The sequence below is a fragment of the Sciurus carolinensis genome, chromosome 9 (assembly GCF_902686445.1).
Source record: "Sciurus carolinensis chromosome 9, mSciCar1.2, whole genome shotgun sequence".
NCBI lineage: Eukaryota > Metazoa > Chordata > Mammalia > Rodentia > Sciuridae > Sciurus > Sciurus carolinensis.
Genome location: NC_062221.1, coordinates 64,259,582 through 64,331,670, shown reverse-complemented (window position 1 = coordinate 64,331,670; position 72,089 = coordinate 64,259,582). Strand labels below are relative to the sequence as shown.

General features: G+C 44.9%; 2 pseudogenes; one reads left to right on the top strand and one right to left on the bottom strand.

Annotated features, from left to right (window-relative positions):
* The first annotated feature begins 1,282 nt into the window (after positions 1 to 1,282).
* LOC124993636 (high mobility group protein B1-like) lies at positions 1,283 to 19,145 on the top strand (annotated as a pseudogene).
* Positions 19,146 to 47,985: 28,840 nt separating this feature from the next.
* Positions 47,986 to 48,818, bottom strand: LOC124993635 (spermine synthase-like; annotated as a pseudogene).
* Between the last annotated feature and the right edge of the window lie 23,271 nt (positions 48,819 to 72,089).

Genomic DNA, 72,089 nt, shown 5'->3' with positions numbered 1-72,089 from the left:
TGACTCTCACACCAGTCAGATCTGAGGAAGAAAAAGGACACAAGTCATAGGGAAGAAAAGTGAAGAGGAGAAAAGAGAGGAAGGAAGAGAGGAAAGACAGGGTCATCAAAAATTAAATATTTCTTCTTTAATCATAAAGCTTTTTATAAAAGCATATTTAGTGTAACCAACTGAGATGTTTGATTGTATTTTTTCTTATTTATCTGCTGATATTTTCCTAGCATAATTTTTAAATATATATACGTATTTTTTAGTTGTAGATGAACACAATACCTTTATTTTGTTTATTTATTTTTATGTGGTGCTAAGCAAGTGCTGTACCACTGAGCTGCAATCGCAGCCCCTTTCTTAGCAAAATTTAACAGTGCAACTTGGAATTTTACCCAAGTTGCCTCATAATCCTGTTCTAGGTATCGTTTCTGTTATGTCAAATCCTAAAGGAACAACCATGTCTTCTTGACTCTATTTACTGGTATGTGAATGAAGAACGAGGCAAACAAGAGTCCTTCTGTCTCTGGAAAGAACTAGAGAAACTCTACTCACAGTCCCCTGGGGACAGCCAAGAGACCAACCATCCGCCCTAGGACATAGTGGGAGAAGAATCACTGAATGAAACCAGAAAACCACCACGCATCCATGCTGTGCAGACACTAAAGACCAACAGAGAAACATCAATTCCTGTTCTGAACCAGTGATCCCAGAGGATGCAGCAGAGGAGAGCAGAAGCATCCTGCAGGGAGATAGTAACCCCAGGCACACAGAGCCCCGCCCCCCAACAACCCCAGCTGAACTTGAACTTGAGTTTACCACCCAGAAGCAAACACCTCCATCAGTGAACCAGTCTCAGCCACAGCAAATGAGATAATAACCCTCAGGAGACTTTAATAAGTTCAGAAGAGAGAATGAGAGAAGAGGGCGTGGTGAGTGTGGCCAAGGTGTTGGGTAAGTTTGGCTGTGAAGAGGAACAAAACCCCGCAGGAGTTGGTAACAGCTGGAAGAGGAAAGGAACAGCACTCAGAATGGATGACTGTGTGCCCATAGAAATGACCCAGGAGACAAGGGGAGGGACAGTCTGTAGGAGCCAAGTCCTAGAGAAATGAGAAAAGGGGAGGGGCAAGAGGGAAGGGCCACAGGGTGGGCAAGAGTTTGCCATCCCAGGGGGATGGACTCTGCCTGGCTCGTCAGAGTCACAGGAAACCAGCGGGTGCAGGTCGGGGTATGGCTGTAGTTTTAAGGCAGGGATGATGACAGTATTCTCTCTGATGGCTTCTATTAAGGACATATGAGACGAGGTCACTGGGTGAAAGTGATAGAGTTTGAGGAGAAAGGACAAAGTAAGCGACTGTCCCCTTGCAGAGAGGGAAAACAAGCTTTCCAAAACTTCATCGGACTGCCAGACAAAACGGAGGTGCGTGACTGCGGGCAGCAGGGGGAGTGGCATTTTCAGGTGAGCCATCAAAATGCCAACTGCTGCCTGGCAAATGTCACTGCAACAAGGGTGATGAGAGGACAGTCGGCCACTTCACTGATGGACCTCCAGACATTGGCTCTCAAGATCTGTGCTTTGATTTTTTAGAAAGTATTATTAATGCATATTAAATGTACAAATTAATGGGGTTCACTGTTGCCATACATGCATACGCTGTGCATTGGTCACATCCATCCACCCTTCTTCTGTTCTCACCCCCTCCAAGCCTCCCTTCTGTACCCTTCCTAGTCCCTAGTAATCCTCAAGATCTATTCTTGGGCCTGGGGTTGTGGCTCAGTGGTAGAGCGCTTGCCTAGTACCTGTGAGGTGCTGGGTTTGATCCTCAGCACCGCATAAATAAAATAAAGGTATTTTGTCCATCAACAACTAAAAATTTTTAAAAAGAAATAGTTCCAAAAAAAAAAAAAAAAAAAAATCTGGGGCTGGGGAGATAGCTCAGTCAGTAGAGTGCTTGCCTTACAAGCACAAAGCCCTGGGTTCGATCCCCAGCACCCAAAAAAAAAAAAAAAAAAAAAAAAAAAAAAATCTGTTCTTGTCATTTGTTCAGTTTCTCCAGAGAGGAAGATCACAGTCTCTTCTTTTGAGGGCCCGTGCCGGCTGTCGGTAGGTCTTCTGCAGCAGGGTGCAGAACAGTAGGTGGTTTTCACTGAATCGTCCCGTATGCACCCCCAGGTGGCACACCACTACTCTCCATTGTGCCCAGTGACCCGAAGGTCAATGTCCCCCCTGTTAAATTTATTAGAGAATTAATTTCCATTTTCTTGCAGGTGCTGGTGAGGAAAGGCTGAGGGCAGGAGGAGCATAAGCCCCTGATCATGAGAGGAGGGACAAGGAGCAGGGATCTCGTCAACCCGCTGACTTTAAAACGGTGCCCCTCTTCTCATGCCTGCACTACACCCTGACCCTGCAGCTTGATCAGAAGGTCAGTCAGGCCTTGGAGGTGGCTCCTGCTGTTTGAGCCAGGAAGTCCGTAATCCCTTGCACCTGCAGTGTGAGAAGGGGACTGTATGGGCTCCTGCTAGGCTTGGTTCCTTGATCCCATGACCTTCTGACCCTGTGGCTATAGGAGACCTCCACTGGGACTATGTAAAGTGGGGGGTTATGGAGACTGGACCACCCTGCCATAGTATCTCCATACTACACTTAACATCCAGTTAATGGGAAGATTATAAACAGCTCACTTTCCCTACCTCATTCTTTATTGCCAAGGGGCAGGGGAGGAAACTGCTCATCCAGACAGGAAACAAGGATGTATCAATACCTCATAATCCGGATCACGAACATGAAAATAGTGTTAAAAATTCCACCTCCCCCAACATCTGCAAGAGTCTTAATCCACGAAGTGTAGTTTGCTAAGAGCTTCTTTTTCTGGCCTGGCTGGAAGTTCCATGTCCCCGTAGGCAGAAGCTGGACCCCTCAGTTCACCTGGTTATAAAAATAGGCAGGCAATGCAAAGGGCTGCTAGCCTGGATTCTTCTCTCAGCTTCTACCATCAAAAGGGACGGATCCAAGTGATGGTGTGTTCTGAAAGACGGAGCCACGGGGAGAGGTAGAGACCCTGCGTTCTGCAGGGGGTCTTTGAACTTCTATCTGGGGCTCCTCAGAACTTTCACGTTAGGGGAAAGCAGGGGGCCAGGGGTCACGGGGCTGAGGACTGGTATGAACGTTCCTTGCCAGCTGGTGACTGCGAGCAAGTCAGAATCTGTAAAGTGCAGCAGCTTTGGAATGATCTAAACTTGGGTTGAATCCTGACTCTGCCACTTCCTAGGTGTGTGACCTTGGACAAGCTACTTAACCTTTCTAACCCTCATATGACCTGTTGTGAAGATGGGAAGTGATAGCTCCTCAGTCATAGAATTGCTATGAGGACCGGGCACGGGAGCTGTTCACCTCACTGATGCTTGTGAGGTGTTCAGCCCCGCAACTGTCACTTAGGAGATATTCCACTGAGGGCTCTCATGATGACGAAAAGGATAATAACAATAAAACAGGTACTTAGAGCGCCAAGGAACGTCTGAAGTTAGCTCGCCCCTCCTTGCTTCAGTTCACTAACCTGTAAAATGGGAATATTGCTGTAACCCCTACCTAGTCTTCCTCAAATTATCATTTGAGGATTACAATGGTTCCGAAGTGTGGATCTTGGGAGAGATGTCTGCATATGACAAAGTTTTCCACCATCTGTGGAGAAACACTTTTATAAAAGTATGCTGCCAATGGATGGTAATTTGTTTTAATGGCCTCAGTTACCAACTCTATATTGGTCCCAATATGATTGAAATCATACTGGTCTGTGAAATCACAAAGTCTATAAAGAAACTTTCCACATAAGGAATTTCAAAGACTTTGCCAACTTTAAGTTGTGTTTAAGAGACAACAACAATAACACCACCACGTATCAAGTCCCTGTGATATGCAAGGTATAGTGGAGAGTAGAAACACAGTCTCTGTGCTCCTCACAACAGTTGGCAGACTGGTGCTTGGTCCATTTGGCAGGCGAAGAAACAGACTCAGAGAGGGCGCACAGCTGGGCTCGTCTGTCATTCAGGGAGATTTCAAAGCTAAGCCTGCCTGTCTCAAACCTCAGTTTTCCATGGGCCACCCTAAAGGATTACTATGGACAAGGCCCTAATTTTACCACTGAGATGTCACCCCTATATTGGTCCCAATATGATTGAAATCATACTGGTCTGTGAAATCACTTACTCTCTCTCTCTGCTTCTAGCATCCAGCTGGGAAATTGGGTAGAAATTGGGGTAAGGCTGAAAACAGATGGAGAATAAAACAGGGTTGTCCTGAGAAATAAAATTAGTGCAAAGAAGCCATTCTGTAGGATTCTATATAATTCAGTGCCCTTTGACTTTTTCATTTGTTTGTTTGGTTGGGTTTGTGTGTGTGTGGTGTGTGTGTGTGTGTGTGTGTGTGTGCCAGGGTTTGAACTCAGGGGCAATGGACCACTGAGCCACATCCCCAGAACTATTTTGTATTTTTTTTAGAGACAGGGTCTCAATGAGTTGCTTGGCGCCTTGCTTTTGCTGAGACTGGCTTTGAACTCGCCATCCTACTGTCTCAGCCTCCCAAGCTGCTGGGATTACAGACATGCACTATCTTGCCTGGCACCCTTTGACTATTTAGGAAACCATGAGCATACCTATCAGGAAATCAACTGAATACTGCCTGAATACAGAGATGCCATTGCATGGCCTCTTTCTCTCTTTAACCAAACAGATTCTGCTCCTTAGCAACCAGGTCCTCTCTTCCTGCTACTCTTGGTGCATTGTGGGTCCCAGAGGCCTTTCTGAGGCTAGGTGCAGGGAGGCCGCCCTTTCTCCCGCCCCTCACGTGGTGGCCGGCATGGTTCTGTGCATTGCTCTTTTGTTCACAGCACTTCTGGAAGGAGGTTTTATTAACCTTACTTTACAGATGGGATTCTGAGGCTCACTGAAGCTAAGGAACATAATCTGCAAAGGGCAGAAGAATCCTCACCCATCAGGGGTGCCTGACTGGGGTCTGTGTCTCGTTTCATCCCTAACACACCCCTACAGACCGAGGGAAGAAGACTCTCCACTTTAACAGCTCCTCCTTTCACATAACACGTGCCTTCTCTGGACGCCACAGCGGTCACTGTGAGCTCGCCGTGTGCTTGACCACTTGCTGAGGACCAGTTCCAGCCCAACAGCCTTCCTCAACTTTGCATCGAGTGGACTTGCAGCAGGGTATCCCAGATGTGCTAATTCTGGTGCAACTAGGCTTCAATTCCAAATTTAGCCTTTCTTTCTTAGTTGGAAGTCAAGTGCATCTTTATTCTCTCTTGGCCCCCTTTTCATTAATTTGTTCTTGTGGAAGACAATTTAGCAAACAACAAATTCCATGGTCTTTCAATTTTTGTTTCAGGACTTAACATTTATGGCTTGACATTTTGAGAGTTTCCATTGTTTTCCTCTTTTTTACTGTTATTTTTAAATGTCTCCAAATGATGCATGCACTTAATTTAAAAATTAGAACATATCAGAGTCTATCAGAGAAAACGTCACCCCTCCAGCCCAGTTCCCTTCCCCCAAAACAAGCATTTATGCTCACTTGCATGGCAACGAGGGGAAGGCAGTTGGTTTCCTATTAGCTACCCCTCCATGTCTCTATCTAAATGGCTTATATTATTAGTTCTTAAACCACTACCTTTAGACATTGTCCATCACCATGACAGATGGAGATTTAACTCCCTTACTCCTCCCACCATCCATCACTGTTCCCAATATATCTATAACTCTAGACTTATCCCTCTACTGGAAATTTTAACTAACAAAGTCACATGTTGCATAATGTTTCAATGATGGACTGCATATATGTCTGTGATCCCATAAGATTATAATGGAACTGAGAAATCTCTCTCTCCCAGTGATGTCACCACTGTCCTGACATAACAGTGCAGGACATCACTTATGTGTCTTTGGTGTTGCTGGTGTAAACACACCTCTGGGCAGCCCATTTATAAAGTATAGCACACACAATGATGGATAGTGCTTAATACTTGATAATGATAATAAGTGACTATGTCACCAGTAGAGTATACACTATAATATACATTTTTGTTATTTTAAAGTGCATTTCTATCATATGAGAAAAATTTACTGTAAAACAGAATGCCATGGACTGCTGTGGCAGCTTTGTACAGCTTATGCTTACCAAGTTCTTGCATTTACCAAGTTCTTAAGTCTCTTGTGCTTGATTTAAGCCCATGTAATTTTTTTCGCCATGGCTCTGGTAACAATGGGCTATAATATCCATACACCATCTAGCCTGGGTGTGTGGTGGCAATACCATTTGGTTTGCATGAGTTTATGATGTCAGCACAATGACCAAACCCCTAAGGACCCATTTCTCAGAACGTATCCCAGCAGTTAGTGACACATGACTGTATCAGAACCCTGACTTCTTGCTCTACCAACTGTGGGTGCTATCTTCTCTCTTCTTACAGCGGTGGATTAGGATATTCGAACCTCCCTTCTGTTATGGTTTGGCTCATGTGTTGATGTTTGTCCCCAGAGCAGCAAGGTTGAGAAGTGGGGCTTTGGGGAAGTGATTGGATCATGTAGGCTCTGACTTCATCAGCGGATGAATCCGCTGAGAGCTGAATGGACTGTTGGGAGGTGGTGGGGGCTGCCGAGGATGGGACCTGCTTGAAGCAGGTGGGTCTTGGGGGTGTGGCCTTGGAAGCTAGATCTTGTTCCTCTGTCTCTGCTTTCTGCCAGCCTTGAGGTGAGCAGCATTCCCCTGCCACACCCTCTGTCATGATGCTCTGCCTCCTCAGGCCTCAGGCAATGGAGCAGGCTGGCCGTGGTCTGAAACATTTGAAACTAGGAGCCAAGAGAAATCTCTCCTCCTTTTAAGTTGTCCATATCAGGATTTGGTCACAGCAATGAAAAGCTGACTATTGTGTTCTCTTTCTACTCATTCCATTTGTTGTCACATGACACCTGCCTCTTTATTATTTTTTTATTTTTTATTTTTTTTGAGTTTGTCAAAATGGATCACATTGGCATTTTGGTTCACACTTTTTCTACATTTTGCCTAATATGGCTCCAGGCTAGTAGCTTCCCTTGGCCCCATGATCATTTGTCTTTGATTCCTTTTCCTTGTATAGAAGTGTCAATGCCCTGGTTTGCCACCTACCTCCTACCCTTAAGCAGCCATGATCTGTCAACTCTTTATCTCCTTTGCCTGGGCTGCCACTCCATCCCTATTGCTCAGTAATATAATGCACTTACCTTGCTGCCAATGGCTTTAAGTGCCATTATCTGAACTAAAAGGTCCCTAACATCTAACATCAGCTCATCATGTCCTCAGAGGACCACCAAGCTTCTCAGTGATGCTGGTTACTATTCTTTATCACCTGGAAAATGGAGTATCTGCCAGATCCTCTCATGGAACTGAGTCAGCTGGTGGATTTTCTGCCCAGGCAGCTTGTACCCCAGGATTCACCATCACCTTGGGAGTTGAAGAATTTTGGAAAGAAAAGACACAAGGTCTGAACCATTGCTCCCATGACCCTGATGTATGCCAAGTAGTGGTTCAGAGCTGTCCAGGGGCCCTGCCTTAGTTAACTCCTGGCCATTTTCTAAGTTATCAACAACCCATTGCCCACAGTTCCTACCCCTTGCTGGTTATTCATTGGCCTCCAGAGCTCTGTGAAGCTGAAGAGGCAGCAGTTGTCAGATATCAGCAAACACAACCTCCTTCTCCTGGCTGCTTACAGCACTACACATACCTCCCACCTGGGTTGTCCATCCTTTGAGGACAGATTACTTTCCTCCCAATGCCTGTGTATTGGGGACCCTTGGACTCCTTCTGAACTGACCTGTGATGGTTACCAGGTAGAATTGCCCAGGATAGTTATGAAAGACCCAGCATATGAGGGGAATGCTATAGTGTGGACATTGGCTGTACCCCAAAATTACATGTGTTAAAGAGGTCCCTGGAGTGGGCACTACAAGTAGTCAGTGAAACCTTTAGGAGGCAGGGTTTAGTGGGAAGACCTTTGGTCATCAGATTGTGCCCTCAAAGAGGAATGTGGGATAGTGACCGCTTCCTTTTCCTCCTTTGATTGCTGGCCAGAGGTGAGCAGTTTGCTGTACTGCATTCTTACTACCATTGCCAACATCACCCCCTCCAGAGACTCAAAGCAATGGGTTCACCCAATCATAGACTAGAATTTCTAAAGCTATGAACCAAATAAACCTTTTTTCTTTATAAGTTAATTATCTCAGGTATTTGTCATAGGAGGGAAAGCTGACTAACACAGGGTGTAACAGGAGTATGAGGGGAGCAGTCATTCCTTGGGTTTTACCCTTTCCTCTGATGCCAACAAAGCCAAAGTTCTGAATCCAGGGAGTAGATCTTCACCTGTATGGATCCTACTGTAATTTTCTCTCATACCCCATAGGCAATGGATACTGGAAAAACTGTTTTTCTAAGTCACATTGACCCTTATTCCAAAATGGGGGTCCTGCTCTTTGACTACGCCTCAGAGCCCAATGTGCCTTGATCCTGGACTCTGAAGAGTCAACATCTGTTCTTCCACACTGAGAAATCACAAAGGAAAATAAGAGAGTCCACAGCCCTCCACTGCACTCGGCAAGCTGCCTCTGTGGACCCTTCCCTTCCCTTCCAGTGGATGAAGAGACTGACAGTCTACTGATGTTCTCAGGGCTCTTTCTGTGACCTACATTTTTTCCTATAGGACAAGCTAAGACTGTATTTCGTCTTCATTTCTTTGGCACTATATATTTTAATGGCCCATCAGGAAAACAGTAACACTGGCAGGCAGCTCTCTGCACCTGCAGAACCAGGGAGCACCAGCCCCTTTCTGCTCTAGTTGCCAATTTCCTCAGACTTACTTAAAGGTTGAGTTTATCTACTTGGTTCTTAAATTCCACATCCTTGGATAAGCAAAAAGGGTTACCATTAGTGTCTTGTTTTCAAATAAAAAATGGAAAGTTACCAATCGCATCTTGATGATGCTTTTGTTCATGAGAATTGAACACGAGAGCACAGAAGAAAGGCCACGTCACCTTCCATGGCATGGCCAGATGTGCTGAGGGCCTCTGTGTGCCAAGCACTGTGCTGAGAGCTCTCTTGGTTGAATGTCACTTCCGCCTGATGGGGCAAGTTGGGCACGTCCCATGATTCTCACCTTTCAGATAGAGTGAGACACAGGAAGGGCTTGTGGCACCCGGGGGGCAGAGGCTATTTTGGTCACCTCAGCATCTTCCCTGGCATCAACTCAGATCCCCTATATGTAATGAGGGCACTAAATTTTTGTTGAAGAGTAAACTGACTAAGATCACAGCGTTAGTTAGATTTCTGGGTTCCTAATCAAATGTTCTTTCACTAATCCAAGCTCCCTTGTTTGACTGAGCCAAAGGCTCTGAAAACAATAAATAAACAGATCTTAGTAACTGCAAAACTACAAAGAAAAGCAAACCAGGAGCATAAAGGAAAATTTTAGGCAAAATGAGCAGATCTCAGAAATCTACAAGCTACTTATTCCGTGACTGCATTACCCATTGCGAATTAAATGGAACAAATGGGCCATGACAGATCCAACCACATGAAGGAGTGGCCCATTTTCTCTGTGGTCCTCCAGCCCAGGTGAACTGTGTCATCATGGGTGCAGCAGTACAACCTGTGTCCCCTGCCCTCCCCACCACTGTCTGTCCTTGTGATCGTCTCCTCCAATGTGACTGGGCAGAGGTGTACTCATGTCCGAGCAGGTCCAGGGTAGGGTGAAGCTAACTGAATCAATGCACAGTGCCTTAGGGCATGGGAGGAAGGCACTGAAGGCCCGGCCCAGAGCCCGCACCACACTACGTCCATCAATCACCCACTCCTGCTGAGCAGCCTGCTTCCACCACCCAGTGAACACTGCAGGGGCTTCTGAGACTGACAAATGTTAGCTGAGTTTTAACTACTCTTTGGTCTCCTCTGAGATGCTTAAAAGGGCTAAAACTCGAGGCTGGGGTTGGAACTCAGTGGTGGAGTGCTTGCCTAGCGCTTGTGACGCATTGGGTTCAATCCTCAGAACCACAGATAAACAAATAAATAAAGGTATTGTGTTTATCTACAACTAAAAAGAACACTTAAAAAAAAAAAAAAAAAAAAGGCTAGAACCCCTTGCCTTTCCAGCCCTTCCAAGTCATGAAACTGCTGAGTCTACCAAAGCGCTGGGCCCTCGCACCCTGAGGGCAGGCCTTCCTCTTCTCACCTCTATCCTCTTGCAAGTGCTGCACTCAGGCCACTCTCCCCCACACTCTAACCAGCTATCCTGCACTTCCTGCCTGTGCAGGATGCTGAAGAGTGGGCTACAGGGCATGTGGAAGGGAACACACCACTCTCACACTGAGCCTATCACAAGAGTGCTTGCCCTAGGCTTGGGTACCTATCAGGAAATTCACCTGTAATAAACTACAGATGCACCCAGGAAATTACATTAGCAAGGTCTTTTGACCTTCATCTTATCACTAGATATTTATACCAACCCTTTGAGGGGTAATTTTAATGCTCATTTACTCAATTAATATTCTTATTTATGGAGTGCTTAGCATATTCTATGTATTATTCAAGGCATTGCCTTTCAACAAATCATGTCATCATTACATCACCCCCCAAAAGGGAGTTCTATTAGCTTCATTTTTCAAATAAGGAAACCAAAGACTCAGAGACACTAAGTAACTTGTCCAAGGTATACAGCAGTACTTCCCACTCTATCTCAGAGCAAGTGCATAGGCCCGGAAAGAAACCAGAGCTCAAACTAGGGAGATTATCAACTCTGTCTTGATTTGCCTTTCAATAATGCAAATTTGGAAGGTGGGGCGGGAAGAGGGAAATCTTTTCATGACCTCAAAAGATCAGCAGGGCCTTCAGATAGAGTTCTAGCTCTCCAGGAACCACACAGCAGGCTCTGGATGCATTTAATACAGTTGGCACTCATCTTGGGCTTAGTGACACTTGGTAGTGACACCTGCCCCACACAGAAGTCAGTCTGGCTTCCTGGAAGAAGGTCCGGGTGGAAGAGACAAGCTGTAAAGGCCAGTGGGCCAGATTTTGAATCCTAGCTTCACATTTGAGATGAAGTCACTTATCTTTGGAGCCTCAGTTTTCTCATCTTAAAACAGAGGAAATAATACTTATTTTGTAGAATTCTTGTTTTGCTTAGAGATAATGGCAAAGAATAGGTGCTGATGAGGGTGGTGATGGTGGCAGCAGCAACTATTATTAGTCCTCCCCTAGACAGTCCAAGTTAATTTCCCTGTACCTAAAGATGAAGGCGATATGAAGAACTAAACAATAATTGTAGCAAATTACCCCTTGGCAGTCTAATATTAGAATTGCTCAGTCAGGTTTGAAAGCCAGGTTCTATTATTCAAAATATCTTGATTATTAAATTCTGAATAAAAAACTATTTCAAATCAAATGATGACCCCTCACTTTAAGCTCAACAGGAAACCCACATATGTGGGGTACACTTTGTCCTAGTGATAGTACATGTGGTTTCAATTACCTAAAGGCCGGATGGGGCAACAGGTGGAATCCACCTCAAGTTTTCAGAACCAAGAAACTCATCACAAATCTAATTCATCTCCTGTGCTCAGTACACCCAAATCTGGAACACACCAACCCTCCTGCCTAGTTGTATTTTAAAAGAGTTGTAATCCCCCCATCTTTCCCGAAACTAAGCAAGTAATTTCGAAGTCTCACAAATTTTGATCTTATCTTATTGCTTTGACTTGTCATTGTGTCCTTCTCTCAGTTCATGAGCATTAAGCTAAGTCTGCCTTTCCTGCTTTGAACTGAGGCATCCTGCAGAGCAGAGCAGCAGCTACCATTCCTGTAGCACTGCCAAGCTCATCCTCTGCTTAACACTTCACTCATCTCACCGTCCTCAATCCTGCCCAGCCACACGCAATGAGGAAAGGCAGAACCATGTACATGCCAACACATGGAGAGTTTAGCTGCCCCATAAAGGGAAGTACAGGAGAAGTGTTCGAGCCTGATTAGGAGAAACAAGGACATCTCGAAGGAAAGGCAGCATTTGCTTTGGCACTTGAAGAAGGACCAGAATTCCAAGATGGGAAGTTGAAAAGGGGAATCTGGTCATTGTGTACAGAGTATCCTGCAAAATTGCAAGGCCTCTTTAGAGACCCAGTAAGCTCACAAATCTGGGTTGTAGTTATTGAGTGGGAGAAGAGAGAATGGGGAGAATAAGTCTCTATCTGTAGTCCCTGCAGTGACCACAGGCTGGTAAATGAATAGCAGTATAGTTCTGGCTTCTTGAACAGATAATCTTCTTCCTATTGTTAACTAATTCAGATTTGCTGGAAACACAGGCCAGGAACCACAGGCCTGCAGGTAGAAACCTGGCACAAACATCCTGGACTATTTGGAACAGTCCCAGTTGTGCTGGTTTTGGCCCCAGCTTTTCAGCCAGACCAAGGCTTGGAGAGGAGTATCGAGCTGACTCTAAAGCCCATAGCATGATGCATTAGAGAGCACCTGATAAATTATGTGTCCATTAGCTAAGTGGCCCTGGGGCTTTATGACTTGCTCTTTTTCTAAATCAAAAATAATAACAATAACAGCTCACCATCTTTTCCTGCTGCTGGAGAGAGTGAGTATTTCATCTGTCATTAAACAATTACAGCTGCTCCCCAGATAACTTCATGCTAAGCCGCAGGATATAGAAGCGAATGAAAAATCCATGCTCTCATCCTGACCTTCCCAATCAGGACCCGGTACAAGGAGCAGCTTCCTATCACAGAAGGCTGGCGACACAGCCAATTCAGGAGAGAAGTTGGTTGTTTCAGTGCAGGAACCCTTCAGGGAAGGACCAGATGTCCCTGTACTAATGCCAAGAGGGCCCCAGTTGGAAGAGGTCCCTAATTATTCCTCCTGATGACAGTCTTCCCCATTCCATTCTGCTACACCCTTTCAGCCATGCCCTTTCTGGGCCTGAGGGTGTTGCCAGCTGGCTGGCAGAGCAGAGAAGTGATGTGGAGGTGAGTGTCTTTCTCAGGGCAAAAACAGGGCTTCGCTCTAGGTAAATTACCCAGCCTTGGGCAGCCTTATAGTGAACCCCAAGCAACAGTATATGGCTGCTTGGTGCTGATTCACCCAACCAATGGTGCATCACTCCAAGGCAAGATTAAAAATTCCAAAGAACGTTTTTCCCCAAAGGGTGAAACACATGAAATAGGAAGAAAGCAATCATTCCCAGACCTTCAGGATGACAGAGCCTGACGTCATGGATACACAGAGAATAGCCATGACCGAGAACCCGTGTCATTTGTTATGACAAAGCACCCAGTGTTTCTTGCAGGGATTCTGTACTGAATATGTCAACATCTCTCATAAAGTGCCCTGATCTAAACCCGAGAGGCTGGGAATCCTGAGTTGCCATTGGACAGAAACCTGGCCCCCCGGGGGTGGAAGTATCAGCTATTCCCTGGCATTTGTTTCATTATTCTGTTTCTTTTTTCTTACATAGGTTGTGGTTCCTGATACACTCTCATGTTTGGTCCTTTTTTAATTAATTAATTAACTGACTAATTAGTTAATTAATTATCATATATTTATGATATAATTAACACCAAGGAACTACTCCAAAGAACGTTGACAATAACATATATCTGACTCTGTTTTTCCACTGTTAGAACTCTCTTCCTCCCCAAGCTAAAGCAACCATTTTTCTATTATCACCTTGGTATTTTTTAGAAAAGTTTTATTTTATGTACATTTTTGTTTATGCTTCTTTGTTTCTCATGATAGTTGAAATTATGCTTCTGAGTCTTAATTTTTCATTGATATTTTATTCATGTACGTAGGGTATATGTTATATAGGCCACATGCATATGTATGTACTATATTAAGTAGCATGTAGTTATAATTCATTTATTTTTACTTCATTATGTAGTGATGCTACAATTTATATATACAATATCCTATCAAAGGGCATTGTTGTCTCCAAATCTTTGCTGATATGAACAATACTGCAGGAGCATTATTGTATCTTTTTTCTGGTATGAACATGGAAGCATTTTTCTTATGTATACACCTGGGGGTGAAATTGTTAGGTAACGGGATATAAAAATGTGCAACTATTTAAGATAATACTAAAGTACCTGCCAAAAGGGTCACACCAATTTGTACTTTCACAAGCTTGAAGGGAGAAGAGATTCAGTTAATGCACATATTCTGTTACATTAGATCTCATTAAACTTTTCAATTTCTGCTATGAAATGAGTGCACATCGCAGTGGGAATTAATTGCTACCACAGTTTTTAAAAGTAATCTGGAAATATCTATTAAAATTTTGAATGGACTTGCTTTTAAATCCATGAGTGTTACTTTTAAGTTCCTATTCTAAAAAAAAAAAAGTTAAAGCAAGTACAGAAGAGTACATTTTAAGGACATTTATTATATTACCTTTTGTATTAGCAAAATTTGAAACAATCTGAATGTCCACAACTAGACAATTAATTGATTAAATTAAAAGACATCCATACGTAGGTTAAAATGCAACCATGAAAACCAAAACTGAGTTAGGTATGTTTGCAATGACTTGGTAAATGCTTAATTATGAAGTAAAAAAAGGCAGATCATAGAGTAATGTGTGTTAGTTTGTCTACAAAAGGAGAATGAGTGCTACAATTGCTTATATTTGTATGCACAAAAGGAACGGTGTGGAAAATACCCCTGGCTATTAATATTGATTACCTCAGTGGGAACAGAGGCAAGGAAGGGAGAGATTGCTGAAAGGTGGCAGGACTGGGACCATGACTCAGGTCCCCGTGGCAGTCTCCTGTTGGCCTTCAATCTACTTTTCTGCATGTCACCGCTCTGTTTCTTCACATTCCCACATGACATTCAATACCTGTCAAGAGCTGGCCCCTGCCTACCAGGTCTCCTGTTCGCCTCTATGTGTGAGATGTTGTAGCCAAGTATTCTTGAGTCTTCTCTAACACTCCTTGGCTTTTTTATCTCTCCACCTTTGCTCATACTCTTTACTTGGAAACTCCACCTCACCTCCACTTTCCCTCCATTGTTGCCTGCAAATCTCGTGTAGTCTTCAAGATCTCACCAAAAGGCTTAAGCTGCCATAGAATCTTCCGGAAACAAGAGCTAAGTACCAGGCCTTGCAAGGATGGGACCAAGGAAGGTGTGAGAACCTCTGCAGGTAGGTTCACCAACTTTCTTTCTAGGGCACCACTTCCAGACAACCATGATCTGACCAGAGTTGGCCCCTATCTATGTCAAGACTTGAAATCCCAGGAGAGAGAATCCTAGTGACCCAGCTCTAATCAAGCATCGTCACCATTTTAAAAACAGTACTCATTTTTTCCCACTCCAGTTCTGAATCAGTTAAGAATAAGACATAGGGATCAGGCAAATGGGGATAAAGATGCCATCTGAATCATGGATAATTCTTTTCCTGGAGAATTTGCTTTCAAATACAGAACCTGAGAAGTAGAAGTGCCTGCCAGCCAGTAGGCTGTACTGGGGAGATTCCAACCCTCCTGTGAAACAGACCGCGGGCTTCCAGTTGATCTAATAGGAAGTGAAAAGAACCGGGCAATGCCTGACCAGGAGAAAAAGCCAGAGATTTCACCCTTCTCCACATGGAAGCACATATCATGTCCCCTTGAAGGCCTTGGTCAAAAGGCAGGGTCCTGTCAGCAGAGCCACACAGAGTGCACAGGACAGGTCCCTAAAGGAAGAGGGAAAAGACACTAGGCAGAAAAAACAACAGACTCCCACAGCATTAGCCTTGGTCCCACACTTGCCCCACTGTGCAAGGTGGCCTTCATTTCTCCTCTCAATCCTCCTTTTGAAGTGCAGATGCCCATGGCAGGGGCCACCCGGCCAGCCCTCACCCTTCATACAGGCCTCTGCCAAGCACATTCACATCAATGTCTCACCTTCTCCTCAGGGCATAGCAGGGCTAATAAGACAAGGATGCAAAAACAAAGGGCTGGTGAGTGGCCTAAGCTGACAAAAACCCCAGAAGCACAGTTCCCAGGAGCTGTGTCCATGCTCCTCCCTCCAGCTCCTCCTTCCCTGTCAACACCTAGCAAGGTGCTCAAGGTGCTGGCAAGAATGAGAACAGGTAGCTGACTGCAGGTGGGAGACTCCCTGTTCAGTCCCCTCCCCTGAGGTTCGAGGCGGGGCCTTGGCCCTCCAACCCTGACTCTGCATCCTCCTAGCCACTGCCTGTGTCCCCAGGAGGTGTCCCAGCTTTGTGGATTTCTTACCCAGCCCACACCTACTGACCCAGCCCTCCTCAGCTCGGCACCTCGGTGAGAACACGGTAACATGGTGAAAGAGGCAGCTGGACCCACTTTATGGGGACCTATGTTAGGGGAAAGTCCTAGATGGAATCTTACCACAGGGGCTCTCAAAACACCCTGATAGGCCTGTGAGCCCAGTCGATGAGCCGGAGTCTTAAAATAGTCAGAAAGCAGCTGGCCTAGGGCGGTGACTTTGTAGCCTGAAAGGTTTGAGCAGTAATTACTGCTGATCTGAGAAAAACAATTCCAAGTTGAGACAGAATCCCTTAGGGAATGCTGTGAGGGTGAGGAAGACCTGGGTCAGAAGAACTTCAAGGGCAGTTGCCATCGGGGGCTCTAGGTTGGCATGAGGCCTAGCTTGGTGGATGGTGAACATGGACGATTTGTTAAACCTGAGTCTGTTTCCTCATCTGTGAGTCTTTGTAATATCCATCTCCTAGGGGCACTGTAAGCCAATCGCTGTCCTACTATAACTTACACACACCTCTAACATGAGGCACCCTGACCTAAGGGTCCCATGCAGCACTGGGCACACACCTGTCACTTTTCCAAGGCCTATATGTTCCTGGCTTTCTTTCCAAATTCTCTTTCGGATAGGATGGAAAGTTCTGAGTCTTTTCAACAAAAGTTGAACTCTCTATTGCCCAGAAATAAGCGGAGCAGGCTTGCTTTACCCATGAGGGGACTGGGAGGGCTCCAGGTGCCCTGCCTGGGCCTGTGAACACAAGGAGAGCATTTCCAAAGACAAGTGACGGGGGGCCCAATCACAAACCCAGTAACCTCCTAGCAGGACACTCCCAGAAGTCTGAGAGGTCAGCAAAGGGCAGGGGACCTTTTGCTCAGGCCCTACCCCTGAATGACTCTAGGAGTCCCCTCCCTCTTCTGGGCTCAGCTTCCCGATGTTGGGAATGGCCAGTGAGAAAATACAGTATTTGATTAGCACAAACCTTGCCAGGTCAAGAGGTACCACCTCTAAGCCTCTTGAGAACTAGCTGGCTGTGGCATCATAGTGCTGCCCTGGTCACGATTTGAGCAGCCCTGATAAAATAATTCTCTTCAGAAATGTTCTTGCGATAAGTAATTCCCATGCTTGTGTGAAGCGCTTTTGTGCTTCTGCTACAGGAGGGACCATTTAGTGAATTACTTCTTTTTCTAACCACTCGGTGCCCTGGGAGAGCTCATTCATTTCACAGAGGCGAGCAATTCACTCCTATAAGTTAACCATGAGCCTCCCCAAGTCTCCAAAGCTTTGGAAAATTACCCAAACCCCTTCCCCACCTCCTAGCACACTGAGCAGAATCCTTGGAGGTTGTTTGACTGATGGCCAGTCCCCTACTGAACATTTATAACCTTCTGGTACAGAACCCTGCACAAGGCACCTGGCAGATGTTGAAGACAGATGTGCCAATCCTCCAGTGACTCATAAATAAGCCCAGGAGACAAGACAAGCCCAGATAGAACTCGGCAGACCTTCCCTGAGGCCCTGGGCCAGCCCTGTAATTCTCCATTGCTCTAGCTGAAAGATGAGGCCCCTTGATTATTTGTCTCTGAAGATTTTTTTCTTCAGCTTTGTAAAAGGCTACACAAAATGCAATAAGCAATTCCAGCGCATGAGGGAAATGGCTTGCTGGGCTCCTCAAAGTCAGTTCCTTGTTGCACCTCAACACCTGCCATGAGCACCTGCCCTCCTGCCCCTCTGCTCCCCCCACGGCCAGCACTTCCCCTCCCCACACGGCCATCACCTCTTCCTGAAGCTTTCCTCATTTCTGAGGTTATTTAGTTGGCAAGATCTTCAAACCTTTGAGTTCTAGTTAGAGCTGTGTCTTGGGGGTTCTTTATTTGCAGACTGCAAAAAGTAGAGTGAGATCAGGTCATAGATTTCAGAATATCAGAGTAGGACAATGCTAAGGTTTTTTTTCCTACCTTCTTCATCTCACAGATGAGGATCGTGAAGAGAAGAGAAGCCGCCTACCCAGGCAATTCAGGGAACAAGAAGCAGGAGATGAGGACTGGACTTGGGTCTCCTGACCTGACAGCCAGCACTGTGCTTCCTGTGGACCCTGAAGGCTGTCAGGTCAGAAGAGTCATGACCATTGCAGTACATTGAGCTCCACAGAGACAGCGCCGGAGCAAGTGAGAGCAGACGGGCACTGGCGACTGTGCCTCCCTGAGAAAAAACAACTAAACATGGCAAAGGAGATCCTAAGAAGCCAAGAGGTACAATGTCATCATATGCATTCTTTGTGCAAACTTGCCGGGAGGAGCACAAAAGAAGCACCCGGATGCTGCAGTCACCTTCTCAGAGTTTTCTAAGACATGCTCAGAGAGGTGGAAGACACGTCGGCTAAAGAGAAAGGAAATCTGAAGACATGGCAAAGGCGGACAAGGCCCGTTATGAAAGAGAAATGAAAACCTATATGCCTCCTAAAGGGGAAATAAAAAAGAAGTTCAAGGATCCCAGTGCACCCAAGAGGTCTCTGTCGGCCTTCTTCTTGTTCTGTTCTGAGTATTGCCCAAAAATCAAAGGAGAACATCCTGTCCTATCCATTGGTGATGTTGCAAAGAGACTGGGAGAGATGTGGAATACCACTGCTGCAGATGACAAGCAGCCTTAGGAAAAGAAAGCTGCTAAGCCGAAGGAAAAATAGGAAAAGGATATTGCTGCCTACCAGGCTAACGGAAAACCTGATGCAGCAAAAAAGGGAGTTGTCAAGGCTGAAAAAAGCAAGAAAAAGAAGGAAGACGAGGAAGAGGAAGAGGATGAGGAGGAAGAGGAAGATGAAGAACATGAAGATGAAGAAGAAGATGATGATGAATAAGTCGGTTCTAGTGCAGTTTTTTTTTTTCTTGTCTATAAAGCATTTAACCCCCTGTACACAACTCACTCCTTTTAAAGAAAAAAGTTGAAATGTAAGGCTGTGTAAGATTTGTTTTTAAACTATACAGTGGTTTTTTGTTTTGTTTTGTTTTGTTTTGTATAGTTAACACACTACGGAATGTGTCTTTAGATAGCCCTGTCCTGGTGGTATTTTGAATAACCATTAACCTTGCCTGGTACAGTATGGGGGTTGTAAATTGGCATGGAAATTTAAAGCAGGTTCTTGTTGGTGCACAGCACAAATTAGTTATATATGGGTACAGTAGTTTTTCATCTTCAGTTGTCTCCAATGCAGCTTATACAAAATAATTGTTGTTCTGTTAACTGAATACCACTCTAATTGCAAAAAAAAAAAAAAAAATTGCAATTGTTTTGTTGGCATTCTGAATGCTTCTAAGTAAATACAATTTTTTTTTATTAAAAAAAAAAAAAAAGAAGAAGAGTCATGACCAGGATAGAAAAGGTTCAGTCAGGCCTGGCAGAGACCCTGCTGCTCCCCAGATGAAAGGTGAATGCTGGGCTGGCCTCTGCAGCATGCTAGGAGGAAGTCACCACTGGAGTCTCTGGAATTGGCTCAGCTTTCTAGAAGGGAACGTCTCTAATTCTCTAAGTCACAGGTCATGGCTAAGAAAAAAGTGAAAAAAGAAAAGAAAAGAAAAGAACATCTCACCTCAATTGGGGAGAGGGATGGAATCAATTAAAACCCATAAACTTTCTTTCTCAGGCTACACGAGGTCTGAGAAATACCAGCCATTCTCATGACTTTGACTAAGTCATAGATATTTACTCTACTACTGCTGCTGAAGTAGTCATTCTGTTCCACTCTCCATCTCTACCTTCTGGTATTTTCCCATCACTTTTGAGAAATAGGACAGGCAAGCTTCCTGGGTTTATGTTAAGAAACTTAATTCACGGGGAGCATTCTCTCTAATGTATGCATGGGAAGTTATTGTTGTTTACTTCATTACTCATCAGAGTTCTGAGTTGCAAACAATAAAGATGGACTGTGGAAATAGAAAAGGAAAAGAGAAGGAGGAGGAGAAGGAGCAGGGTGGGGAGGATGCATCCTCTGAAGTAGATAGGCAGCAGTCAGAACCACACTAAAGCCAAACCACAGAACTACCCTGGAGAGGGTGCTGCTGCACAGCCACTAAATGCCAGGCATAACAACTGACATCACCAATGTCACTGGAACAGACGTTATCCATAGTATACTGGATGCAACTACCTCCAGAAAGAATTCTTCCCAGGCCTCATTCCTTTAGATCATTACATGGGTGCATCCACCCTATTGATCAATACCTCTGAGGGCCTTGACCTGAAGGTCAGTCTCTAATGCTTCCTCTCCCAATCCCTCTCTTTCATACATCCAATACAATCAGTGCAATCCAAGACTGACCCAGCTAACTCCACTTTCCTTAAATCTGCAACCCTCACTGGCCTTTGGTTCAAGTTCTCATTGCCTCTCACTTAGACTCTCCTATGAGACTTCCTCTGCACTGTCCCCAGAGTCATATATCTAAGGCAGAGGTGGGACTTCAGTTTCCAGCAGATTAGCTAGTATCAGACCCTGGGGTTTGGCAGACCCTCCTGCCAACAATAACTTAAAAATTGAATAAAACATAATATATTTCAAAAATTCCATGTGAAGTCATTGGAGAGCTACCAAAACCAAAGATGGGAAGGGCCAAGATCCTGGAAAGAAGGGAAACACAGAGGCCACTCTGACATTGAGTCATTCTTGAGGCATTTGACTTTTTTTAAGCGGTGGTCTAGAATTTGAGAAACGGAGTGCAGCATTTGACAGTCTTGTGGGGTCAAATGGATAAAGGTGGGATGCAGGATTTCAATCCCAAAATGTCCCTGGCCTAATAACTGGTTAGAAATGAATTTCTTCTCCAGAGGAAGATGACATCCTCCAGAGCCCCCATAATCTCTATCCCAGCAATGTCAATTTTCTGCAATGATGAGAATGCTCTAGAATCAGCACTGAGTGATATAGTAGGCATTAGATATATGTACTTATTGAGTGCCTAGAGTGTGGCTAGTGGAATTAAGGAACTGCATTTGAATTTTGTGTCATTTTAAATTCACAAAGCTTCCTGAGGCTAACTGTATTGAACAATGAGGTTTTATACAATGTCTAGTTTCAATTAAAAATTACCAGGGAAATCAGGAGGCAAGATCAATTGACTAAAAATCAAGAAAGGAAAAAAATAGACATAAATAGATACAAAAGAGATCCAGATGTTGGAGTTATCAGACATGGTCTTTAAATCAGAGAGGCCTTGACTTTCTGTACACATTACAATTAGTTTTTGGCTAAGCATTATAAACAGTCAATATAACAATAATTTAAACAACATAAGGGCTTGCTTATTTATCACAGGAAAGAAAAGATGACACACAGAGTTGGTGGCTTCTCTTTCTACTCTGTCATTTTCAGTTCTGACTTTCATCTACAAAGACCTCAAGGTGTCTTTGTAGTCCAAAAATCTTCTGGAACTCTAGCCACCACGGCAAAGGAGGCCCCTCCTTGACAACTCATCTCCCTTTACGCAGCATTCCTAGAAATAAGTTCTACACAGCACTCTGCTTACTCACACGCTACCTCTTCCCTCCATGGGAAGCTGAAGAAAGCAGTCTTTTGTTCCAGAAATTAATAGGCCCAACAGAGTTCTGTAAGTAAGAAGGAAAGGGAAAATAAATAACAACTAGTCAGCTTTTCAACATCTCTCCATTACTGGGCACATAAGGCCTTTTCTACTCTGGCACCTACTCTCATTTCAACACTATCTTCTGCCCATCCCCATGGTTAGCCACACCATAGCCACCCTGTTGTCTGATCACTTCTAAAATATCCAGACACAAGCCTTTAGGCCCTTGCTCCTGCTTGTTTGTTAGCCTGGGATGCCCTTTCTGTGACAAGTCTGGCTCATTTTCAAAGCTTAATTCAAAGGTCATCTTTTTTGTGTTACCTTTCCTAGCTCTTAGTCAGAATCAAAGCCTCTGCTTCTCATAGCACCTGGTGCATACCTGCATTGCATTTGCATGGAATTATAATGACTGGTTTGGTCTTCATACTATCTCCCTTTCAAATTATGAGCCTCTCCAAATCAGAAACACAACTAAGGTCTGGCACATGTTAGATGCTGTTAAGGTATATAGAATAGATAGTGAAAGAGTAAAGGATAAATTTAGTGAGCTAATAAATCTCAATGCATTCCCTCTCTAGCTTATATAATTCTAACTCTAGACAATGTATTTGATTTTGCAAATTCTTTTTGTATAAAATAAGTATGCTGAGCAGAGAAGTTACTTGTACACCTATTATTTGAAATGATAACATGAAATCAACCTCAGAGCAACACAATTACAGTTCACAGTCACAGGGATTTAAATTTCATTCAGCAATGTAAACCAAGCATCATCTTTATGTTCAACAGCATGAAAGATGCCATGTGAAATCCCACACATGCCAATAAAAAAATTTACAGTCACTGCCTTTTGGAAGTGTAAGACCCCTGGCAAGACAGAACATGGAGCTCCAGAACAATTAGATGGCAATTAGGTTACAGCAAATGTCATAATAAGTGCTTCCTAATTGCTATAAAATGCTACCTGTTACTATAAATATTTAGAGAAAGATGTAAATGATACCAGCAAGAGCAGTAGGAAAAGACTTTAGGAGGCAATGAGACCTTTGGCCTGCTCTTCAGACATGCCCAAATTGGGCAGGACCCTGGTTATCGAAGCATGAAACACAGAGCAGGGCTGGGAGGAGATGTGATTTTAGGCATAACGTTGAATAGCACTAAATGGCATAGCAAGGTTTTTCCCCTTGGTTCTCAATGACTTCTGTGGTTTACATGAAGGAGAGAGTGTCATTGGCGCATCTTTCACAGATGGCAATATTCCTATCAGTACAACAGGACGAGTCTCCAGCCCAGATCCTTGGCAGCCAACAATACGGAACTAAAGTGATGGTATTCTGGTTTTTATTGCAATCATTTGCACAGGTAGCTCCTATTTATAGCATGTGATTCTGATTCCCACCGTTCACCTTAAAATCAGTCAATTCAAGGATAAAGAGTCAATTTAAAGAACACTAGTAAGTAAAAAATAGTATACATGGTATGTGGCTGTGGAAAAACGCTAAATGGCACTTAAAGGACTGAGGTTTGGGCAACATGATGACAGAGAGTTGTAGAGAAGAGACTTTCCTGACCAGTGTGAAGGTTATTCTGGCAGAGGGCTCCCAGGGAGCCTAGCGGGAGCCAGATGAGGCTGGAGTCAGGGCAGAGGCTGAAGGCTCCCAGAGGCTGCAGCATGGGGGACATCGCCCGCCAGGTTGGCCTTTCCTCCTGTGGCAGAGGGAATCTTGTGCCTTTCAATGTGCCCTCAGGCCACTTCCTGAGCTGCCTTCCTCTCACCCTCTTGCCTGCACAAACTCTGAGAACAGGGCTGTGGATGTGTAGGGCAGACACCAAGGACAGTTCAAGTTGGAGGAGAGAGAAAGGAGAAGCAGACAGGAGACTGGAGAAGAGCGTCCTTCAGTACTGACATTCAGAACGAGAGCTGCCACAGCAAGTCAGCGCCACAGCCCCTCCACGCCAGCTTCCTGTCCCCACACAGACCAGAAAGGGGCATGTTATAGATGGGTATGGGGCCTGTGGCACTGCCCCAGGGCCCCTGCAGAGCCTGCCTGGATGGAGAGGATCTGTCTAGTACATGTCGGCTCAGAGACATGGCCTCCACCCTGCCCTCAACCAACCTACTAATTTCACATGATCAACACCCCTGTCCTGGTTCTTCTGCTGTGGAGAACAAGAAATACAAAGCAGCCCCCATGTCCCACCAACTAGAAAAGCAATAAAGGTGGAGAGAAAAGTCAGGGAGAGTGTGTTCTGAATAAGCAATCAGCATGACATTTCAGGCCCCACTGTGTCTCTGACGGACCTGACCCAAGGTACCAAGTGAAGTGACACTAGTGGAGGTTCCACGCCTCAGCATCCGACACCATCAATCTAGACCCTGCTGCCGCACTAGCTTCCCTTGAAAAACATTTCAAAAAGAAAAGGTCACAACCATTTGTTTCTCCACGTGAATGAATTCACAAAGTCCTGGCTGCAGGTCCCTGAAAGATGGGCGGGCTGGCTGCTGCAAGCCTCCCAGAACAAGCCTCCAGGCTGAGCAAGACTTTCCAAGGCGAACTCCCCAGAAATGAGTCCATCCATCAGCAGTTCAGTCTCCTGAGTCCCCTGCATCCAGATGTGCAGCAGTGACTCACGATAGTGTGAGGGCTGGAGCATTGGGATCTATATCCTGGCCTTTCCACTAACTAGCTATGTGACTGTGGCTTATTAAGTAACATCTCTGACCCTTTCTCCTATGTAAAGTAGGCTTAATGGATCATAATAAACAATGAAATAACCATAACGAAATGAAATCCTGTAATTTGTGGCAATGTGCATGAAAGTGAAATAAGCCAGGGACAGAAAGACAAATATCACATGTTCTCACTCATGTAAGGAAGTCAAAGAAACTGACCTCATGGAAGGAGAGTAGAAGAGAGACTGAGAAGGGGTGAGGGTGCTTAATGAGTATATAAATACAGTTAGCTAAGAGCAATACGTTCTAGAGTTCCATAGCATAGTGGGGTGACTATAGTTGACAATAACTTATGGATGCATTTCCAAATAGCTAAAAGAGATGATTTGAATATTCCTAGCACAAAAAAATGATAAATGTTTGAGGTGATGGATATGCTAATTATCCTGATTTGATCGTTATACAATGAATATGTACCTCATAAATTTATGTGTCAATTAAAAGAAAAAATAATAGGCATTATCTCATATGGTTCTTATGCAAAATCAGATGGAATTATAAATTAGAATGTTTACTTTGGTACCTGATACATAAGCAGTCAGTAAAAATTGGTCACAATTTTTATATTTTATATAAAATTTTTGTGTTATACATAAAATGATCCTGAACCTCATTGTTGTAGTTGGGTTTCACTGTGAAACGAATCACTCCACAACCTGGTTGTTTAAAACTCAAACTCATTCTTACTTTCCCAGATCTGGAGGACTACCTGGGCTCAACTGGGTGGTTGAGAAGAGAATTCTCTGGACACCTCCGGTCAGATGAAACCTGAGACTGGGGTCCACAGAAGACCACACACGGTGGGAACATCCAAAATGGCTTTTTCACTCCTTGTGTTACACTTCAGCTGGGATAACTTGAACTGCCAGGGAATCTCCCTCTACATAGTCTCTTCACCTGACCATCTTGGGCATCCTCACAGCATGGTGACCTTAGAGAAGTCAGACTTCTTAGAAATCTGGACAAGATCAAGAAGGACAAGATCAAGATCAAGAAGCTAAGAGGCATCTTATGACCTAGCTTCAGAAGTCACACAGTGTCACCTCACCACATTCACTTTAGTGACACAGGGCCAGCCCAGATTACATGTATAAGGCAGCTGTGCAGGGTGTGAATACAGAAATGAGCTAACTGTGGGGCCATCTTGGAGACGAGCCACCGCACCAGCCATCAACCTGCAATAAGGAGAAGAACTCTGGATTCAGAATTGGATACCTGGTTCAAGACTTAGGCAAGTCATGACCACCCCTAAAGTCCCCATTGTCCATCCATAAAATGGAGACAAAGACATGTGCTCCACAGGGTGGCAAATATCAAGCAAGGAAAGCTCTAGCACAGTGCTTGGCACAGAGAGGTACATATACATCCCCTGACTCCAAGCAAGGAGAGACCTTCAACCACATTCTTAGTCCTTGACGGGGCCTCTGAGCCTGGGCTGCCATCACTCTCCATTCCTGAGCTCTGCATGTGCGCCAGCAAGTTTAGTTTACCTCAATACCTGCCAGGCTCATCGCTAGCACTGAATAAATAATGTATTAGTCAGAAGCAGAGTTGTCAACTCATGCTGTTTCATCAGAGTTCTTCTGAATGGAGTCTTTGCTAAATCTGGAGTGAGTTATTAAAATATTTTTTAATGAAGGTTAAGCTATCTGAACTGGGAAATTTCAGAAATGCTTTTGTTTTCTCTTGCCCTCTATCCCGGGAACCACGTACATGCTCATTTGGGATTTAACATGAATTACCAAACAGCTGGAGAGAAATCAAGGTGACAAATTAATGACAACGGTTCTTAATGCTGCACTCAGGGGACCACAGCAAACCACTTAGCCTCTCAGTGGCTCTCTGTGTCATTTCTGTGTGTCTCTGGACCCGCCTCGGTGTGAAGTATCAGTAGATACTCTGCCCTGCTCAGAGTTCCTGGGATTGAAGGGAGACCAAGGTGCCAGTCATGTCTGTACCCAGCTCTCTCATCATCTCTAAGGAAATGCTTTACCATGGCCAGAGAACATGGCTCCTGAAGACCCCTGGACATTAGCTTCTTTAAGCAGGGAGGGATATGTTTATCGATATATGCAGTGCAGGTCTAAGGAGATGACTGTGAGAACTTGGGACAGATCCCTCTTTGGGAAGGTGTCTGTGACCCCCATCATCCTCCCTTGCTGGGGGATGTTAGTGTGGTTTAGCGGAAAGAGTATGACACAGAGCAGCAACTCTGGCTCTGCTTCCACTGGTTATGAACTCTCCTCTGCAAATCCTTCTATCCATGAGTCCAGCTTCCAGAATGTGCAGGTGGGATGCCATACCTGGTGCTCAGTCCTGTGCTCTGAGCTTTAGGAGCACACTCTCACTGGGTACTCAGTGACTCCCTCTGAATATCCCACAATCACCTTCCCAAAAGTATCCAGAGCTCATTGCCCACCCTGAAAAACTCCAATCTCCTACACATTCCTGCTGCTCTCGGTAATGTCCACATATCCAGGACAGGCACCCTGATCCCCATCCTTCCCCCAACTCACACACCCATTAGTCACCACCACCACCAGTTCTTTCTCACAGTTATCTTTGGATACACAGTCTGGCGCCTTTCCCACACACCCTGCAACTTCCAGGTCTATCACATCTCACCTGGACCATGAGCGGCTCCTAGGGAGCCCTCCTCTCATCCCCTGTACCAGCCATACCAGGCTCCCCCTCCCCAGGGCCAGACCCAGATAAAGGAGAGAAACCATTCGCTGCATTTCCTGAGGCCTATCCTTTCCCTGCTTGGGTCCTTTGTACCTTCATCTGTAAAGGGAAGGAACTGACTGGGATAACTGCTTCCTGAAGCTTCTTTGTGCTCTTAGAATCTGTGATGTGTCTGAGGAAACTTCTTTAGGGGAGACAGAAGAAGGAGAGGATAAGGAGAAGCAGAGGAGGAGGAAGCTGAGCTCCTTATCTGACTACAGGCCTCCAACAGTCTCCTCATATCTGAAGGGGAAAATCACTAACTTTTAACTTCTCTCAGTACAAACTGCTGTCATTGATCTCTGCAATCCAGTTGGCTCAGCGAAGGCAACCAGTGTGGAGGAGAGAGTGTTCTGGAAATAAAAGCCTGGAAGGATTCCCATTGGGAACAGTTGACCTTTCAGAGACAGGGACATTGAGCAGCCAAAGGCCTCTGTGTTTATCAGATTTGTCTCCTCATCATTTGGCTGATGGGAGGTCAAGTCAACACCGCTTGAGATGCTAGAGCTTCGGCCACATCAACAGCCCTAGGTTGAAGGGTTGGCTCTGCTGTGTGACTTGGGGTAAGAGACTCCCCTTCTCTGGGCCTGCTTCCCAACCTATAGTGTAGACACTGAGTTGTCTAAAGGGCAGAAGAGGAGGGAGACTTTCACAGTCCTGGGGTCTTTCTGGGTCCATAAGCAGCTGAAGATGCTTCTGGTTCTCACAAAGTCTCAGTTTGAATCCACAAGACTTAACAAAGGAGAAAAAATGAAAGAAATGCGCTGAGGTGGTTAATTTTATGTATCTCCTTGTCTGGGTCATAGTGTCTAGATATTTGCTCAAATATCATTCTGAATGTCTCTGTGAATGTGTGGAGGTTTTTTGGTTTTTGTTTTTGTTTTGGATGAGATTAACCTCTAAACCAGTGAATTTTAAATGTGTTAGTCAACTTTCCATCACTGTGACCAAAACACCTGACAAAAACGAGTTAAAGGAGGAAAAGTTTATTGACTCTTGATTTCAGAGTTGTCCATGATTGGTTGACTCTGTCACTCTGGACCCAAAGTGAGACAGAACATCATGGTGGAAGACCATGGTGGAGGAAAGCTGCTCAGTTCATGACAGCCAAGAGGTGGGAGAGAGAGAGGAGAGAGACAGACAGACAGACAACAGGAACAAAATATTAACCCTAAAGGCACAACTCCAGTGACCTACTTCCTCCAGCCACAGCCTCCCTGCCTACAGTTAGCACCTAGTATGGTAATGTTTTCAAATGATTAACCCATCAAGTGGATTAATTTGCTGATCAGGTTACAGCTCTCATAATCTGAGTATTTCACCTCTGAACATTTCTGCATTTTGTCACATGAGCTTTTGGGGACATCTCATATCCAACCATAACATTGAGTAAAGCAGATTACTTTCCATATTATGCATGGGTCTCACCCAATAAGCTAAAGATATGAAAGAACCAAAACTGACCTCTCCTGAGCCAGAAGGGATTCTGCCAGCAGACGGACTTGGGGCTCCATCCTGCCAGCCTCCCCCATCAGGCCTGAACTCACCAAGCCTCCACCGTCACTTGGGCCTGTTCCTTAGACTGACTTTCTGTTTCTCTCTCTCTCTCTCTCTCTCTCTCTCTCTCTCTCTCTCTCTCTCTCACTCTCTCCCTCCCTCCCTCCCCATCCATCCTGTTAGTTCTGTTTCTCCGGAGACCCCTGGCTAACAGGAGGGGACAGGCCAAGCCCCTTGAACTCTGCCAAGGTTCCCAGAAGATTCAAGTCCAGCCTCACCTCCTCTAGCCTGCTCCAAACAGGCACCATGATTTGGCACAAAGCCTCCTTCTGGAATCCAGGAGCCTCCTTCCCACAGGAAGTGCCACAAGAGGGGTCAGAGAGGCTGCCAGGGAGGGCAGAGCTGGCACTGCAGAGCCCCTGCTTTGATAATAATGAACACCGACTACATCCGGCACCGTTCAGTGTGCTTTCCTTCATGTCTCTCACTGTGCTGTTTAACCATCAACCCCAGAAGCCGACACTGTTAATATCCACATTTCACCAACGAAGAAATCGAGGTCTTGTGACATTAATTCTTCAACTGGAAGCTCAAATTATGTATTCTGCTTGTTGTGTTTGGGAGTTCCACATGATAGCTCATCTGCTGAGGACAATCCTGTGAGCCAGATGGCATTATCTATGGCATTCAGGTGAGGAAGTAAGACCCAGAGAGGCTAGGTAGCTTCATAAGGTCACACAGTTAATAGAAGAGTCAAGATTACCTTCCAAGTCCTATGACCACATCCCCACTCTTTTGAGCCAGACATGTTTCTTGTACAGGGGAGACAGTTGCTATGGGGACTCAGCTCTCCTTGCTCTTTGTAAGCCTACTGCCCCCTCAGGCCACATTTCAGGATAATTGTTATCATTATTCATCATCATCTCGATGATGATTATACCTATGTGTGCAGGTCACCAAGGACTTTCTTGTACTGAATCCCCAGGGGAAACCAGGGCAGAGCATAACACCTTCCACTCTGCAGGGGCCTCTTGAGGCTGAGGATGAAGGCAGAAGCTAATATTTTGTAGTACCTGCCATACTTTATGGTGGTGTTTGATGTTACAATTTAATTCTAATTATAATTACACTCTAATTCTTACCACAATCCTAAGAGACATTACTGCCTCCATTTAACAGACGAGGATTCTGAACACGTAGAACACCCAGTTCCAGGTAAGATCACAGAAAGGATGGATTCTCCCAGAGAATTGTTAAAATCTTTACACTGCCCCACTCTCTGTCATTCCTGGCCCCCTCACCTCCAATAGCCTTCACCCTAACATCCCTTTAAAGAATGCCCCTAGGTCTCTCCTTCCAAATTCTAATTCCTAATCTTGGTTATCTCAACTCGTCATTGAAAATAAATTCATCCTCCAGATAGCAGAAAGATGGCCAGCTCCCTCTGGCAGTTGGCAGAGAGGATGCGCTTTCATGCCCACGGTCCCTGATCTTCAGAATCAGACCATGGGACTGTGTGCCCCGGAGTTGAGTGACACAGGAGCATCTCTCCTGCCTCTGTTGCCCACTCCAAACTAGCCTCCAGCTCCAGCATCCTCTTGGGTCCCCTCACCTCTTGGTCAGCCCTCACCTCTTCTCCATGCCCCATGATCTAAATCAGCACCACCTCTGTCTGGGTGTACCTGCCAAACTCCTAGAAGGTATAGTCCCCACCCCAGGATGATTGTCCCTCCCCAGAACTATACCTGCAACCCTCCAACCATCCCACACTGTCTACTTCCTTGCAAACATCGCCTGCTCCACCCTCTTGCTTAACCCCAGGCCCCATTCCCACCCCACCTGGCTGTTTACCTTGAAATTGATTCACTCTTTGTGTCCCCAGCTAAACTAAAGCTTTCACAGGAACAGGAACCACATCTCCTTTATTTATTTATTTTTTTCACCATTATATCCTTAGGACCCAGCACAGTGCCTGGTACATGAAGAGGGCTCAATAACCATTTTTTGATCACATGGGTGGGTGGATGGATGGGTGGGTGGGTGGATGGATGGATGGTGAATGAATGAATGAATTAACAGTATCATGACAGAGCATCTTAATGATGTGCCCCAGCTTCTTTAACCCCTAATGAACTTCTCCAGGCCCCTTGTAGACTGAGGCACTGAACTGGCTGAGACTTGGCTTATTCTCTACCATGGGCCAAGTCTAGCCAACTGTCCCTCAATCAGATCCCTTATTTAACCTCCCAGAATACCCAAAGTTCCAGCCTTCTCTCCTCTTCCTTTCCCCTTCTTCTTTTAGGGGGAAAGAGCCTAATATGTGTCTCCCCCATGCATACCCCTCCCAGAACCACCCCTCCTCAGCACTGAGCCAAACTTCACCCTCACATCTGCATAACCTTGTCCAGCTTTCTCCTTCCTGAGGCACACTGACTTCTATTTACTCCCCCCTTGGCTCTGACCCTCCCTGAGGCAGGTGTGGGCTGTAATCTAAGGAATGAAGCATGTGCTGACAACTTTAATGGTCAGTGCTTTTGACCCATCTCTCCCTAATGGGCTGCTTCCCCAGAATGGCAGGTAATAAAAATGCAACTCATTATCTTCCAATGATTTGTATAATCTTTGTTCTCTGCTACAGGGTTCATTTTCAACTGATGAAAACTTTAGGCACACATGAGAAGGAAATATTCATGTTGGTGGGAAGATGAGATTGCTGAGATGGATACTGTTGTCCCAGGGCTTAATCTCTGAACTTGTATGTCCTGCTTCTGGCTACTTTGGGACAGTTGGCTCCCTGGTCATGGCTCTCCTGGAGACAGGACTCCTGCAAACCTAAGTCTTGGGCTAAGACCAAGATTTCTGACAAAGACATATATGAGGTCACTGGCAACAGAACTCTGCAATTCTTAAATAACATTAACAAATTTTGCAATTTTCCTCCAACAAAGAGAAACCATAAGAATACACGTAGCTGCTTCTCAGAACAGCCCTTAGTTATCTTAGCAAATCAGGAGTCACCAAGGCCAACACCACCAAAAGCAGGCACAAAGTTCTCTTGATAAATATGGCCTCCGACAGACAATCTTCAGGAAACTGCTGGAAGAAGACACAGCAACAATTTAGGCTGCAACAATTTAGGTATGTAAATACTTTTGAATTGTTCTAATTTTTACAACTTTTTTTTGCAATTAAAATACATAATTATAATTTATAACTAACAACAAAATAAAAAATTCTACCAGTGCCTTCTCTTTTAGACATAGATTCAAAGAACTGTAGGATCTCAAGGAACTATGGGGCCCTTAAAACTCATCTAGCTCAGCCTACTCCTTGACAGAGGAGGAAACTGGGCTCACAAAGGTGATGGGTGTACCCAAGGTCACAGAGCTCAGGGTCACACAGCAGAAGCCTTGGAATTCACTTCCAAGACATATTTATTTATAAAATGAATTGTGCAATATCTAATCCAATTGGAACATAGGCTGCTACAGAAAGTGTGACTTAAAATTTCCTCAAGAAAAAATGAAAGGTCACTGGGATTGTGCTAAAATACTGAGTTTGACTATTCTGGAGGTGGGCCTGTCAAAACTCTAGGGGTAAGAAAATGGTAAGAGAACTCAACAGGGTCAAGGAGACCCCTAAGACCAAAGAGCAATATTCACCTGTCTATATGTCTACCCATGGATCTATCATCTTTTCCCTGTATGTCAGGAGGGAGAGAGAAAGAAAGCAGGTAAAAGAAAAAGGATCACATAAAAGGAGGGTGACTGGTGGGGTGGGGTGGGCAAATCTATGGCTTCTCCTTTGTCAAGCTCCAGGAAGAAACACCTAAGTGGAGAGAAGATGGAAGAGCAAAGAAAGAGAGGAAGTCCCTGGAGACCCCGTGGGAACCACGAAAGGAGGACTTTTGGCAGGTCAGAAGTTTGGAAGGTAGGCCTCCCCTATAAGCTGGATGCTATGGTTTGAAGGGCCCATGTGCTGGAGGCTTGGTTCCCAGTGTGAAGTGTAGGAGCTGATGAAAACTTTAAGAGGTGGGGCCAAGTGGGAGGCCCATGGTCATTGACGACACTGCCGTCAATCAGAAGGGATTAAGGTAGCTCTATGAGAACAAGGTGTTATAAGAACAAGTCTCACCCTTTGATCTCTCCCTTGATTCTCGTATCAAGATGTCATCACTTGTTCCCACAAGTGCCCCTACCATTTCTGTTCACCATAATGTGACACAGATGAGAGGGCCCTCACCAGAACTGAGTCAGAGCAGGCGTCATGCCCTTGAATCTCTAAAACTGTAAGCTAAATAAACGTCTTTTCTCCATAATTGGTTTGCCTCAGGTGTTTCATTATAGTGGTGACAAGTTGACTAATACACTGGAGTAAATGAGGTAGGCAGGGGTCTTTTTGTTGTTTACTGGTTTCAAATACTGTTTCCCTAAAATATCTCCAAAGCAGCAGACTGATAAGAAAAAGATGAATTTAATTGACTTAAACTAATCACCATACATGGGTAGTATTCATAACACAAATGGGCCCTGAGCACCTGGACAAATTGGGATATCATTAGCAAAAAGACAAGTTTTTTGGTAGGTAAGGTTCATGGTCTGCCTTAGTGGGAATTTTGACTAGACAACTTCCAAGCATGATCACAACTCTTGGATCCTATTTCTAATTCCCTTCTAGTTTGAGAATCCTAATTTCTCTAAGTAGCTATTTCTTTCCTAAAAAAAAAAAAAAAAAAAAAAAAAAAAAAAAAAAAAAAAAAAAACAACAAAAAAAAACACCCACTTCTTTTTACTTACTTATAGCCCAGTTTTCCTCTTTTCTCCCTGCCTTTGCAACTTCAATTAACCCCTGTGACACATTAAGCAGGTGAACACAGAACACAGTCCTGATGAGCTGTAGGCCCAGACCATAAGGCAGGAGGCTAATTGCAGTTTCACTTTCTCCCTCAACGTTCCTGAAAAAAAGAAAGAAAAAAAAAGAAAGAAAGAAAAGGAGGTTCAGGATCAAAGTATGAGCTGAGGAAATGGGAATTGCAGAGAACATGCTGTCCTGGATTCTGCTGTGAACCAGGTGTTTCATGACTTCAAGGGACATCTCAGGGGCTCAAATGGGGTGGAAAGACACTTGATGGGCTGGTCTCTCCAATTTCCCCAGGACCCCTGAGATAACCCGGGTTAGCCCAAACTAACCCAAGGGCATCCCAAAACCAAGCCTGCCTTTGTGTCCAGGCCCTGAAGGCTGAGACACAGAAGAAGAAACGCACGCCTGCCTCCCAGTGAGATCCAAACAGTGAGAAATCCCACAAAATAGGAAGGAGCAGGTTAGAATCCAGGTAAATAAAAAGCTCCCCAAAACCAAAAACCAAAAAGCAAATATCCACCGTGCAATCCAGAGGCACCAGCTCTCCCCATTCAGCCACCACCCTTCACTGGCCGCTCACCTCCCAGCTCCACTCCCGAGTTCTCCTGCTGGCAGTTCATCCATATTCCACACGCTGCCTGAGTAAGTAGAGTTTGCCGAGCAGCAAGCAGGGGAAGAGGGAGGCAGGAAGTCTGCTGTGATTTCTCATCAGTGGAACGAAGAGGCATCGTGGGCATCGGAGCACACGGAACACAACAGAGGTGGAAAGCAGAAGGCTAGAGTTTCAGGCTGCACCGAGGGTCAGAGGCCTGCTATCAGAATCCCTGGTCACACTGGAGAAGGCATGCTTTATGGACATCCCTCCCAGCCCAGTCACAGAAGCCTTGAGTATTGCAGACCCTGCAAAGTGCAGTGTAGGTGATGGGAAGGACTAAGATGGGGATCTGCACTCAGAGAAAAGATGCTCTGCTAGGAAGGAAGGCACACAATGACCTGTGAAAAATGGGTCACAGGGAGTCCCAACAAGACTTCACTGAGTTGCTACTGGTTCCCAGCACCTAAAATAAGATTTAGTCCCTACTGATCTTTTACTGTGAACCCAGTTCCATGCTGTGTTATATGTGTGTGATTTCATTTAACCGTACTGTGTGAGTCATGTTACCCAGAAAAACAGAATCAAGAGATATAGATACAGATACAGATATAGGCATAGGTACAGGTATAAATGTAAAAATATTGTTACATGGAATTGGATCATGCAATCTGGGAGGATGGCAAGCCCAAAGTCTGCAGAGCTGATATCCCAGCTTGAGTCTGAAGACCGGCAGCTTTCATAGAACCAGGAAAGGCTGACGTCTCACTTTGAAGGCCATCAGGCAGGAAGACTTCTCCTCCCTGGGGGAAAGTCGACCTTTTACTCCACACAGGCCTTCAACTGATTAGGTGACCCCCCTACACACACACACACACACACACACACACACACACACACACACATGCATGCACATTATAGAAGGTAATTTAGAGATTTCAATTGTGGCCCAAAGCATGTGTTGGAAACTCAACACCAGTACAACAGTGCTGGGAAGTGGGGCTTAATGACAGGTGATTAGGCCAGCAGGGCTCTATCCTCATGATTATTGCTGTTTTTGTGAGGGTGGGTTCCCTATGAAAGGACTAGTTCAGGTCCCTCCTGTGTTCTCCCACTCATTCCTCTTTCTCTTCCTTTCCTTCTCCCTCTCTGTTCTTGCCCTGCCACTGTGGGATGATGCACCAAGAAGATCCTCACAGATGCAACCTCTTGATCTTGGACTTCCCAGGCCACAGAACCATGAACCTATAAATTCTGTTCATTATAAATTACCCACTCTGTGTATTCTGTTATTGTAGCACAAAATGGACTACAACAGTCTACTGAAATTAAGTATTAAAAACACCCTCACAGAAATACTCAGAATAATGGTTGACCCAATATTTGGACATCCCATGGCCCAGTCAAGGTGATACAAAAATTAACCTTTGCATTTACTCACAGCTCTTACTGAATTATTTAGAGGTGATCTCAGTGGACCCACCATAAAGAAGCAGACCCAAGACTTGAACCAAGGAAACATGCAATCTTAGCCAACATGCTATGCTACTTCTAGAAATAGGCATGCAGTGGACACTCAGTATGTATTTATTGAATGGGTGAATGAATGAAGCACCAGAAAACAACTTAAAAAACCTTGTGAGAACAGAAAAGACAAAGACTTCTGACTGCAGTGATTAAGGAAAATTTTCATGAAAGGTCATTTAGTTTGCAATTTATGAGCCAATGAGGAGGATGGGCAAGGGTATGTGTGGCAGACTGAGGTTACAATGACCCCATGATCCCCATCTCTTGGTGTTCATGCCTTTGTGTAATTCACATCTGGTGAGTGTCATAGGAATTGTGACTTGATGCTGTGCAATAAAATTCAGCAAAGGTGACAGGTATGCTTTGTTTTGTTTTGTTTTTGTGCTGGGATTGAACTCAGCACTTCACATATACTAAGAATGCACTCATCCCTAAGCTACATCCCAGCCCCTGGGTGTCACCTCTGTGATTGCAAGACACAAATTTAATGTCTATCTTATTACGTGACCCTTTGCCTTGCTGTCCTTGAAGAAGCAAGCACTTATGTTAAGGAGGTCCCTTCCATGTGGCAAGGAACATAGGGCAGGCTCCACCAACAACCAGCTAGGAACCGAGGGCACTCTTTGACCAACTGCTGACAAGATGCTGGAACCCTTGGTCTGACATCTTTGAGGGCCTGAATCCTACCAATCACCACACAAGCCGGAAGTGCATCCTTCCCCAATCAGCCTGGAGTGAGTCCACAGTCCTGACCAACTTCTTAATTGCAAGCCTTTCAAAGGACCAGATAAGCAAAGCCTGAATTTCTGAGCCACAGTAATTATGAGACAATAAATGTGCATTATTTCAAGCTGCTAAGTTTGTGATGATATTGCTGCACAATAATAACAAGGATAGCATTGTTGGCAGAGAAAGGAGCAGGAGCAAGGGCATGGAGTTGGGAAGGCCAGGGGAGTATCAGGAGATGCTTGCTCTATGAGACTGGAGCCAAGCTGCTGACTGAGTCACAGGAGGTGGGGGTTGGAAAGGCAGGCTGAGAGCAGGCCATAGTGGCTTTCAAAGACTAAATGAGTTGTCCAGACTCTGTTCTATAGGAAATGAACTTTAATGATGGTAGATTCTAGGAGTCATCATGTGGGAAGTGAGAAGTTCCCTTTGAACCACCCTCAAATCATAGTACGTGGGTGGATGTCTACAGAGGAGTCTGTTCCAAATCTCCACAGCTTCCAAATGAGGCTCAGCCAAGATCCTGGGATAAGTAACCCCAAGTTACTCCATTCAACTTGTGACAGGGTGAAGATCAGGAGCTCGGGGGAACAAGGACACCTCTGAGTTGTGGTCAGTTCCCTCAGTCTCCCCTGTCCTTTTAGCCCTTAGCCCAGGAACAAATCCATACTTGGTGCTCTAAGGGACTCCTGAAACCATCAGGGCAACCACCAGAGCAGCTCAGCCTCTATCTGCAGACTCAGTTCACGCCAGAGCCAATGGAGAAACGGTTGTGGCATTTTGAAAATGATGCTGGAGGATGTGAGAACATGGTAAATAGTTAACAGGGTCTTAAACACTAGGGTTTGTGGATGGATTACAACAGCAGCAAAAAATAGTCTCGTCATTTGAAAAGGGTATTTATTGACAATCCCCCAGTGTTGTCTCTTTCTCCTTGTTTCAAATCAGTTGAGTGATTTGAAAGTCCTCATCTTAGCAAGTGGCCTAAGAGGCAAAAGGTCAAGCAAACCTGCCTGGCAGTGCAACATTGTGCGAGAACGTAAGACTGTGAACTGAGAATCTGGGGGAAGATTCTGTGAGGAAGGGAGATCAACCCAGGATGAAGAGAAAAGCTATGGGAGCAGCTCTGGAACCACGACCCCAGAGGGGATTTAACATGTGCAGCCCCCCAAGACCAGAAATCACAAGGGAGTCTGGCCAATGCAAAGAGGAATAAAAACACAAAGACAAACCAAGCCACATTCCAACCATTCCAACCACTGCTCCTGGATGCATAAAGAAAAGCAATTGTAAAGGGCACCCCAAAAAGAAGAATTTCGTTCATTCTACTGACACCTCCAGACCACTTTGTCTTTTTTTTTTTATTTTAAATAGACACAATATCTTTATTTTATTTATTTATTTTTATGTGATGCTGAGGATCAAACCTGGTGCCTCACACATACGAGATGAGTGCTCTACCACTGAGCCACAATCCCAGCCACCTCCAGACCCCTTTGGCACCAAGCTGGGCACCAGCCATGTTGTAGGGTTAAGAAATGACTTTAATCTTCTAGGAACTCCACAGCCAGTGGGGCAACATCATGGAAACAGGATCTATCCAGTGGGCTCAGGAACCAGAGAAGAGGGCCAACAGGAACTCTTACAGCTGGGCCAGGTGATCACCAACTGGATGAGGGTGAGGAGATCAACTCAGGCCAAGTAACCACATGAGCCAAGAGGACCAAGATGGCACACCACAGAAAATGCACAGCAGTGGTGATATGGAAGTGAGTTTGGGGACCTGACTGAATCCCAAATCATGTTTTTTCATCAGAACCCAAAAAGGTCTCCAGTTCCTGCCTGAAGCTGCTGTCTACTGTGAGGGAAGAAGCTAGAAGTAGAGGCAAAGATGTGCAAAAAGTAGCGACTGAGTTCCCCAGAAACATGTTCCTTTCCAGGGCTCCATCCAGCAAGCTCTGGCAGTGCTTTTTCTATTCAGCTCTCACTTTGGAATATTGATTTCCTGCCAAAAGCAAAGCATTGGTGAGCTTTCGTAGGGAGCAGACCCTGTTGTCTTACTGCTGTCACTCAAGGACCTCCCATTTCCTAAGACAAAGTGCAAAACCCTCATTCTGATGATTAACACCCTTCACACACTGGCCCCAAGCTCTCTGTCTGGTGTGTTCTCTACTCCCTATATGGACCCTCTACTCCAGAGCCACCATGTCACCCCAGCGCAAACTACACCTCTCCAGGTCCTTCTCACATTCTCTCCCAGCCCCAATTCCATACACTTAAATGCTACCCATCCACATTAGTTGGAGTCCTTCAGAGAAACAGAACCAGAAACAGAACCAATACAATATGTCTACGTGTATATACAGAAAGTGATTTGATTCGAAGATTTGACTCATGCTATTATGGAGACTGGCAAGTCTGAAACCTTGAGGAGGTTGGAGACCCAGGAGAGAGCCGCTACTGGTGCTAAAGCAGGATTCCTTCTTGGAGGACCTCAGTGTTTTCTTTAAGGCTTCTTCTGATTGAATGAGACTCAGCTATATTATGGAGGGTAATCTGCTTTACTTAAAGTCTACCGATTTAAATATTAATTATATCTAAAAATTATCTCCAGAGCAACAGCAAGACCAAATAACAGTACCATAGCCTAACCAAGTTGACACATAAAATTAACCATCACATCATCCTTCAGGCTCAGTTCAATTCAACCTCTTCCTTCATTTCAGTCCCACTTCCAAATGCAAATAACTGCTTTCTTTTCTAAATCCCCTTAGTTCTAAATCTAGCCACACTTCTCTTGGGACATTTAGCATTTGTTGCCTTACAGTACAGTCATTTGTATATTTATGTTGGTTTTTCTACAAGACTGTGAGTGCTAGAGTCAATCAGTTGCATATTGTACCACTTAATAAGTAGCTACATGACCTTGGGCAGGCTCCTTAACCTCACCAAGTCTTGGTTTGTGTAAAACATGGAGATGATACAGTATTTACCATAAAGAATTCTTTTGGGGGTTGTGATTGTAGCTCAGTGGGAGAGTACCTGTCTAGCATGTGTGAGGCACTGGGTTCCATCCTCAGCACCACAAAAAAAATAAATAAATAAAGTTATTAAAAAAAGGAATCCTTTTGCTTTACATGAAACAATGCATGCAAATTACTTAGCACAGTACCTGGTATATACTATTTATTCTATCCACTTATACAACATTCATTGAGCACCTATTACGTTTCAGGCTCTGGGGATGCAGAAATGAAAGAGAGACAAATCACGCTCTGATGGGCCTACCGTCATAGAATTTCACATTAATAAATGAATTTTTTAAAACTTAACATGAGATGTGATAAGTACTTTGAAGAAAATAAACTAGGATAAAGGACAGAGATCAGAGTTGGGAGAGATCTAATTCCATAAAGACCTGAATTAAGAAAAGGAGCTGTTCCTTCGAGACCTGGAAGATGAACATTCCGAAGGCCAGCAGGAATAATTACAATTACACTTACAACCCAGTGGCTTGTTCTCTCCTGTCCTTTCCTCCCAGCCTTTGTATTCTGAGATGGGGAAGTTGAAGAGCCAGGCCTTATCTTCACTGCAGTCAGACCTTCACCTGCAGATGGGTGTTCCTCACCACCCAAGATCCCATGGTAACCGAGCCCACTGGCCTTCACTGAGCAGGAAAGATTTCCCCCCCTGTTCCAAATACTGCTTCACCTGCCTCACTGCCTCACCTTAGTGGTCTCCAGTGAAGGTGTTTCTTTCCTTAGGAGTCATTGTTACTATGTCACATGCCACAAAGTCAAAGGAAAGAGGATGGTTATGCCCAGGCCTCCCGGAGGGACGTCTCTTTTCCCCTGATGCTTCCCCCTCTTCCTCCCTGCAGGCCTCTCTCTTGCAGCATTTTCAATCACAGACCATGTGACTCCTCCAACTGTACCCTAAGAGTCACCGGAATGAGAACAGTGCTTTTTTTTATTGTCACAATAACTGGGAGGTGTTACTGGCATACAGTAGGATGAAATCAGGGATGCCAACCACCCTATAGAGCAGAGTGTCCTTCCCAAAGGGTGAATGCAGACATGAACCCCTCAGGGTCACCCCAAATGTTATCAAATCCCTTCCTGCCCTATGCCTCGATTCTGTCATCTGTCTCTTCAGAAATAATCAAGTCTTCATCTCCCCAAATTCCCACAGTGCTGGGTACGTGGAACAATCTAGATGTGCAGTGCCTTCTGACCGTGTGCCTGGACCAGCTGAGAAAAATGGTGGGGAGATCTTCTAAGGTGCTCCAGGTGGTGGTGAAATCTCCCCTGGAGCAAAAATCAAATACTTATCACTACAGAGAGGATAACCACCCTTTTGTGTTTTGTTTTGTTTTTGTTTTTTTTTTGTTTTGTTTTGTTTTGTTTTGTTTTTTGGGGGGGAGGGTAGTAGGCGGACACAATACCTTTATTTTATTTATTTTATGTAGTGCTGAGGATTGGACCCAGCACATGCTGGGCAAGTACTCTACCACTGAGCCACAACCCCAGTCCCATAACCACACTTTTGATGAGAAATTTATATTACCTTTATTAATCACTCCCTATTCCAGTTCTGAATTACATTATAAAACATCCCATATAAACTTGACAAAGAGATCCAAATGCTTCTCCATCTGGGGCAATAGCAATGGCAGTGAGAGAGGCGGATTCTCAGATTAACTTGCCATATATCCTTGCCATCGCCAAATATTACCATTATCAACCACACAAGTCTTTGCATAAACATGAACACTGTGGTGGTTTTGTCCCTGGAGGGTCCTGACTGCATGGATGATTGTTAAGAAAACATAGGGCAAGGCTGTGGTCCCTCACAAAGGTCCTTGGGCAATCTGACTTCCTGATTTGCTTAGTGCACAGCCTAATGCTTGATTAAAATTGCTCAAGAAAAATGCTCTAAAGAGGAGGGAAGGTGTCAGGGGCATTGGAAGACTCATTTTTCATTTTTTAACTTGAAGAAATTGCAGGAAATGGGGCAATGACTATTCCCTGAAGAAAGCAATTCTCCAGATGGTTCCTAAAAGTCAGTCAGGAAAGTTGCTCTTTGGCAAATTCGCCTGCCAGCAGAACTTTCCAAATGTCCAAGCCAAAGCAGCACTCGTGGGAGTTTCAGAGCAGGACCTCTTACACCAAGAGCTCTGTCCCATCTTCCTAAACTGGATGTGCACTAAAACCGGCATAGATCCTCTTTGTCCACAGATCAAGGTGTATCAGATGTGTTATGGTTTGGATATGAAGTGTCCCACAAAGGCTCATGTGGTAAAGGCCTGTTCCCTAATGCAGCAGTATTTAGAGATGAATTTTTTGGGAAGTAATCAGATTATGAGGATTCTCACCTTGTGAGTGGATTAATCCATTGATGAGTTAAATGAGACCATTATTGGGAGGTGGCAGAAACTGTAGGAAGATGGGATCTGGATAGAGGAAGTAGGTCACGTGGTGGAGAAGGTACCCTGGAAGTGCATATTTTGTCCATAATCCCTTCCTCTCCCTCCCCTTCTCCCTCTCCTTCCTGCCTGCCATGAGGTGACCAGCTTTCCTCTGCCATGAACTTCCACCATGATGGTCTGCTCTGCCTCAGGCCCAAAGCAATGGAACCAGCCAACCATGGATGGAAACCTCTGAAACCACGAGCCAAAATACATCTTTTATCCTCTAAGTTGTTTTTCTCAGGTATTTGTCCCAGCGACAAAAAGGTAAGTAGAACAGGAAGAGTCATTTGAGAACTTAGCTAGCCACTCAAATAATGGACAAAAGAAAAGGTATGGGGAGGGGTAAAGAAGGTGGAAGAACCCCAGGGCTGGAAGCATCAGAGAGAAGTTTCCACCCCCAGGACTTGAAGGGCATGGGAAGGGAGAATCGCCAGAACCCTAAAAATGTGTTGCAGCCAAACCATAACCCAGCAGATTGATGAGTGTTTAGATAAATACCTGCTTCTCCTCTTGCTGGCAGAGGGCAAAGAGCATAGGCCCATCCAGGTCAGCTCCTGGCCACAGAGCAGGAGGGTTGGATCAGGTCACTTTTACAAACTATTCCAAATTTGAGTGCCTTAAGACAATAGTCACTTAATTTTGTGTACTAGCTAATTAGCAATTTAAGCTGGGCTCAGTTGAGCTGTTCTTCAGATCTTCTTTGAGACGATCTTGGCTGATCTCATGTGTCTGCAGTCAATTGGTGGATTGACGAGGACCAGTTCATCTAAGATGACCTTGTCAGAGATGATTAAAAAGACAGGACCTTTCTCAGTATAGGTCACCTATTCACTAGATTGCTAGCTTGGACTTGTTTACAAAGCAGAGTTCCAAGAGCAACAAGCAGGAAAACTCAAAGACCTCTGCTTACATGAATCTTGCTGCTGTCACTTTAGCCAAAATAAGTCACATGGCCATCTCCAAAGCAAGGGTTTAAAAAATAGATTCTAACTCTTGAGTGGAGCAAAGAATATGTGGCTATTTTCCACAACCTGCCATAGTCTGTGCTCCAGTTGCAATAATTTCCACATGCAAAATATACTTCCCACATCCCAGGACCCCTTAAATCCGGGCTTATTCCTACAGCAGTTGAATTTGGCCATGTAACAAATGACCTTGGTACTTAGAAGCTTAAAGCAATGGCTACTTTTTAAACTCACCATTCCTCAGATTGGCAATTTGGGCTGGGCTCAGCTGGACAGTCTGCTCATCTGTGTCAGGCATGACTGATTTCTGCCAGGGCTACCTCAAATACCATTGGTCAGCTGAGAGCCAGTGCTCCCCCTTATGGCCTCTTATCCTTCCTCATGCTCATTCATATGATAGTGGCATCCTAAGAGCAGCAAGAAAGGACAAGTCACAATGTACAATCACTTTTGTTCAAGTCTCTGCTTATGCACAATGGCTAACACCTCATTGGTCAAGAAAGTCTCATGGATGGCCATAGCTCAGTATAAGAATCCAAGAGTGGTGCAAAATCACCCAGCATGGGGACACGGATGCAGCAGGGGAAGGACTGATGATCTTTGACCTTTTGGTACACTTCTGACTTTTTCATCTCCCTGCTCATTGTTCTCTGGGTTACTCCTCATCTTTACCTGGCCAAATCCCCTATACTCTTCCTAATCCAATTCAAAGCTATCCCCTCTCAGATGTCTTTCCTTTTCAACAGCTGCATCCCCCTCCCCACCACACACATCCCCAGCACTGCCAAGCCCGACAAGACAAAACTCCTGATTTTCAGGCACTTAGCATTATGTGTTTATTTTCAGGGGGATGTTACCTCCTTGGGTCATTGTTTGAAACATTCTTTATCTCCCGCTCTGCCCCAGGGCCCAACACAGGAGGTGTTCTTTTGACCTGAGAAGGTCAGTACTGGACAAAGCCAAAATCTGCAGACGTCAGCAATTCAATAGATCCAAGAAACACCCTTCAAAGAGGGTAAACTTCCAGACAGGAAGTCTGTGCCTACAAGAAGCAGCTAACAGGAAGTGGCAGAGAAGAGCCAGAAAAGCAGGAGTTGGGAGACTAAACAAGAAACAGGGCTTTGGGCTTGCCAAAAGTCAACTGAGACCAGAAGTCAGAGTCATGGAGAGACTTTGCAAAAAAGAACTTCCTGAGAGAATGATCCAGATTTGGAGTGGGCTAGCAAGAAAAGGGTGGGCCATCCCCCAACTGGCAGGTAAGCGTCTAAGAGTTTTTGTGGGGACCTTACTCTATTGACAATTAAAGATCACACACTAATAATGCCTTTATAAGACTCGTGTTTCATTTTGACCCACAGGAATGCATTCACAGGCTCACAAGGAAGGGCCCTAATGAGCAGCAGCTCTCCCCCAAGGCAAGTCTACCCTGAGCCTGGCAGCAGACCAACTCCCTGAGAGTCGGCTGGGCACCAGCATGTGGTGCGCCGTGGGCAAAGTGGCTTGTGGTTAGATTCAGAGTGGGAGACAAGAGACATAGATGACTGTGACAAGTGTCAGTCCAAGGAATTCTAAAATGTTGGAAAGAGCCATGCCAGTGAATTTTCTACCACACATATGTGCATGTGCGCGCGCGCACACACACACACATACACACACACACACACCTGTACACACTTGTCAGAAACCAGGGGCTTAGCCCAGCAGTGCTTCTTATCTTGGGTAGGCAGAGGATGTAAATTGGGACAGGCTCTGTGGCTCCTACCCATTCCTAATACACAGTTTTGTCTTATTTACCACAAAACCTGCCCAACACTATGAGTTGGGCTTTCTTACAGCTATCTGAGGTTTTAGATATAAAACATTCCTTCTGAAACCATAAGAACTAAGATTAATAGCGCCAACCACTCACCTGCTTCTGCCTGTGAAGAAGAATCTGGTGAATGCCAGAACAGCCTATACTGTCCCAAGAGTATACTGTCCTTTACTGCCTATACTGTCCTTTCCCCAAATCCCATCCCTCTCCAATTGCAAAGTCAAAAAGAAAACCAATTTTTTTCTCAAAGATGAAATCCAACTTCATGGACCTCAGGTGCATCCTGCAAAATCCCTAGCAAGCAGGTGACTCAGAATGGACAGGTTAGAAGAATTCAGCCCCATGGCCCTGAGCCAGACAAGCAAACATTTGAAGACTTTAGAAGAGTTTTCACTTCTATCATCCCATGATTTCCCATTATCTGCAGTAAAGTTAAATTATTTTGTCCGGAATTCAGGTACTTCACATCATGACTCTAGTCATTCTAGTCTTATCTGCTAGATCTCTAAATTACTAGTCACCTTGGAACATTAATGCTTCCCACGTGTGCTCAACTCATCCACCTATAGGTCTGTATTCCAGCTGCTGAAATATCTTTGTTATAGATTAGATTCTTAGACCTTTAAATTTCTTTTCTTCCCCTTTCCCACTATGCTACTGATGATATTTTTTCTTGGATCATCTCTCCCACTCACTGTCCCAAAGATATTTGCATTTGAATCTTTGTCTAAAGGATACACTTTTTTTTTTAAACAGGTTTTCATTATGTGCAACTAAGGTTCAGTTCTACAGGGGAACTCTGGGAGACAGTGTAGAACCCACTTCCTGTATCCTAGAATAGAGGAAACTGGGATATTTATCCACCAACTCCCATCAGTCATAGGTCATGGGTTTCTGCTGGAGTAATTCTCCAGCATGCAGGTCCATCTGGCACAAGATGGCAAATGCCAAGGGGATGTGGCACCCTAAGAGCCCCCTGGTCTCCCTCCATTCCCCTCCTCCACTCCCCGCATCAGTTTTTAGTTTCCCCAAATGACTCACCCATCAAAGTTCAATGCCATTTCCTCCAATAAGCTTTTTTAATCTTCAGTCTGAGCCAATGATTTCTTCCTTTGGTTTCCACAATCACCAGCTGCTACAAAAATCCTCTAGGTTTTGCCCTTCCCTTGACCACTGGCAGCAAGAGTGCAGTTCGTTGGCACTCATCCTCCTGCTTTGATGTCCTTCCCTTCTGCTTTATATGTGGTGCTGTTTGTGTGATTGGCACCTCATCTCAGACTTTTAGTCTAGTAGTTAACATTAGAAATTAGAAAATGCCTCTTTAAAAGTACCATTGTCACTATTGCTATTCTTATTGTTAAAATGAAAATTTAAATATGTTACTTAAAGCAGTGCATGGTAATTGCTACATTGTAATTTAATATTAATAGCCTTATTTGCATAAAGGTAGTGTATCTGTGGTCATGGGAAAATAAGAATAGCTATCTAAATCAAATTGCTCTTTGTGAGTTATCTGGAACTGGGATATTTTCATACACTCTATGAAAACATTTTCTGCTCTGAAAAGAAGTGAGAAGAGAAGGAGGAGGGAAAGAAGAAGCCGCAAACCCACAGGGGCTGAAAGTGACTGCCTGTGAGTAGTGAAGTGGTTTCTATGAAATCTGAAGTGAGCCAGGAAGACTGATATGAGGCAATTTTACTCTGTTTCTGAAAAACAACTTGACCGAATGTTGCAGTGAATTTGGGAAAAGAACTTCCCCAGTCCTAGAGAAAGAGGAATGAGGAACTAATGACTGTGGTTGATAAAAGCTAGAACTTCCATAAGATCACGAAGAAGTTGGAGGTGGTGTTGGTATTAAACCACGTAGACGTGTCTCACCTGTGAGCTACCATGCTTCCCTGCTTAGAGATCAAGCCTCCAGTGGGCATGTTGCCTGAGGAGTATGGATCTCACTTGGTTAGTGACTATTTCTGAGGGTCAATCCATCTTCCACCACCAGGTGGGAAATCCAGAAGGTGGACTCAGGCTGTAGCATGAGGAACTGCTCATGATCACCAGAGCCACCCAATAGCAAAGGAGGAAGCAGAGGCTGGATGAGCATGAGTCTGGGAAGTCAGGGAGAAAGTTCTTGAATAAAGGAGGGGGATGGATCCTTTGGCTAAAAAAGATCCAACCCTAAGAGTCTATGTGCAAGAATCCAGCTCAGCAGCTTCACACACATCCCCATTCCCAGGTCCAGGTGGCTGCCTGCTCTCCTTCTCTCCCAAAGTGAACCATTTCCTACTTGGGGCCACTGCAGGTTCAGTGCACACTCTGTGGTCTTTTTTGATTTTCTACATTTACCTACCTATCAGAGCACAACCACCTCACACATGAGCTTCCTGGGGCAGACACCTGTTATCTTCATCTCAGTGATTATAGTAAATTACTACTATTATTAATAAGGATTTGTCAAATGATGAGTCACTTTTAATTCTCTCTGTGTATCCTTCCTTCCAATGCCCCTTGGCACCTCCTGAAGTCCAGACCTCCTGCCCCTTCTGTCTCTGGGGCTATTAGTTCCTCTGTTGGTCCCTATCCATATTGTTCATTGATAAATGAGGTTTGGTTCTGAACTAACGGGGAAGAGTTACAGACATGTATATCTTTTAGGGTGAGGAATATCTGAAAGAAATAAAAACTACCCTTCAATCTTATCTTTCTACTTATCTTCTCACTTGGGGAGAGAAAATATTTTTTTTCTCCTTTGTGATTTTAATTGAAGCATTGCTATTCATTTTTAACTCTCTTATAAGCACCAAATTTTAATATCTAAATTCATTTTTGGGGAAAGAATCACCATCAAGAACTTCCCTCCAGAACATAACAATGATGTTCATTCCTCCAAACATCCAAATTTAGGTCTACCAAAATCAAAATGAAAAAAAAAACCAAACACACAGAACTAAAAAGTAACAAAAATCACATTCTAGGGCATCAGTGCACTTTGCAGTCTTTGCTGTACTAATTGCCCTTCAGCTGACTTTCAAAAAATAACACCCTAGCTCATCAAAATATACATTTTCCATTTGCTTTTTTAAATTAAGAATAATAATTAAAAGAAGAGAAAACTTTAATGAGTTCACAATCAGTTGACCACTTCATTTTGATGTCAAGTACAGCATTTGGAGGTCAGGAAAGTGTTTGCTGCACACGTGATTAGGGGATATTCATCTTCAAGGTTTACCTTTCTTCCAAACAGTGTAAACTACCCACAATTCCAAGTATGAAGGGACACAGACAATCTCCTTTGAGAATTCCACAGGACAATAGAGGTGCCCAAGCTGTTCTTCATAGAGTGACAGGGCTTCCGTCAAATTGACACAGTTCTCCTGTGTAAAACATTTTCTATCCTGTTTCAATACTTTCATTGAGAGGTCAAAAATCAATCTGAGAAATTCCCATGTGGAATCTTCTTCTGGAGATGTGGAGATTGGAACAGCTGTCAAATCATTAATCACATAATCAAACTCTCTCCCTTCTTTGGCCAGATCAGTCTCCGCCAAATTAACATCCCCACTAAGGATAAGAATATTTCCAAAGTGCTTCAAGTGTAGAATTTTAATATTCTGATAAGGCGAGTCTTCATCATACACCACTCCATCTATGCCGAACTCAACCAAGCGTCCATCAGCAGTAGGCCAATATCTGTCAATGGCCCTCCTCCAACTATGGGTGGTAATCGCTTCAGTCGCCCAGTACTGTCCTGACTCAATTCTTTCATTCTTTCTTCTACTTTGTTCAAAAGACCATCAATTTCTTCTTTGCCCTGTGCATCACTGTCATAACTTTGAAGGTCCAGCAGCACCAATCCATGTGGATAAATTCTCGAATTGGCAAAGCTGTTTTTGTTTGTGTAGGTTGCTCAGTAGCCATGATCCTGCCAGGCGAGCACTGATTCTGCCATCCCCTGCTCCTGGAAACTGGACTGCAGGCTTTTTGGAATGGTCTCACCATCAGCTTTGGCACCCCGCAGGAAGTCCCGCGTGCTGGGTCTTGCCGCTGCCATGGTGAAGGGAGGCCCTGTGCCACGCCTGGGGGAGGCCGCCGTGGAAGACCGGGGAGCCTCACAGCTTGTCAGGTTGCGGGCGGCAGGGAGTGAGCTGCGCCCTGGGAGCGAGAAAGTATTTTTGTCCGAGAATTATAATAGAGACTCACAACTACTCCTTTGCTGTCACTCAGAAATCTCCACCATCATTCGACACATCCCAAACGCCAACTCCCCCGTGAAGCATCCTGACCCCCAGGCAGTCCCAATGAGCCCACATGCAGTCACCAGTTGCTTCCTTCTGCCACATTACTCATGACCAAATAGTAGGTCCTGGTGAGCAGCAGCTGGGTCTGTGTCATCTCTCTCCCACTACACTCCAACCCCACCCTGACCAAAGAGAATACAAGGAAGTACTGCCAAGAGCGTAACTTGGTTCAGAAGGATGCCCTTTTAACTTCTCAAGGTGCCTCTCTCTAGCAATGACTCTGGGGAAGCTGTTGCCTACCATGGCCCTCTTGTAGCCATGCCACAACATTCTTTGAATCATCGTCCTGCTCTAGAGGAGGGTTCTTCTTGTGTTTATGGAGGTGAAGTTGGACCAGATGATCATAAACCCAGAAATGTGAGGCTGAGAGATGGCACTCATCCAAAGCTAGCATCCCCTCCCTCAGCATGCCCGCCAAGCAGACTTCCTGCCTTGGCTGGAACAAGCCACCGATGGGGAACTGACACCACTGACCTTGTACTGCTGCGCTTGTGGGACACTTTCCCTAGATTCACATTCACCCTCTGACCCACTTCTATTTCCTTGGGCAGCACAGAACAAATCTGCTCCCTTCCCCAGGACAGTCCTTCAGATGCTTAGGACCAGCTCTCTTGTCCTCTTGAGTCTTCTTTCTCCAGACTAAACATCGTCAACTCTCGCACTGTTTTTTGGTTGTCCCAACAAGGCTATTGTTTTAGGTGCTCTTGAAAGAATATCATCTGCCAAAGTGAAATAGAAATGAGCATCCGTGTCCCTTCTGACCTGACCCCTTGCTGCATCTCAGTAAAAATACTTTCCTGTTTCTCCAGTGGTGCAGAAATAATTGGCGAGAGTTGCATTCACACACACACTTGCTCAAATCAGGCCACTAAAAGCAGACTGAGAGTGTTTGAGAGAGTATGTGAGGTTTATGGTTTTGCAAAAAGACAGACATTTAATCCCCAGTGTAGTTGTTATTTATTTTTTTTCTTTAAACATAGATAAGCATAACTTAAGAACACTGAGAGTCAATAACCTAACTGTGAAATATCCTTTGAGAGCTTGAGGCATGGCCCAGAGGACCAGAATGTGGGCCAGCTAGGGAATGGGCCAGTTCAACAGCTGAGAGGGAAATCTATGGAAGGAAAATTCCTGAAGGGTTCCTGAAGAGGCCTTGCCCTAGTGAAGCACTTTTTCATCTTGTTTTCCAGAGTCTCTCCTTTGGAGAATACTAGGCAGTGTTCAACCGAACAAATCTCTTAAAAATGAATTCCAAAAATATTCAGTAGGGTCTTTTCTTCCTTTTTCCATCCTTCCTCCCTCCATTCCTTCCTCTTTTCCTTACCTACTCCAAAACGTATTTCAGGTAACAAATGACTCAATGTTTTCGTGGTCCTGTGCTTTAAAAGTATTAAATCACTCATTGTGCCACGAGTGGGCCATTATTTGGAATCCCAAATTCTTTTTCTGATAAAAAAACTTTAGGACAAAGCTGAACCTTCAACAATGAAGTCTAACCTGTGATCAAATGAGATATCACAGCATTAGATTAAATTTCAACCCTACACATTTACTGCTATTTGATCCTATTAATTTTAAAAATTGAGACAAAATTTTCCCTTAAAGAGAATTTTATATAGGCATAGCACATGGAGGAATGTTGCCTAAATCATCTTTTTAATGAAAAGACTAATCAAAAACTCCTTAAAGTGCAAGTGTCTTCATTACATCACCTTAAATTCAGTCTGTGGGAACTTTGGAAAGGACAGTAAAACAGCAATGACAACATCTCCATTTCTGTTTGCTTCTCGGGCAGGAAATGAGAGCATGTGTTCACATCATGCCAACCCAGAGCACTTTCTAGCTTTATGAAGAGCAGTCTTTCCTCTCCTTCCTAAACGTCTCGTTTCCATACAGGAACCCTGCTCAGCCTCATCCTATCCTCTTTGACAGCAACTGAAGGAGGAAGTCAATTACTACCTACTTCAATTTGAGTAAAATGTGATTCATTCAAGCAACTTGCTACATATGTCAAAACTGGAATTTAAGGTGATGGATGGGCCAATCACAGATCTGATCATTCTATAGTGAGTATATGTATTGAAATGTCATTGACATCCAAATGGATACAATTAACACTCGTCAATTAAAAATTAGATAGATAGATAGATAGATAGATAGATAGATCCAGTCCACCAAGAGTCTGAGGAAAAGATAAAATGGGAGAGGTGGGGCACCAGGAAGACCTTATAGGGTAACATGTTAATCCCCTCCCATGTTCTTTCCTGCTTTTTTGTCTTCAAACCCACTATTGTTCCCCCATGTCATAGCAGCCAAAGGGGAAATAGAAAGTCAATAGTATGTATGGTTTTTAGTCCCATGTGATGAATAAGTCATACAAGAAAGTTCTAGGTCTCCACTGGATTCAAATCCTGAAACAGCTGCAGTGTGTCTGTGCGTCAATGTGCTTCCTGTGTGTATGGGGAAACCACACCAGACTGGCCAAGGAAGCAAGGAAGGAGAGGTGTGTGCCATGGAGAGAACACACCCTTTCAGGTGGCCAGGACTGCTGCCATCTGCACAAGCTCTGCCGTCTGAGGCAGCACCAGGTGGAAGGGCACAATTTTTACACAGAGCCTGGGACTCTGTCTGGAGGCCTGAGTTCAAGTCCCTGTTCTGTCACTTACTAACATGTTCCTGGAAAGTCATGTACCCACTTTGGGACTCATCTTCCTTCCCTATAATATGGGGATTAAAATCCCTGTGTCCCATGTAACCGATGCTCTGTGATCTGGAGGTCTTCCTGCCCACTCAATCTGGAAACTTTGTCACCAGATCAAAAACACAGTGAGGAGCTGGCACCCTTTATAGGAAACTCTCTGGCTAAGAGATGTGAGAAGGTGATACATTGCCACTTGTGTGCAGTGGCAAAGGCATGGCTTGGCCTCCTGAATGACTCCAGTGTCCCAGAGCTCTGCCGCAATCCTCCGAGCTATCATCCTCCTCCTTCCACCTCAACTTCTCGCTAACCTCTGCATTCTTTTGGAGCCCCCAAATTCTCTAAATCTACCAAACTTTGAAGCTGATTCACTCAGGGGCTCTTGCCAATTCACTTCACCTCTGTAAATGCCATTTTCCCATCTGCAAAACCCAAATCACACATCCTTCCCACCAGATGCCGATGCTGCTGTGCACTGTCATATGAAATCATTCTGCACCCATGATCTGCTTGGAAGGCACCTGCCTTGCTCAATCACTCAGTGGTAATGAGGTCATTGCAGGAACTGGCAGCTCACACAGCCTTGGAATTGAAGCAGGGCACACAAGACTTTCCACAAAAGCAGCAGAAGTGCTGCTGCCCCACTAATGCCAACCTTCCCATCAGGAGCCTCCCAGAGATGCTTCAGTCACAGGCAGGTCTGCTGGCAACTCTCGAAGTCTGCTCAACATAGCACTTGAGTCTTAGGAGCATTCTTCATGGAGAGCACCTCATAAGAACAGGGAGGAGATTGGAGTTCCTGAAATGCCACTCCTAGTCTCCCCATCTTTAGCTCATAGGAAGTGGGGAAACCATTGGATGTATCTGAGTGAATATAGCAGGTCTCAAAGCCTGTGATGGATCCCTGGGATCTGCAAGAGTACCAAAGGGTCAGGGATTCCATGAAGTCGCAGTTGTTTCCGTAATATTACAAAGACATTATGCCTTTTCTCCCTGTGTTGATGGTTTCAATAATGGTGCAAAAGCAGCAGTGCGTAAAATTGTCATCCCCTGAGCACAAATCAAGATGGTGGCACTAGACAGTGCTAGCCATTGTCTTCTTTGCCACCACACACTCCTGATAAAAAATAAGTTAAAAAAAATACCAGTTTCACATCAGCTTGTCCTTGATGGAGCAGGACAAGGTATTAACATTATTCAATTTCAACCCTTGAGGAACACAGTGCTCGGACGTGGTGCGTGAACAGGTCAGAGCATGTAGCTGTTACTGCCACATATTGAAGCCTGATGTTACCTCAAGGAAAATCACTTCTGAGACTAAATCATGAGCTAGACAAATCACTTTTTTTAGAAAACATATTTCTATCTGAAAGAAATGACTGACAAACTGTGGTTATTTAGACTTGGGCTCTGGCAGACATTTTCTAAAAAAATGAGTCTTGCAAGAATGTCACGTCTAAGAAAGCAACTGATGGTATTTGTTGCCAGTGATAAAATCTGAGCTTCCAATGGAGATCCAGAATTCTGGGAGCTCTGCGTTTGCCACCATAAACTTGATAGCTTCCCAATACTTAAGACTTTTACAATGATAGTCCAATGGTGGTATTAGTGAATGAGCTTTTCATATTAGGTTAATGAAATGTGTCAACATTTAGAAAGTACACACAACTCAGTAAAACAATATTTTTGAATAACTGATGCATGAAGTTAGACACTCCATATGAGTAAAAGATAATCAAAGTACAAGATAAGTAAATGGGTTTTAATGTGAGAGAATACAAAACGTTCACTGATGTAGTTTAGACTTATCAGGACTGGGGTCGTAGCTCAGTGGTAAAGCACTTGCCTAGCACCTGTGAGGCACTGGGTTAGATCCTCAGCATCATATAAAAATAAATAAATAAAACAAAGATTTATTTTTTAAAAAAAGACTCCACATCATAATGAACCTTGAAGAAACTGCCACTTCAGTTTAGATAAAATATCTCAAAAGAATACCTGTAATTATCTAAGAAGAATATTAAAGTATTGCTTCCTTTTTTGTGCATACAGATAGATTTTCTTCATGTACTTCAACCAGAACAACACAGCCCAACAAATTGAGTGCAGGAACAGTTATGAGATACCTGCTTATCTATTAAGCCAAACATTAAAAAGATTTGCAAAGATATAAAATAATAGCACTCTTCTCAGTAATATTTCTGTCTGGGGAAATATAATTACTTTTTATAAAAAATATGTTATTATGTTGACATGTAATGAGTTTATTGTTTCATTTAAAATGAATTAGTAAATTGTTACATTTCTGTTTTAGTCATCATAAATATTAAACAGATAATTTATATAAGAAAAATATCTTTGAGATTCTCCATAATTTTTAATTGGTGAACAGACCAAACAGACTTGAGAACCCCTGAGATGTGACATTCTGTAACTTGAGGACTGGCCCAGCAATAGCGGGGAAGACTGGCTATAGTCAAAGATTGGATGGGAACCTTCGGCTTCAGGGTGGCAAGAGATGATGAGAGACAGAACTAAAGTAAAGACAGTGACACTGGCAGGGGGTGTGTGATGTAAGTTCATAATGAAAAGAGGGGTCACTGTGTCCTGTTTTGGTTTGGTTGAGGTGCTGAAACCCATAGACCATGGGCCTGGAGAACCCATAGTTCTGTAAGGAGTAGTCATTTCTGGCACCAGCAGTTTGAGGAAGAGATAGATGCTCTGGCAAAAGGCAGAATGAGCAGGTAAGCAGGATGACCTTGTTCTAGTTGTTCTGGGTTGGGACTTGAGGATTCAAGGTAAGTGGACACAAATCTGCGTGACAAGTGCTGAGATAGTGCCCACCGTAGGGATGCAGATCATCCCTATGGGATGGGACGAGATCAGCAGGCTTCAAGGGAAAGGTTCACCCTGAACACCAGATATCCTGTGTTACATGCTGCCCTGTGTTTATCCCCTCTGACATTGCTGAGCCTCTGGTGAGACAAATCTCATCATATTTTCCAGCTTTGTCTCAGCTGTGCATTAAGAAGGTAGAGGAAGAGCTGTGTGTTTATGCAGGAAGAGTCACAGACCCTTCCCCAGGTTATTATGGGATGGGAGCAATGGTGAGAAAGAAATTCTCCAGAAGTAGGGAAATAGTGTGAATCATAGATAGAGATGGCTTCTCCATCCAATGACAGTAGACTTCGTTTATGAAGAGTAAAATTTTCCTTAAAGTGAGACTTGAGCTATATTTCAGTAGAAAGAATAAATGGAATGAGTTGAATGCAGCTGCTGAGGTGACTCCAAAACATCTCCCGAGATGTCCTCTTAGAGTTTGAAGTGTCTCTGAGACATTGCAGGTGGAGCTGCCCAGACCAAAGCTCAGGAGCTGTGGAGTGAAGGTTTTGGTTTGAGAACCATCAACCTACACAGATCAGTGGTTCTCAGACTTCAGAGCAATTCTGAGTCACCTATAGAAGATTTTTAAAGGGAAGATGACTTGTTCCAATCAACCAACTGAGGATCTCTGGGAGTGGTTCTGTTGCACCCCACAGGGGGTTCTCTAAAGGTGCAGGAGATGCCAAGTTCTCCCAGAAAAAGGAGATAGCGAGAGTTCAAAATGCAGCTGAAATCCAAAGGCATTTTGCTGCTGAACAGCAGAAGTTGGCCTCTCCTGTCAGTAAAGAATGTGCTTAGTTAAACTCAAATGGGCTTTCAACCAGCCAGCATACTCCAGCACGTGGAACACACCCATCACTCATCTTCAGGCAGCGCAAGAGTCCTCTAGTAATATTTGAAGCCTTAAATGTAGCCACTTAAGCTGCCCATATATCAGACATAATCAGAGATCCCAGAAGCTGCACAAGGCCTGGCCATCAACCAGTCATGGGGCACAGCAGAGGGCCACAGGTGGCAAAGCCCCAGCCCTCCCTGGATGCAGGCATGTCAAGTAGACACTTTCTCCTAGAAACAATCCCTTGCCCCTGCAGTACTGAACTGAAGGAAATTAACATTTCTGAAACATGTCCAGGGAACAGGCCGTTCCCTGGAAGACTACAAGCTGTCTTCTCTAGCAGAGGGGGGAGGGAGAATGATGAATGAAATGTTTTTCGTTTATTAACCAGCGTCTTTGGATTATGTACAGTGGGCTAGATACCCAGGCCAGGTTTTGAGCCTTCTCTTTTAAGTGTCCTTATTTTGTTCTCTCTGTGGAGCATCGTCTGCTTGAGTGCAGTAATTAATAATTTCTTTGTCCATATACTAATGAAGCGAAGACATGAAAATATGCAAACTCCAGGCTCCCCGGCCTAGCACATCACAAGCACTTCATGAATATCTGCTGCAATGAATTCAGTTCAGTGCCACCATATTTTGCACCAAAGGCAAAATGAATGCCCAATAATGTTGTCACCAGTTAAGAGTCTGAGGAAATAAATTACTGACCTACAGCACCATAGAGCCCTGAAGCCCCAGGGAACTTATGCTAGGAAGTGCTTTGGCCCCCCAAATTGAACATTGAGAAAATGTAGACTCCTGCCTCCCGTGAAGACTTACAGAAATTCTCAGAAAGACATCTCAGTAGCAACTGGGAGAAAGAAGGGGGTACCTGTTCAGTAGGGGTAATCCAGGTGTCTTATTTGGGCTCCAGGATTGGAGATTAGATGGTGTTGGTCCAGGACATATTCAGGAAAATATGTAAGTTATATCTGTTTGTGGGAAAGTGAAGCTAGCCTGCATCCAGGTGGTCCCTAGGTGTGGTCTGCCGACCACAGGCGTCAGAATCATCTGGAAAACATGTTAAATATTGATTCCTGAGCCCCACCGCAATCCACTGAACCAGAATCTCAGGAAGACTCGGTAATATGCATTTTAAACAAGTTCCGTGGTGATTCGGATTCGTCTCACCCTTAAGAGCCACTGTCAATCACCCTGCACTGTCAGGCATGGAGAGCAGGTTGGTTTGTGGATGAAGAAGGTAGGTCAATCCTGAGTAAACAGCTGAGTCACCCCATTGGCCCCTCCTGGTAGTGTGCCCTGCCAGGTGTTTACCACATGCTCTCTCACACCCAACGTCTTACTTCACCCTCGTTAGGCTCAGGAGGTGACAGAGGAGGCAGGACCACCCGTGGCTTCAAACCACCTGCAGCCTGACCACCCTCCCCCGAGGCACCCTTGTCATTCACACGCTGGCCAAATGCACTATGTGAAAAGGCCCAGGTGTGCAGGATCTGTACCTTCCTCTCCTCTCGCCAGGGATACCTTCCTATCCTTGCCACATGGTAACTTCTTATCCCCAAGGCACTGATGTCATAGCCCCTGCCCACACAGTGGGGACATCCTGGCAAGGGACGCAGAAGAACATGAACTTTATCCAGAGAGAGTACGACAGGAGTGGGTGTTAGAACATTGCCACCTGGGCAGGGGGAGACGCCCGGGCTCTACTCCAGGGTGTGTTCGAAACCTGTGCCTCCTCCCACCTGTTCCATGGTTCTCAGGGAGAGGCTCACCGTTCCTAATGCCTGGACCCTTGGCCCTTGCTATAGGCCACGCTGTGAGGCAGCTCTGACCTCCTGGTCCAGTTCTCCTGACCCAGAGCCACAGTCCTGCGTTCTTATCCTGAGGAACTTCTGGGGTTCCAAGAAGTAAAGGAAGGAGTGGGCAGTCAGAAATACTAATGGCCGTTGATGGGCTTCCTGCTCCTTGAGGCAGCACATCCCTGGGCAAAGAGGCAGTTCAAACTAGGGGTAGGCTGCTGGTATTTTCTCAGCTACAGTTGTTCAGTGATGCATGGCTTGGAATGTGTTGTCCTGCCTGGCTCCTGGCACCCCTGAACCTCCTTTGATCCTCCCCCCATCCCAGTTGACTCAGCTCCCACATATAAGCTCAAGGACCAAGCCCTGCCTCCTGAAGCCCTGCGCCCAGCCGTGCAGGTACCTGTGTCTAGCCCTTGCTCTGCTTGAGCAGAGGAAAAGGGGGTCAGGAGCCTCAGGCTTTGCCTCTGCTCCTGGTGGATGCTGGTCATCCCACCAACAACACATCCCAGATTGTCTGACAATTCACCCTGCCTCATCCTTGCTTAGTGTGGCCATTGTGGTTCTGAGGGGCAGGCATGTTGGTGACAGGAACTCTGTCACCAAAGCCAGGAGCCTGATTCCTGCTGGATCCTCCTCTCACCCCCATGGCAACCACCTCCTTCCCTCAGCATCCCCATTTGTAAATAGAGTCCAATTCCAGCAGTCACTCAGGGAAGTGATCTTATGATGGATAATGAAATAAATGCTCAGGAGTCTATAAAACAGAATACTAGGTTTCAAAAATGTTTCTTGCTTTTTTATGCTTGAAGATTTTTTGAAGGGTTTCTTTTCCTGCTTATAAATGTTGGAAATGCATATTGTATGCATGTAGACATATAAACACACATATGGACATCACAAAACGTTTGAAAACAAAACAAAAATTTTTCAATTATCCATAAACCCACTACCTGAAAAATCCTGGGCATTTTTGGTTTACTTCCTTCTTTTTTCTTTAACACAGTTGAGATCATGCTCTTTGATTTCAAATGCTGTTTGGAGGTTTTCTTTTTAACTCAACACAGCATAAGTATTTTCTCATTTAAAAAAATGTCTTCTTAGTCAAATATATAATGACTGAATGATGTGGGCAATGAACATTTTAAAGCAGAGCTTTCTGGCTTACTTTCATGGGATAATTTCCCGAAAGTCAGATGCCTAGGCTGAAGGGTGTGAATCTCTTGATGTCTATATTGTAGCTATTGTAATCCCTTTTTCCCAGAGTGGCAACTGAAGCGTGAGGATTGAAGTAATTTGTCATAGGTCACACAGCTAATGCTCAGCAGAGCCGAGAAAAATACATGGCAAGATGCTCTGTGGTCTAGCTCAGCAATATGGTCTAGGCTCAGCAAAAGAGGAGACTGCTCCTTTGCTGCAGAGCATCTGATATCTGTCGCAGTGACAGGACAAACGGCTGTGTGGGGGAACGAAGACGGGTACACTGAGGGAACAGCTTGGGGATCAGGACCCCCGAATCTCCTAGGAGTTCTGCTAACTCAGTCACCTGAAGCAAACCCCTTGGGTCTCTTTTTCAGCCCTACAAGAAGAGGGCTCTGGACTGAATCTAACACATTGCCTTTCTTCCCAGTGCATCACTCCCAAGGCAAAACCAGAAAAATTTTGGTTTTGGTTTTGCATAAAGACCAAAGATAATTCATTAGCTTCAGCTCCATCATAACTGTTTACACTGTTAGCCGTAAAACTGATCCAGCTGGATCCCAAAGCAGCAGGTTGGGGTTAATCAGACAGCCAGCTCCAGAAAACATGCGCCCAGCCGGACTCGGCCAGAGAGCAGTAGAAGAATGCGGCCCTTTCAAGATGAGGTCAGATGGCTGGAAAACACTCCTGGCACTGATTCCCAGCACCAGGCTCTGCCATCGGCACTGTGAACAGGCCTCCCTGTCCCTCCAGCCCTGGGGACAAGGGCATCGGGACCAGCAGCCCAGGGGGTAGTGGTACCTGCCCAGACTGTCTACCAAGGGGGCTCGAGGCATAGAGAGTGCTGCTCTTGGTTGTTTCCCCAAGTGACAAAGGAATTTGGAAAACCACTTTGGTAGTTGTGAAACCGGGGCCCATGGGAAAAGCTTGGTGGGGCGGGGTGGGGGGCAGTTGTTTGTCAGCTGCCTCAGAGCTCATTGTTACTCTGGCTCCAGAATGCAGAGGTAAGTGGCTGCGTTCTGGGTGTAGGGTCAAGGTCTTGGAATCTGTGGAGCTGTGGGGATCGGGGCATTCCTACACATCAGCTCTCTGTCCAGCCCCCTGCTGCAGGGCTAATGGACAGGGGTTGGGGGACAATAAGCCACCACATTTTGGAACCTGGAAAAAGGTCTTCTCCCCTGGTGGAGAGAATGACTACCTCATCTCTCTCGTAAAGATGAATGACAAGTTCAGGGAAGGAACTAGGGCAGGCTGATGGTCTGTGTGAAACTGTGCATATGGGGTAGGAGGAAGCCACTGCCAGGAACTGAGCCCTGTGATAGGTCATTTGCATAAATAAAACTACATGTACATAAACAAACGCACTTTGCAAGGACATATTCAAAAACATGCATGAAGACAGCAATTTTTATAAAGAAATGAAATCAGATTGAGACATGGAAATAATCACCTTTGATACTGAAAGAAGGGCCCTGCTAGAGGCACTTAGGAGAAGATGCCATTAGCTGAGAGGAATGTCATTCACTCAACCCCTGGACTTGAGGACCAAACTCTCTAAGGGAAAAGAAAGAGAAAGAGACAAAAGCCAACCAAACCCAGGAGATGTCATTAACAATGGTTTTTGAGGGCTGTTTTGTTGTTTTAAATGATAGGAAGGAGGTCAGTTGAATCCATACAGGACAGAGAGTTTGGGACCACTTTTTGTTCTCAACCCTACATGCACACTTGAGTCCACTGGGGAGCTCTGGCAAAACCCTGGTCACTGTCTTAGTGGGCTTGGTGGGAGACGGGTTCTGGAGCGCGAGCAGAGCCTGATGGGCTTCACACGCAGCAGGACCTGAGGACTGCACTGGAGGATCCTAGTGTGACACCTGGGATGCTCCAGTGACAGAGGGCTGGGTAGGAGCTGGAAGAAGTGTTTTTGGACAGGAAGAATCAGTTGTGGTCAGGGGTGGAGCAGAGGGAGCCCTGTTCTGAAAGATGGAGCAGAGGAGGAACCAGAGAGGAAGGAGGGGAGATGGTGGCCGTGAATGCCAGAGATGGGGAGAAGAGAGCAAGGAACAGCGATGGCAGCAAGGGAACAGTGTGGCCGATGAGGCTGGCCCATCTGACACTGAGAGAAGGTGGCTTCCTCAAAGACAGGTCTCTGACACGGCCCCCTGCTGCATCCATCTTCCCAGTGCTCTCTCCTCTGTCCCACAGAACCAGCGCTCCCTTTCATGAGAGGTGCATCACTGGGAGCCGAAGTGATCTGAGCAGCCTGAGAAAAAGTAAAACGTCTAGAAAGAAATCCGACTAGTTATTAATGCTACTGCTTTCCCTTTCTCAGGTAAATGACTGCATCCACTGCAGACTTTCTATCACCCTCTGAATTCTGGTCTTCCTTTCTTCTTGACCTCTTAATTTGGGAACTCACTTGTTTGTTATTCTTTCAATGTGGCCAGCCAGGCTTGGTGGTGGTCCTAACTATTCTCCAATTTCCTGCCACTTTGGTGGTCTGTTTGGTCATGCTGCTGAGAGAGGGAAGTCCGTGGAGTTGGGGTCTGGTGGGGACATTTAGTTTCAGCCAGAATGCATGGAGTTCTCATGTGCCTATCAAACTAAATGGTCTCACATTTGTTCAATTTTTATAGGCAAGCAAAGCAAGTCAAAGAGAGGTTCCATAAATTTCTAAGTTATGGGTAAGCTCCAAGAGGGGCTGGGTCTTGCACGTTGTACCCTGCAGGAGCCCTAACCAGTAATAGTACGTGTCAGATTCTTATCAAATGCTCACTGATCCAAAGGGAACGCTGGAGCTGAGAGCTGCCCCAGGCTTTCTAGCTGGTGGCCCAGCAGCATTGGCTCCTATGGGGCACAGGCCACCCAACCTCTGCAGGCCATCTTGGATATGCATAACCGTAAGATCTCTGGCCAACTCTGCATACAGCCCTGACCCTATATGGTGCTGACCACACAACAGGTGCTCAGTCAGCCTTCACAGCTATGTCGTGGGTCATCTTGGCCCCGTCAACTTTATAGCAGGGTGTCTTAGCAGAGAGCCTGCTACGAGGGTGACCATGTATAACATTCCAGAGGAAAACTCAGAATCTCAGGGCCGAGAGGGAAATGAAAGGTCATCTAGTTTCAATGCCCATTCTCCTCCCTCCTTCTCCACCCCAGAAACAAACACCTGCACTGCTTCCCTCCCCTCTGATACACACACTCGCCCATTGGTTGTTGGAACAGCAGGTACATTTCTAGTCCATTAATATTTATTTATTATTTTAATGTGGAGAGAATACAGAGAGGTCATGTGTCAGTGTCTTGGCAATAGCCCAGTTAATGACCCAATTGACAGTTGGGGTTAATCCCTAGACATGTTGGTAGAGATGCTGCCTTAGAGAAGACGATGAGAGAGTTATGAACAGGGTGACTGCAACTCAGGGAGAGAGTGACTCATTATAATGGTGGGAACACCAGGGAAGGTTTTGTTAAGAAGGAGGCAGGTGAGAGGGGCCTTCAAGAATGGGAGGCCTGTGGGCTGGCCAGTGGGTACAGTGAAGAGTTAGTTTAAGTAAGCTATGACATAGCTCAGTTGAGGTGGACACCATGCTAACTGCAGTCAACCAGAGAAATCCATGGCCCTGGAACCCCTGCAGCATCAGTGATCTTTGACCAGAGATTCCACACCTACCAGGGAAGGCAGGAGACAGAGGGTGCGGAATCAAGTGCAATGGAAAAGATTAGTGCTTTGCTGGTGTGGGAGATGTTAACTTGGTCTGTTGCCACTTATCTGCTGTAGTGCCTCTACCAAGCTACTTATTCTCATGGACTCTCCAGTTTCCTCATCTGCAATGAGGGTGGTAACCTCTCCACCATCTACCTCAAGTTCATCCACAAAAACATTTTGAGAAGCACTGCAACAGAAAGAGCAAGGATGGTTGCCATGACCATTGCTGAAACCAACTGCTCAGGGCACCCTGTGCTCTAGGTTCCTGGCAGTGAATTTAGCACGTCCCTGCTCCATCCTGCAATGGCTTCTCATAGAAGTTCGGGACCAATCCAGTTTCTCCTGCTGTATAACAAAGAACCCCAGGAGACACTATCTGGGGTGTGGCATAAAACAACCATTATCTCACAGATGCTTAGAGTCAGGAATGTAAACCAAGCTCAGCAAAGATGGTTTCTCCATTCTCCACCATGTCTAGGATCTCATCTGGAAAGACATGAAGGCTGGGGATGACTGGAGGTTGAAAGATCTGGAGTATCCTTCATGTATGTCTAGTGATTGATACTGGCTCTCAGTGGGGTCTTCAGGTGACTGTTACCAGTGCACCTACATGTGGCATCTCCATGAAACTCTTGATATGGACTAGTCTGAACTTCTTTGGAGCATGGTGACCAGATTCCAAGGTGAAGTGTTCTAAGAGAGAAAAAATAAAGTGTATGTCTTAGCCTTGGGACACATATGATGTCACTTCCTCCCTAGTCTATTGGTCAAGGCAGTCACAAAGCTCTTCCCAGGTACAGGAAGAGGGGATATAGACTCCTCATTCAAGGAGAGGGGTGTCAAAGTCACATTCTAAGAAAGGTAGGAAGATGGGCATGTTATCGCAACAATATTTGAAAAATACACCCAACAACATTCCCTGCTCTGGCACTGAGCCCTCCTCCATGTGCTCATAGCAGCATCTCTGCTGCCTGGCAGCACAAACCCCAGTAGGCAAACCAGCCTCCTCACTACCCCCCTTGCATATCCTCCTTGTGTATCCCAGAGTACAGAGTTCATCCCAGCCAGAACTGGACCCTATTCTGTTCATACTCAGTTTCTTCTTCCTGATTGTTCCAATGGTTCAGGTTCTTGATTGTGTCTAAGGAGCTGTTAAGACAAAAGGGGAAGTGTCTTAGCAAGCATGGTCCCTGGGGTCTCTAGCATGATGCCAGCATCCTTCTTGGGAATGGGTAACAATTCCTCCTTGCTGAGAATCACTGGCTCTGAAAAACATTCACCAAGCATGGGCCACTTCAACTGTAATCATTGCTTGCGTACTTAGAAATTCAGGTTCTTTATCTCTCCCAGACAGAAATAATGACTGTAATAAATTAAAGCAGCTTGTTTCAAACCAACAAATGGTGTGGCTGACAATAGAAGTGTAAATATGGTTATGGTTAATGGATTTTTTCATCCTTACTCTATTTCAGCTCATTAGACCCATGACTAATAAAGGGTTGGCTGGCATTGCTTACTAATTACTCCCCCAATTAAATCAAGGGCCAGGCCCCTGAATCCTAGGCAGACCCCAGTCCTAGGAATTTGGGGCATCTAACAGTGCTCACAAAACAGTAATAGAAAAACAGAAGCTTACAAAACCATTGAACTGTGCCCTTCCTCTATTTTCTGCTTGGAGATGCGAGTCCCCCAGAGCAACCAATAGCACAGAGCCCCCACCTTACAAAGAGATTTCACACCCATCCCTCACAGCTAGGGAGGCATGCAAGGAAGGGGTTATTTTCTCCATTTTCCTGATGAGGAAGCTGAGGCTCCACAGATTAAGGACCTTTTGCAGAATCAAGGACTCCCATGCACAGAGGGAGGACGGGTGTTTAGTCTTTTCATTTCCGGGTTCAGATGCTTTCCTCCTGTGCTGCCTCCAGTTTAGCTGGCTAACTCACTCGTTCAGTTCTTCCCTCACTAGTGAATTTGACAAAAGCTTGTTAAGACATATGTTATACACAGCACAGGCACTGGGGAACTGGTCAACAAAGCAAAAGTTCCTACTTTTACCGAGTGTGTGGTCCAAAGAGAGAGAGAGCAATGAACAAGTAAAAAATATATAAAGAAGAGAGCCTGATGTAGGACCAGGATGGTCAGGGTGGGGAGGTAAAGAGAGGCCCCTTTATGTTTTCTCCTTCTTTTTGCTGGTGCTGGGGATGGAACCCAGGGTCTCACACATGCTAGGCAAGTGCTCTACCCCTGAATCGCACCCCTATCACTGAGAGGAGTACCTTTAGACAGAATTTTCCATGAGAAAGAGATACTAGAACTGAGTCTTTCCTGATGCTAGGAAGTCAGCCATGTAAAGATCTGGGAGAAGTCACGTCCCAGGAAGGGGATGTGGCAGGCTCAAAGGCCTGAGGCAGGAATAGGAAGAGGCCTGTCACACCAGGAGACAGAAAGGCCAGGTAAGTGAAAAATCTTGAACAAAGCAGAGAACAGATGTGCTCAGAAGGCATAGGCCCTGCGGGTCATCAGAGAGGAGGGTAAAGGAAAACCTGAGTCAGCTAAGGAGACCCAGCGGGGCTGCAGCCCTTAGGGTGCCTGCAAGAAAATGGTGAGTTTGGCTTGTTTGTCTCTAACTTGTATTTATTTCCAAGATCATCTTAAAGGCAAAAGAGCCTCTCAAGGCCTAAATATAGCAGCTCTGTGCTTCTTTCATAGTCTTTCTCCCACTCACATCGTCTGCCAGTGGTGGATTCCATTTACTTTAAGGTGTCGCTGTCACTCTGTCAACACAAGTTCAGTGTCAGTATCCACATAGTAAGTTCATTGCAAAATTTCCAATCCAACTTTCTTTTTAAAATTACTGGATATTCTTGATAAATTCATCTATTTTCTAATTATAGAAAATTTTAAAATAATTGGACCAGGCATTGTGGTTCATGCCTGTAATCCCAGCTACTTGGGAGGCTGAGGCAGGAGGATCTCAAGCTCAAAGCCAACCTCATCAACTTAATGAGGCCCCAAGCAACTTAACAAGATCCTGTCTCTAAATAAAATATGAAAAAGGCTGGGGATGTGGCTCAGTGGTTCAATCCCTGGTACCAAAAAAAAAAAAAAAATTAAAAAAAAATAGTTGAAACCTTCAGAAAAACACAAGAAGAAAATTTAAATCTCCTATAAAGGGTGGGGTTGATCTAAGCATAAAGGAATTGACTTTTTGTTCCTTTGTTTGTTTTATTTGTTATTTTTATATATAAATGTATTTTGACACAGTGTACATACATGGAGTTTAACTCATTCTGATTAGGATCCCATTCTTGCAGTGGTATATGATGTGGAGTTTCATTGGTCATGTATTCTTACATGAACATAGGAAAGTGATGTCTGATTCATTCCACTGTCTTTCCTATTCCCATCCCCCTCTCTTTCCTTCATTCCCCTTTGTCTAATCCAATAAACTTCTTTTCTTCCCTCCCTCATCCCTCATTGTGTGTTAGCATCTACATATTAGAAAGAACATTTGACCTTTGGTTTTGGGGTATTGACTTGTTTCATTTAGCATGATAGTCTCCATTTCCATCCATTTACTGGCAAATGCCATAATTTCATTCTTCTTTATGGCTGCGTAATATTCTATTGTGTATATGTACCACATTTTCTTTATCCATTCTTCTGTTGAAGGACACCTAGGTAGGTTCCATGTTTAGCTATTGTGAATTGAGCTGCTATAAACATTGATGTGATTGTGTCACTGTATTATGTTGATTTTAAGTCCTTTGGGTATAAACCAAGGAGTGGGATAGCTGGGTCAAATGGTGATTTCAATGAATGAACGTTTGAAGGGCACCCTGGATTCACTACTAAATTCAAGGCAGCCACTCTGCAGCCTCCCCAGTCAGAAGTGGCATATTTACTTTTGGTAGAGCAATTTGCCTTTCTAAATTTTAGATTTATTTTCTGCTCAGTACAGATCTACTTCAAAGGACCATAATGAGAATCAAATAAGGTAATGTATGTAGGACACGTTGCTGGGCTCAGAGCACAGATTCAAAAATATTAGCTCTGTAGCCTGGAGATCTCTACCAGGGCCTGGGCATGCAGGGTATGCCATGAAGGAGTGTTTTTTTGTCTCAAAAAATGAATATTCTAGCAGCCAAGCTGCTTATAACTTAGGAGGGCCCTGTCAAAGCATCACATCATGTAATTTGCCAGGAACTTCCAATAATGAACTTGAAAAAGTCCTTCTACTCTCTCACTCTCATTTTCCCCATAGATAAATCACATGTCTTCTCTGGTCCCTGTGGCTTCATTTCAGTTGTTCCTCAAACTGTTATTAAATTTATTTTTTGTAATATGTGCCACACTTTCTACCAGGAGCTGCAGTACAGAGGTGACGGATGCTGCCTAGGGACTGCCAGCCCCAAGGCCCCATGACAGTCCATGCTGGTGTCACTTTTACTTCAGCTACACTCTGTCAAGAGAGGAGACCTCAGAGCTGCTCTCACCCTGTCCCTGATGGGGCTAAGAGATGTGACATGGTGGAAAGAATTAAGAGGAGACATTCGGATTCCCAGGAACTTTGTTGAATTCAATTTGCAACCTGCCTTCTAGACTTTGCCTGTGGATCCTGGAGTTGGAAGAGGAAATGCCTGGAATTCCATGACTGCTTCGCACTGCCCCCACCCCCTACCTCCACACCAGAGCAGCCTAAAGTCAGAGCCAGGCTGGCCAGCCTGAAAAGAGGATGTCAGAAGCAGAACAGCACCCCTGGCTGTCTGAGGCTCTTGGCAACATCTTTCCACACTCAAATGGACAGACAGACTAATGAGCAAGTGGAGCTGGAAATCCTTTATGAAAGTGATTGTTTCCCTAAGCTGAAAATAAATTCTCCTGAAATACAGGAAGCACATCTAGAGGCCAGTCACACTAAATTAAGAATAGCAGCTTATTCTGTGTTGTTTTTTAGTTAGAATCTTTTGTTGGGACCCAGCAGCAGGCCATCTCCAAGTCATGGGAAGGATAAAAGCCTAACAGAGGGAAAGAAGGTGGTCTGTCTGTCTCCTCGACAGAAGACAGACAGATGTGCGTGGTAGGAACCTGAGGTTAAGGGAACAATTCTATAAAATGGGCCCACTGTGCTGATCCCCACTTAGTTTCTTTTCCAAGGAGCAATTTACCTGCAGCCTTGCCTGGTTTATGTGGCCAGGCTATGTCACATTCCTTAGCAAACTACCTGTTATCTGCAGGAGCAATGTAGGCCCAAAATAGTGTTGAAAAGAGGAATCCAAGTTACCCTGAAGGGGAAGACTTTTGTGACCCTTTTCACACACCAGATCCCAAAACTCAGGGAAACAAGGATAATTCCTTCTAACCATAAAATCTGTAAGAATTTATAGTTAAGAATCCAATGGACCAAAGTGACCTAGAGTTGTCATGGCAGTGGAAAATTGAAAGTTCAATGTCATCTTGCTGTCAGTCAAAAGTCAAGAGGTGAACCTAAGAGGGATTCTCTGGAAATCTCTCTGGGATCCCCAATAAAACTGAAGTGTAGAAGAGGCACACTGTTCCTCTCTTCTCTGAGGGACCCACTCTCTCCCTTGAGAGTGTCCCTTTTCCCTTTCCCTATCCCTCCTATAAATTGCCTGTTAGTCTGACAAGTTGAAATCCTTCTAACTTGATTGTAAGAATTGGAGTTTCAAGGGGGGTATTCTTTGTGCTGCCTCAGTTTCCCAGAAGGCCTGTGCTCTGTAACATTATGACCATGCCATCTCTACTCCATGTCCACGTCCTTCTATTCTGGCCTAGTTGTCCTTTCACATATACGCACACACAAACACATACACACACTTGCAATGCACACACCCTCTTTTCCCATTTCATTTTATTCCTTCTAGATTACAGTGGGTATGTGGCTTTCCCTCCCCCAACCCTGTCTGCATCCAACCAAAGACCATGTTTACTCACAGACCGACCTTCGGGAAAACACACATCCTGAGTTTGCTTCCTAAACTTCCTATTATGCATAAAGAACACATTGTTCTTTCAAAGCTGGGACTGAGACCTAGTATTTGTCCCATGAGTCGCCACATGACATAGTTACCAAGAACGCAGACAGCCTACAAACAGCCTTACAGTCCCTGAAGGATGTGAAGTCACAGCTACTCCACTCCAGTTGGACACATCCCAGCAGAAATTTCAGGTTTCCCACTGACTGACGAGCATGCGTCAACCTGCTGACCCCGCCCCCAACGCGCGTGCGCACACACACATACACACACGCACACACACACACACACTGCCTGCATAAAAGGCAGCTCTCAACAGGGCACTCCCTTGCTCAGGAACTACTTGTGGGCAAGGTGGAGTCCATCTCTGGGGATGGCAGGCAAAAAGTGGCAGACATATTTCATGTGGCATGGAAGTCATATATATCATGCAGCCTGGGAACTCATTGTTTAGATGCACACCTGGCAGTGTGGATGAATCTTAAAATCTTATTGCCAAAAAAAAAAAAAAAAAAAAATAGAATGAGATATATAAAACCCAAAGTCATCTGCCTACATTACCTCAACACGCACCCTATGAAACTGAACACCAACACCTTTTGGGTCATTGGCACTCCTGGTTGGCAAGTCATGTCTTCTAAGGACTCTCTTTAAGGGACTTCCCTAAAGAGAAGCATTTCCTTCATAGAAATCCAACACTTTCCCTGGAAGACCCCTCCCAAAGAAGAGGCCCACAGATGTTTGGTGAATGGCCAAATAAAATTACTTTCATGAGTCTTTTTATAGATAAGCTCCTTGGTCTCTTCCCATGCCTAATAGCCCTTCGGGGTCCCCATGTCTTCCTTCCCATAACCCCCAAGTCTCAGCCAGGTTGCCTGTCCCCTTTAAAGTCACTTCCATCTACTTTATCCTCTGGGCATCCTCCGAAGCTGATTCTGAGTGTGGAAATCCTCATCCTGTTATTCCTGAAAGCTACCTGTGGTACCCTCATGATACCAGATACTCACCTAGAGTCCTACAAACACAAATATCCTGGCATTGGAAATCTTAGAAAGCAGTAAAAGTTTGCTTCCCCAGCTTCAGCATGTAGGGAATCTTTAAACAGATATTTGTGAGCAGCTGGTATATGCTAGGTACTGACTTTGGTTCTGGGATACAATGGTTTGTAAAAGCAGGTCAGACTGCTCTCCTGGGGTTGATCAATAATCTACAACTTCCTAGAGTACCAATCTCGTCGACACTCCAAAGATGAGAATATGAATTTTGGCAAATTTGAATTCCATTCTCCTGGGGCCTGTGCAGTGCTGGCAGCAGAGGGGAGCAGTTGGCTGGAGACCAACTGCCTCCAAGGCCCTGCCAAAGCTGGCACAGAAGGACTAGTGTTTCTATTCCCAGGGCTGGCTCCCAACCAGGATGGCATCTGCTCGGAGTTTGGAGCCCAGCATACTCTAACTTGTCCTGTGGCCTGGTGGCACTTTCAGCCTATCAATTGAATTTTCTTAAAAAGCTACTCTGAGTTTATTGATTTTCTGTGCTGGATTCAGGTCACTAGACTATTCCTTAGGGATAGAAAAGCTCGGAGGACCAGATTTGGCTGTCTCTCTTGTGCCTGAACCTGAATGGAAGAGACTGGTAACACATTAAGGAAAAACTGGCCCACACCTACCACTCATTGCCTCCACGACTTTTCTGAGTGGTATTGAGCCCTTGGACAAGGGACCTTACTCTAGTTAGGTATCACTACCTTACTGTGTGGCCATGGTCAAATCCCTTCCTCTCTGGGCCAAGATCCCAACTGTTTCTTGAACAGGTGAAATCACAGATTCAAAAGGAGCCCTGTGCCATGGTGTATGCATGTCATCCCAGCGACTCAGGAGGCTGAGGCAGGAAGATCTCCACTTCAAAGTCAGCCTCAGCAAAAGTGAGGCTCTATGCAACTCAGTGAGACCCTGTCTCTAAATAAAATACAAAAGGGCTTTTTAAGCTTTATGAAAATGTAAGGCCCTATATACTTTTCACTCAGTTTTGCTCTGAGCCTATAATTTCTCTAAAAATAGAGTGTATTTTAAAAAGAAAGGTAAGACCACATGATGAACTCTAAGCAAGAGGCCCTAGGTCCTTATGAAAGCTCAAGCTCTTTCTGTGGGGTCTTAGGAGGTGTGGAACCTGCTCTAAGCCTCAGTTTCCCTGTTCTACCCACTGTGGCCATTGTGAGAATTAAATAATACTTGATTTTATTTTTAAATACTGGGTAAGTTATAAAGCTCTGCCCCTCTGTGAAGTCTTGTCATTTGCCACATACTAAAAGAGACTGTACTGAAGGTCAGCCAGAAATTTCACAGCTTCAAAAGAACACTGGAAGCCCTAGAAAGTGCAAACAGATGTCTCGAACACAACTTAAGCTTGGTGCATTCAAAACTGAGCAGGAGGAGAAGGAGGAAAAGAAGAAAAAGGAGATAAGACAGAGAGGGAGAGGGGAAGGATGAGAGAGAAAAAACAGAAGAGGATGAGGAGAACAAGGAGGAGGAGAAGGAAAGAGAGGACCAGGAAAAACAGAAGAAAAAGCAGAAGCTGCCCAAGAAGGTGGAGGACAAGCAGCTGCTGCTGCCAAAACAGAGATGGAAAAGTGGAAGTGGATGCAGCAGAGGCAGAAAAGGCAGAAGAGGAGGAGGAGGAGGAGGAGGAGGAAGAGAAAGCAAAAGCAGACACATAGAGAAAGAAGCAGAGAAAGAGAGAGAAGCGGAAGAAGGGAAAAGAGAGGGAAGGTGAGGAGGAGGAGGAGGATGTGAGGGCGAAGACGTTGGAGACAGAGAAGCAACAGCAAAGGGAAAAGCAGAACCAGGTGGGGAAGCAGAGGAGGTCAAAGCCAAAGTCAAAGCAGAAACAAGGGGAGAAGAAAAGGAGCAGAAGGAAACAGAAGAAGCCAAAAGAAAAGAGGAACGGAAGAAGATAGGAAGAAAAAGTAGGAGGAAGAAAAGCAGAAGCAACTGCTGAAGATGAAACAAGCAGAGAAAAAGCAGAAACAACAGTAAAAGAAGCAGAGGAAGAGAAAGCAGAATAAGGAGAAGAAGAGAGACAGAGGGAAAAAGGAGGGAGAGAAGGAGAATTGGTAGTGGAAGGAGGAGAAGGAGCAGCAGAAAAAGCAACATAATCAGAGCAGAAAGAGCTGGAACCAAAGCCAATGGAAACGAGAGCAAAAGAAACAGAAGCAACAGAAAAGAGCCAGAGGCAGAAAAGAGCAGAAGCAGGGAAAAAAATTAAAAAAAAAAAAAAAAAAAAAGAAGCAGAAGCCAAGGCAAAAAGAGAAGAAGCCAAAGCAGGGGAAGCCAAAGTAGAGGCAGAAGTGCAGAAATAGAGGCACATCTCAGGGCAGAGGCTAAGCACTCAGGAGAGTTAGGAAAGAGGGGTCACAGGGCAGGATGGCCTGGCTATACCCCTTCTGGTCTCCAAACTCCAGTTTCCTTCTACAGACAAAGAGGGAGGTGGACCATGTGTTGTTCTTGCAATTCTAATGATATGTGCCAAAGAAATGAGGCTGGGGGGCCAAGTAGAAAATGTTAATAAGACAAACAAGGATGAAAGAATGAATTCTGGTTGGTGTTTTAGGCAGATTTGCATTGCTGTGACCAAAAGACTGACAAGAACAACTCAGAGGAGGAAAAGGTTTTTAGGTTCATGGTTTCAGAGGTTCTGTCAGTGGTTGTCCAACCCCATAGCTCTGGGCCTGAGTTGAGGCAGGACATCATGGTGGATGGGCATGGCAAGAAAAGTTGCTCAGTTCATGACAGCCAGGAAGCAGAGAGAGCTTGAGTGAAAAAGCCAGGAATAATAAAATCCCCAAGGGTATGCGCCCCCCCCCCACTGTGTGCCCTTCCCCCAGCCATGCTGTACCTGCCTATGGTTGC